This window comes from Elaeis guineensis, chromosome 4 (genome assembly GCF_000442705.2).
Source record: "Elaeis guineensis isolate ETL-2024a chromosome 4, EG11, whole genome shotgun sequence".
NCBI lineage: Eukaryota > Viridiplantae > Streptophyta > Magnoliopsida > Arecales > Arecaceae > Elaeis > Elaeis guineensis.
In genome coordinates this window covers 16165021-16237109 of record NC_025996.2, presented here as the reverse complement: position 1 = coordinate 16237109, position 72089 = coordinate 16165021, and the positions used below count along the sequence as shown (strand labels likewise).

At 36.4% G+C, this 72089-nt stretch overlaps 5 protein-coding genes across 15 annotated transcripts in view; 2 read left to right on the top strand and 3 right to left on the bottom strand.

Moving 5' to 3' along the window:
* Nucleotides 1-10994: 10994 nt before the first annotated feature.
* LOC105043674 (transcription factor GHD7) lies at nucleotides 10995-16159 on the top strand. The gene is made up of 2 exons (XM_010921316.4): nucleotides 10995-11523; nucleotides 15709-16159. The coding sequence occupies exons 1-2, from the start codon at nucleotides 11143-11145 to the stop codon at nucleotides 16012-16014; spliced, it is 687 nt and encodes a 228-aa protein (XP_010919618.2). The 5' UTR covers nucleotides 10995-11142; the 3' UTR covers nucleotides 16015-16159.
* Nucleotides 16160-20479: 4320 nt separating this feature from the next.
* LOC105043675 (uncharacterized) lies at nucleotides 20480-35151 on the bottom strand. 10 transcript variants are annotated; one of them, XM_073255700.1, is made up of 17 exons: nucleotides 34833-35151; nucleotides 34646-34725; nucleotides 32453-32547; nucleotides 30963-31123; nucleotides 30097-30248; nucleotides 29792-29910; nucleotides 29473-29640; nucleotides 29259-29329; nucleotides 28132-28203; nucleotides 27791-27847; nucleotides 26807-26944; nucleotides 22717-22872; nucleotides 21697-21749; nucleotides 21381-21559; nucleotides 21072-21151; nucleotides 20928-20997; nucleotides 20480-20845 (listed from the first exon to the last, which is right to left on the bottom strand). In XM_073255700.1, exons 1-15 carry the CDS (start codon nucleotides 34915-34917, stop codon nucleotides 21091-21093), a joined length of 1647 nt encoding a protein of 548 aa, XP_073111801.1. In that variant the 5' UTR covers nucleotides 34918-35151; the 3' UTR covers nucleotides 20480-20845; nucleotides 20928-20997; nucleotides 21072-21090. The 10 variants fall into 10 exon arrangements, with proteins under 10 accessions (XP_073111801.1, XP_073111798.1, XP_073111802.1 ...); XM_073255697.1 differs by having other exon boundaries at nucleotides 20480-20831; XM_073255701.1 differs by having other exon boundaries at nucleotides 20928-20949.
* Nucleotides 35152-40526: 5375 nt separating this feature from the next.
* On the bottom strand, nucleotides 40527-43395 carry LOC105043676 (large ribosomal subunit protein eL15). 2 transcript variants are annotated; one of them, XM_010921325.4, is made up of 4 exons: nucleotides 43258-43395; nucleotides 42895-43061; nucleotides 41105-41302; nucleotides 40527-40967 (listed from the first exon to the last, which is right to left on the bottom strand). In XM_010921325.4, the coding sequence occupies exons 1-4, from the start codon at nucleotides 43259-43261 to the stop codon at nucleotides 40722-40724; spliced, it is 615 nt and encodes a 204-aa protein (XP_010919627.2). In that variant the 5' UTR covers nucleotides 43262-43395; the 3' UTR covers nucleotides 40527-40721. The 2 variants fall into 2 exon arrangements, with proteins under 2 accessions (XP_010919627.2, XP_073111796.1); XM_073255695.1 differs by lacking the exons at nucleotides 42895-43061; nucleotides 43258-43395 and adding an exon at nucleotides 41546-41577 and having other exon boundaries at nucleotides 41105-41402.
* A 12256-nt stretch (nucleotides 43396-55651) lies between these two features.
* Nucleotides 55652-65517, top strand: LOC105043677 (uncharacterized). The gene is made up of 4 exons (XM_073255693.1): nucleotides 55652-56368; nucleotides 58545-58794; nucleotides 60790-60883; nucleotides 64897-65517. Exons 1-4 carry the CDS (start codon nucleotides 55971-55973, stop codon nucleotides 65148-65150), a joined length of 996 nt encoding a protein of 331 aa, XP_073111794.1. The 5' UTR covers nucleotides 55652-55970; the 3' UTR covers nucleotides 65151-65517.
* A 703-nt stretch (nucleotides 65518-66220) lies between these two features.
* The window catches only part of LOC140857261 (carotenoid cleavage dioxygenase 7, chloroplastic), a 25641-nt gene continuing 19772 nt past the window's right edge, over nucleotides 66221-72089 (bottom strand). The window contains 6 exon segments of the mRNA XM_073256027.1: nucleotides 66221-66249; nucleotides 66252-66363; nucleotides 66456-66618; nucleotides 66620-66771; nucleotides 67427-67512; nucleotides 68267-68533. Of these exon segments, the coding sequence (XP_073112128.1) occupies nucleotides 66221-66249; nucleotides 66252-66363; nucleotides 66456-66618; nucleotides 66620-66771; nucleotides 67427-67512; nucleotides 68267-68533 (809 nt within the window).

Below are 72089 nucleotides of genomic sequence, written 5' to 3'. Positions count from 1 at the left end.
GAATCAAAAGATCAAAAAAAAATCGTCATTTATAATAGTGCTTTTAAAATTATCCATGTCTCTATATCTCCATCATCATTATCTCCATCTCTATCGATGAAAAATGGTAGATGGAGCGCGTCTCCATCAACGACCTCGTTGGGCCCTCACCCATCTTCTTCCGATTTTTTTTTTTTTTTTTTGTGTGTATTTGCTCCCGGCTAATATATGATTTTTTTTTTTTAATACTCTATATCTCTTATGGAGATTTTTTTTATTGAAAAATCTTTATTTTATATTATATTTATTAGATTAGGTTGTACAATATCCGTTATTAAGCGTAAAACGCTTTACCGGTGGACATAATCCGCGCGGTCCGCGCCCGATCCCCGTCGCCGCATGCGTACGAGAAGACGGCGCCATGATATTCTATTGCTTTCGCCGCACGGGAACCAGCCTCCCCAAGCTGCGCTCAATAAATACTGCTCCCACTGGCGCGCATTTGCCTATCAACTCCCAAAGACAAGCGATGGAAGGACGACGAAGGCAGTGGAGAAGAGAGATCCCGCTTCGTCATCGGATTGGTTGAAAACACAACAAAACGAGGTCAGATTCCATCCGTCCTGGTCTTACTGTTCTTCTGATATATTTCATCTAGCTGCGTTTTTTTTTTCCCCTCGAGGATTCTTTTATCGGTTCTTTTTAGGTTTTCGAATTGGCTCGATCTTTTGAGAACTGAACAAAGGGAAGGAAGTTAGATTCCCTTTCCTTTTCCATCTTCTGATCTTTTTCTGCCGATCTCTCGCTCCTACTGGTCTTTATTTTTCAAGAATTTGAAAGCGATAACTGAGTGGAAATACAGGACACTGTTTGATTTAGGGTTTCTTTAATGCAATGTAGTCTCTAGGGATGATCTCTATCCCACATGGAGAGAGTGGGCACGGTTTTTTTGGTTTCGAAATCATTGGATTGTTGAGGACAAAGGAATTAAGATTTCTTTCCTCATTTTTCTTTTATAATAATTCTCATATTTATCTGATCTTGGGTTTGGTCAATGTGTGTATTGCCACAAAGTAGGATTTCTCTTCTTTCATCGTTGTTAAATTATTCTATTATTTTATATTAGATCATTCTCTCGCAGCAATCCTTGTATATGAGTTCTTGAATGCGAGTTGTGACTGGAAGTGTCGCTTCTTGTTGACCTCAATGTTATTTTAATTTTAGAATAGAAGGTGGGAACAGTTGTTGCAATCGTTTTGCTTTATAATTTGCTTCAATAGAGTTGGATGAACGATTTCTATGCGGTATTCAAAAAATGTCGTATGATATTATATATATATTGAGATATTTAAAAAAATATATTTATGATATTTATTTAAACTATTTAAATATTCTTGAAATTTTGAGCAAAAAAAAAAAAGCATAGACTCGATAATTTGAGACTTGCTAGTTGACCGCCTATTGCATGGTTATGTTCAGTATATTGTTTAGAATCTGCATGGTTATGTTCAGTATATTGTTTAGAATCTTGTATAGTATGACAGCAACCGTCAGAAAAGAATAAAAGATAACAAGCAACATGTCAAGCAAAATGAGAAATTTTTTATGCATTGTGGGCGGTATGGAAATACGCATACCATATACAGTGATTGATTCACGCACGAAACTCACATGTGATGTGCAAATAAATTATTTTTTACTAACTTTATGTAAAAATTAATCATCGCGGATGGTGCATGCGGTTATGCACCATCCACGGTGCACAAAGAATTTCACCAAGCGAAAGATATCAAAAATGCAGACAAGCCAGGTGGCCCATCCAATCCACTGGGCCACAAAGAATTTCACCAAGCGAGAGATATCTGAAATGCAGACAAGCCAGGTGGCCCATCCAATCCACCGGGCCCAGCCCAAAAGTTAATCAGTTTGGGCATGAAATATTGGCCTATGGTGTGGACCTGGGCAAAAGAATACGCCCGATCTAAAAATTGAGCCGGACCTGAGAAAATGAAAAAAAAAATGACCCACCTTGAGATTATATCTATATATTATAGATATATGATAAGTATAATAACTAATTATATATTATAATGACATAATAATATATTATATAGATAATAAACTAATTAGTTTCACATATATAAATAGAGGAAACTAATAGTTAATAAACCATTATATAGATGCTTTTTTGCACAACAAAATTATATTGCGCTCAACCGATAATAATGGGGGGAAAGAGAAAATCAGCTTGAGCCTACCCCAACCCAGCGCTTGATCAGTTCTATTAAAAAAAAATTATATATTATCAGTACTATATTATAAATATAATATTCTATAAATATTTAAAAGATTTAAATATGTATAATGTAAGTTAAATTTGTTTCAATATTCATAACATTATTAACCGCTACAAATACTGTTGTGTGAAAAACAATAAATGAAAACATGGGGCGTAATTTATTGAATATTATTAATAATAAAATTTAGCCATATCTAAATCAGGACTTACGCGGATGTTGGCATCATGACATTGTGGTCCGGGACTGATTGCGTTGGTGAAACATAGTGCTTAAAATAATAAAATATTAGAGGAAGCCGAAACTGAGATGTTTGAGATCGAATGTAGTAGTAAGCAAAAGTGTACATTTTGTTATGTAGGGTTGGTGTCGGGTTCGGGTTCATGCTTCCTTATGATGTCAATTTAGGCTAGGTTCGGGTTACTTGGCCCCACGCCAAGGCAGCCCATGATGCTTGCCGCTTGAACCCTCTCCAAGGTCAGTGCGCATGGTGACCCCAATGCTGGGTCGTCCTTTAACCCGACCGAAGGCGCACACAGATGATGAAGCATGCAAAAAGTATGTTGATTCTTGTAATCAACATCATGACAGATGCCTCTGACCAAAAAAAACATCATGGAAGATGTCATCACAACTGTTGGCCCTCCTCATGGGCTGTTTGTAAAGCATCATTAATGGATGGGTCCATTGCTGAGCGACGGACCGAGTACAAAGACGTGAGCAAGGTGGGGAGCTTATGTTCTCAATTACGAAAAAGACACCACCATCAGGTTACATGCATAATGTGACACCGTTGTCTCAATTTTAAGCCATAAAGTCTCCGAAGAAAATTGAAATATCTAAAGAAGGGGGCAATGACCCGACGGCCGGAGTGGCATTCATGTCGACGGTGGCTTCAAGCAGGGGTTCGGTGCTGAATTTGATTGGGGCAGTTGGGTGCACATCAGGCCAAGTCTAGGGGCAGTTTGGAGCAGTTGGACAAGTTAATGCGTCGTTTAAAAGTGATTTGATGGAAACGGGTTACCTCCAAATCACCCACTATATGCCCCGAGGCTGATTTGTCGAGACATCATTCAGCCAAAGAGGTTCACCTGAATTTAATTGTATGAGCTGTCTAGCCACCAATGCTCATCGAAAGCCAGCATTTGCATCATTCACTATCAAAGGGTGGCACATGCAACAGCAAGCTAGAGAGTCGTAGTAATAGGGAGCTTTACCGACACAAATCCTTTGGCTTTGCTGACTAGGAGGGTGGATGGAGTCTAGATCCAGAGGCTTGACACACACCCCTCGGTCAGGGGTCTCGACCTCCCTATTACTTGCCCATGTTGTGGGATGGATGATAAAACCACAGGCTATATCCTCTTCAACTGCTCAGGTGTCGTGCAGGTGTGGCGAAGGACTAGTTTCTTTTCGGCAGTGGTTCATTCAGCGATGCTGGTTCGGTTCTTTCTCGAGGCAAAGCAAAGGAATACCACCATCAAGACTTCCAGGTTATGTAGCATCGAGCAATTTATACCATATGTGGCTCATCAGGAGCAATCTGATTTTTGAGTCGTAGAGGCAGATTTGAGGCTTATCTTGTAGAGGACTCTAGCTTAGGCATCAGAGATTGTTCATCCATCTATTAGTTCGGTTGGGATGATTTGGGATACTTAGGACTTTTCTTTTGCTCATGCAGTGATTCATTGGGTGTTCATCACCTTGGAGTCCTCATCCTCGGATTTCTTCAAAATCAACTTTGATGGCAATGTGTCCGATGGTAGAGGAGTTGGATTTGTGATTTGAGACCCAAACTCGAGTCTTGTTGCTATGGGTGAGAGTCACCTGATGGACATCATTGTCCTGAGTGCAGAGCTTCAGACTACTTGGATGGGTATCATGTACGTAAGGCTGAACTTGAGTACAAATTGCATCATCATTGAGGGAAACTTGGCCACTGTTATAGGTTGGATGTAGGGCAAGACGAGGGTAGCTCACATGCACCCACTATCGCATGGCATTTGGAGAGCATTGAGGGGTTGCTCCTTCCTGGACAATCAGCTTGCTTGCTTACCAGGAGATGAACAATGCTACTGATTGGGTCACATTCTTTGTTGGGGAGCATTTGGGTGAAATTTGTGGAACAACATCTAGAGCACCCATATGGCTTATCGTGATATTTTATTTTATTTTATTTTATTGTATTTGTACTAGACTTGTCTTCATCTAATATGGGAGGCTCAAATAATTTCAAATTTTCAGTATTGATTACTGAATATATTTCCATAAATATGGTAGATCGAGCTGAAAGGCATTCTCCCTTATCTTCTTTAGAATTTTGAAGGGACCATATCAAATTGTCTTTAGCTTTCCTCTTTCACCTTTGAAGCTGTCTTCCCTATATTCTTCAAAATTCTAAGGGACCATATCGAATTGCCTTTAGCTCTCTTCCTTCACCTTTTAACTTGTCTTTCCCTAGGTGCAGCCAAACTAGCTCCCTTTTTGGAATTTGCACTCCACATGATGTTTATCATGGCGATCTTTATAACGTTGTTATGATTTATGCTGTTGCACTTCAATCTCTTGATATATTTTTCTGATATTCTCAAGAAACTTTTTAGCTCATGCTTGGTCTCCTTCCTCCTTACAATCTTTTGATATAGAATCAACAATAAACTATAGGTCAAAGAGACTATGAGGTAAATAGCTCAAACAAACTTCAAATGGCAATTTTTGAGTAGAACTATGGATAGCTCGATTATAAGTAAACTAGAGGTATGGTAAGCTATCATCTCAAGTTTATGGATATCTGGAATTATAACCTCAAAGGAGATGTACTATGGTATGATTCACGATCTTAGTTTGACCATATGCCTATAGGTAGAAGACAGTGCTATGCTTCAATTTAGTGTCCATCATTCCTTATAAAATTCTCTAGAAATTACTCAAAAAATGGCTATCTCTGTCTAAAATTATCGAAGATGGTAGTCCAAAATTTTTTCATACATATTGGAAGAATAATCAAGCTACTTCGTCTTTAGTCATCGTCATGTCATAGATCTTGAAAAGTTGTTCAATTTTATAAAAATCTATCAAAATTAGATATCATATGATCAGGTTATAGTTTTCGAAAGTTTGACTTATGAATTGGCTTCCTGATGTGATGGATCTTACTCATAGATCTTATCTAGCCGACTCTTTTGCCTAAAATAAATATGTCTAGTAAAAATAATTTGAAAAAAGTTAAAACTCTTCTGGAAGTAGATCTTGACCTTTAGATCAACTCTGTCTTCTATTACTCCGATAGATTTTTCTCATATTACAGATTATGCTCGATCAAAATCTTATCTGAAAGAAAAATTTTAGAATTGACTGGTTGATTTCGGAGTCCAAATAAAGAAATTTCATCCTAATTGCTAGGGGTGCTGCTCCCTTAGTAGGATGGTATCACATCATGGATGTATGATTGCTCCATTTTATCAACACACATACACACATAGTATAATTCATACAACACTGGCATGCCTTTTATATAGTAATCTGCCTATGGAAAGAGAATTAAGACAAATGGAAGGCTTAGTTATAGTCATGCATTACTTGTAACATTAAAAGACAAAGAAAGAATTTTACCAACTCTTTTGCATCTCCGACGAAAAAAGCTCTTGGATCACAATTTTCTATAATTAACTTGGGTGTTGTTTAAGTTATTTCCGGTTAAGAACTTGTTTGGATCATGGAAAGCGGAGGGGGGGAAGAGGTAATTTCTGAAAAGTGGAGAAAGAGAGTCTCTTGTTTGGTTGGAGTTTTAAGAAAAGAAAGAATAAAAAATCTCTTCTTATGGGAAGACAGTTCTCATATTTTATGAAAAGTAAAAATCCATAGGAGAGATGAGTCTAGAAACTTCTCATAGGATGAGAATTGATGGTGCTTTTTTCTTTCTAAAAATATCCTTTTAACATCTACTGCTAAAATTTTACAAAATATCTGGATGGTTAGGATGATTGTAGGGCATACAAATTCTCGAAAATATTATTTAATATTATTTTTATAAATATGAATATAATATAATATTAATATTTGTATGAATATAATATTAATATTATAATATTTATTATATTTTAATTTTATTGTAATATTTACACTAATATAATATTGTTATTAATATTAATATAGTATTAAGATATATTGGTATTATATTAATATAATACATTATTATGATCTAATGACATATTACAATATATTAATATTATATTTACATTAATATAAATATAATAATATTATTTATGTAAAATTTAAGAGCAAAATGATATAATCTTATATCTATTGAGGATATAATAGGTATTTTACATATTTTTTTAAAAAAAATAGATATTTAATCAAATATAAATTATTTTATAATAAATTATTTTTTAATAATCAATTAAGCATCCCAAAATTTTATCCGAAAAAATAATTTTTTAAAAAATTACTTCCTAAGAAAAAAAAAATTTTCCAGCAGGTCAAATGAGTCCTAGGAGTATAAAAAAATGCGGCCACAAAGAAAGCTGGGGAAGGAACGCATGGATAAGAGTACAGACAAGGAATAAAAGGCGCCGTTTCTGTTCTTAATTGTCGAAAGATACTGTTGGAGGGTAATTCAAACATCATTATATCTGCAGTCGAAGCTGGCAGTGGGCTATTGTTGGAGGGATATTATTAGTCTACGTTCTTCCCTAGAGTGTTTTGCAGCAGAGCAAGAGGCTAATTCAGCGGGCTGGTTGGCTACGAGACACACGAATCTGGATTTTTTGATTTTGCTTCGATTCAACCTCCAGACTTCAACAGGATGCGATGGGGCGGCGCTTTTTGATCTTGTTCTCTTTTTTCTCTGTTTCGTTTGTTTTGTGCCGTTGTTCTTTATTCAAGCTACCAAAGAAACGTATGGCCACCATGGCTCTAGTGGACTCTGTCTCAAGATGCCCGAGTGATATCTGTTCACACAACCTATCGATCTTTGTATATAACTTCCAGAAGAAACTGGGTCACATCATTAAAGAAACATGCCCGCATCAGATTTATCTCTTGGATATTCCATCCATATCCTGGATTGGATTGGGAAGCACCCACGAACATTTGGCGTCCATTACCATGCACCGCTTGCGTTTTTCATTTATCCTCTCCCCACTTCTAGAAAGCTCCAATTACGCAACTACACTTTAGATGGCATTTTCACAATCTGAATGCTTTCCTCCTGAACCTTTTACCGGAGCTTCCTTTATATGTGGGGTATTTCTTATCCCCTCCTTGTGTGGGTTGGGGTCGAATCTTCCGCGCGAAAGAATGGTTGATCCTTTTTCATAGTATTGACTGTTGGATCTCATCCAATATAGATCTCAAAGCATTCTAATTCTCTTCATTCATGTATCTATACGAATCTCGGAGCGATTATTGCATGATCTAACGGTGGATTCGTACCAAGAAAGATGAATCTTTCTTTGGCACTAAAGCCTCGAAAAAGACTTCCTAATGGGTCCACACCTTGCAAACCCAAAAGATGTGGTGCATTGGGCGGAACATCTCTTCCGGACGCCGAAAAACCTTTCACCTCCCCTCACAAAAGGGATTTTGTTTTTTTGTCCTCCCTTGTTGCACCTCCCTCCATCCACTCCTTTTCCTCCCCCTACCCCACCCCCCACCCATAGAATATGCTGATCCTTTTTTCGTAAATCAGAATATGTTGATCTTGGAAGCTATGCTTCATCCATTAATTTTTAAGGGGGACGAAGGTTCTGGGGACTGACAGCTCCACTTCCTGAATTTTGAGCTCATGCTCTATACATATGCTAGGAAATATCTGTCTCGCCTGATGAGTGGTCTAAGATTAATGTCAACTTTTGTGATGTTTTTGGGTCGCTTCATATGTAGCTAAGCACTGTAGGTCCGTACTTTAGGGTTCAGCCCCCAGCTCCCCCCCACCCCCTCCCCCCCCTAAAACAAAAGAAAAAAAAGAAAAAAGAAGGCCATCCATACAGAAGGTCCATTTGTTCTTAAACGTCCGCCTCCGACCTTATTTTGGTTCTTAACCCCCAACTTTAAAGGATATGTTCATCACCATGCACTAAGCAACCTGTTGTTTGAAGATGAGGAAAAGAAGTCATGCTCATTTTTACCTAAGCAATCAACCAATTTTAAAGAAAACGTAGTAGTTACTGTGAAGGGGTTTAACAAATCGAGAGGATGGGGAGTGTGCATGTAATTTGAGGCGTTCATATGCAAACAAGAACAAAAAACTAAATTTGATGAGTGTTACATGCATGATCGCTCAAGTTGCCTGATGATATGATTACTGAAAGAACATGTAGTCTAGAAAAAGAATCACGAACATGCAGTTGGATGAAACTAATGGATCTTCACAACATGTATGCCATGGTATTTGGTTGAAATTGTTTAAATTAAACTCCCAAGGATGTTCTTCCTCATATGTTACAACAACAATATTGGTCTATTAACTTTTATTTCAATTAATATTTAAATCTAGTTAGTAGATGATCTTTAAGTATATATCATATTTTTCTTGGTTTATATATGCCATAAACTCCATTGATAACCCTCATCATAATAAAAAGCCTTGTGTATGCAATGCAAGATATCTTGGTGCTGTAAATGCCTATACGAGTTAATTCGTCAAAGAAAAGTCCTACTTGGTTTTTGTTTCAATTGTCCATTTTTGAAGCTAATAGATTAGTTCTTAGAGACTGTGAATGTAATTAAGCTAAAGATATAATTAAGATATATACTTTGATGACTTCAAGTTCAAGAGGCGACATGTTGTATGCTTTTTTTTATTTTTTATTTTTGAGAACTGAAGCAGGGAAGAAACCTAAAACAAAATTCAGTGAGGGGGGGACAACAAGCATACTTTAAGTGAACTGCAAGCATGATAAATGTAAGTTAGTGGGTAATATGCATAATCCACATGCTATATGACCAATGAGCCAAATCAAGGCAGCTACAGAGGCATAGTTATGTGATTTTTCATACTTAAATGCTTGACCTTGAAAATAAAGGTGCCAATACTCAACTCAATTTGCTTATTAAACTTGATTCATCTCATTATAGGTTGGGTAGGATTACTTGTTTAATATAATATAATGGCCAAGTTAGAATATGAGTTTTTGAGTTTTTAAATTAATAGATTGGGTTCAAGTTGATAAATTTTTGATCTGTCAAATATCTAATTAGATTCATATTTGATTTGGCCTCACCCACTTGCTCCCCTCCTCTGAAACACCTGCGACCTATGAACAAGAGTGGTCTATCCTTCATTTTTATCCATTCTTCTTAAAATTTTTTAAACAAATGATGGGTAAAAGCGGTCTATCTTTTGCTCTAACCCCATCCATCCTTCTTCTTGTGAATCTAATCAAACATTCAAAAAATTTATAGGTCATGAATCACTAAAACTTCTAATTTGCAATTTTCAGACACATAGCGCGTGCTAAATATGTGTACAAAAGTTATGTATGAACATGTATAATAAATGTAGGCGTTCTCAGAGTAGATGTGACCAATAGATTCCTCAATCAATGAGATTGATTTTTGACTTTTACGCAGATTGGCTACAACCCGTCCTTCGCCATGAGAAAGGACATACAGCCTAGACCGCAAGATAACATTAATGATAGGCTTTCAGACGTCCACTAGTTGTTTTCGTAAATAACCACCACATGACCTTGCACCCGCTACACCCTACACTCCTACTCAACACCAACTAAAAGCATGCGAGTACTTCCCATCCTTCCATCCAATCTCATTAAATCCATTGTCTTGTCTTTAGAAAATAGCCAGTAGGCCTGTGGAGAAAACGTGCTCCTACAACCCCTGAAGATAAATACCAGATGCGAAAACATCTGTCTGATATCCGAGACAAATTAGACCCCTAACATCACCACAGCTCATGGGCGACGGTATTATCCATCACTCACGATCGCCAGGGGTTGGAGTTGGTATCAAGCACTCGACTCGATATTATGGTTTTGGACGAGCCTCCCGCTCCGCTCTCCGGAACACCATGTACCACAACGGTTCCGGTTACCCGACGCACGAACAATTAGTACCCCCGTTAGCTACGGAGCTCCAGACACCAAATCCTGTGGTGGGCATCTCTCAGTTTGACAAGTCTCTCGTTTACCATTGGGTCCCGCATGATACGTGTCAGATGGCTGCGAGCTCTTTTGTCTTCCGTAACATAGAATAAACCATGTTATCTGACCTTGTCGGCTGGGGTAGTGGCGATACCACCGGTCACTGTCTGGCTCCGGTGACCGGAATTCCTGGTCCACATAGACCATCTTCCCAAAACGTGTGGTTGTTCTTCCCCTCCCTTTAACAGGGTTGTATCTTTGACGCCTCGTACGGATCCACCATTGGATCACCCATCTGACAAATCTAATGATGGCCTCGCACGGTCAATATATAATCTCACACTTGATTTATGCGAAGAAAGGTGAACCATTCAGAAACAACCTTGCACGGTGCAAAAGATACAACTCCAATTCCCCATCCTCAACATAGGATTAGAATTTAGATTGAACCTTTCATTAGGTTGCATCTCACATAGCTCTCAAAGCATTCACAAATTTTTCTTTCATCCATCTGCACAGATCGCAAAGCAGTTATTACGCGATCCAACGATTGAGGTGTGGAGAACATTCAGCACCATACGTTTAATATATATCTCTTCCTCCCCTCTCATTGGTCTCTCTCTCTCTCTCTTTCCCCTCCAAAAAGTATCAAACCCACACACATCCATTTAGCTAGCTCCCACAGCTGCCAACCCTCCTGGCTAGCCACCATCCCAACCCTTTCCCCCACCGGTCATCCTTGGCTACATGACTGCCGCGCCATGTCGTCGTCCAGCCTATGCAACGTGTGCCGCGGCACAGGCGACGCATGCCCCCAGTACTGCACCGATCTCAACCGCACATTTCCGATCTGTCCCGAGCCCCCAAGTCGGGCGCATGAAGGGCAACATGAGCTCCAGTTCTTCGGGCACGACGATAGCGACGCTTGGCTTTTTAATGATCCCAAGTCTACGGAGCCGCAGCATGAAGAGAGGCCACCGGTGGTTCCCCCCTTCAATTACTTTGATAGCTTCCGCGAAGCTTGCAATCCAGTGCACGGGCTGACCTTCGATGTTTGTTTGAGCGCGAGTAGCCCGCCGGACTCCATCCCACACTTGACGGAAGGTTCTACCATGGGGCTGCCGGCAACGACCGTTGCCATCGTGAGTAATTGGATCCTCTTGATCTCGTTGGAATTTTATGATTTTGGTCTTCTTCGTTCACTCTCTCTCTCTCTCTCTCTCTCTCGATCTCGATGATTTTGTTATTTTTATGTAGAGAGAAGAGTCATGACTTTATGTACGTTGAAATTAAGCGAGCGCTTCTTTTTTTCGGGTTTTCAAATATTTACTATCGGTAATTTCATATTAATATCTATTTGTTCATTTTTTTTTTTGATAAAATGCCAGATATTATGTTGTATTATGCTTTCCCAAATATTATAATTGTTGGACATTTTCCTAATAATGTGTTGTAAATCATGTTGTATTATGCTTTCCTAAATGTTATAATTGTCGGACATTTTCCTAATAACATTTTGTCAATCTCTTAATTTAATATTATTATTTTATCTTGATTATTTAATTTTTTTTATACACACAAAAAAAATAACTTAAGTTTAAATATTATCCGATTCATGGTATGCTATAGGAGATGTTTTCTTTATAGTAAAATTTGCTATCAGACACAAATAGTTGATGGCAGTCTACTCACAGGATACAATAAATTGCTTCATGATCTTCTTGAAATATGCTTTAACGAGGAAGAATCAAAGTGAACTTCAAACTAGCCAAATTCAAATATTTTGAAATTTAGCAAAATAGAGTAAAAAAAATCTCTTTCAATCTTCATTTATATGCATGGGCATAATCCTTTTCTCAAATACTTAATAAGTGTATTTGAGTTCATTTATTTATTTTTTTTTTGATGGAAATGAATTAGGGAAGACCTAACTCAGGGTGCTTTCGAGTTCACTTACTTAATGGTCAATTTATTCTCATGGTTCTCTTCTCTAACTCAATTGAGATTTTATTCTCTTTGTTATTTATAGATGTGAAAGGACGTGAGCTTAAATGGGTCCTTAAGCATCTCTCCACATGATTCGTCTGTTCATCAAGGGTTGTATCTATGCATCTCTCCACCTGATTTATTTGTTCATCAAGGATTATATCTCTTGAAATCACCATCGGATCGAATGCATCTTTCTATGAGAATACATCTCTTCATTTATGGGAAAAAAAAGATAAATAAAGATAAAATTAAACTTTATTCATTCAAAAGTCCTAATTATTTGAATATCTAAGATAAGATTTTAGATTTAAATAGGCTTATGTTTAATTTAATATACATTGAAGGGATTATTCTTAAAATCTCAAAATTTTGAACTAAATAAATTATTATTAATAAATCAATAATAATTTTCTTTTCCACTATATGAGGAGTTATCGACGTCAATTTCTTCTTTGCATCTTGCAACTCGTGAAATCTGTAAATTGACTAGCTTTTTATCTTTAGTTTATTCTGACGAAAGACATTGAGTTCTATCTATCATTCGTGTGATCCATCATATATTTCACCGAAAAAAGGCTCTAGGGGAGAGCTAGAGAAGAAACTTTGGAAAGATAAGTTAAGAAAATGAACACATTGTATCATTTTCTATCCTGGGATGACCATTTGTGGACCTTGTTGTGAGTTAACAGAAGCCTATTTGTGGTCTCGTTGGAATTTTATGATTTTGGTCTTCTTCGTTCACTCTCTCTCTCTCTCTCTCTCTCGATGATTTTGTTATTTTTATGTACAGAGAAGAGTCATGACTTTTTGTACGTTGAAATTAAGCGAGCGCTTCTTTTTTTCGGGTTTTCAAATATTTACTATCGGTAATTTCATATTAATATCTATTTGTTCAATTTTTTTTTTTTGATAAAATGCCAGATATTATGTTGTATTATGCTTTCCCAAATATTATAATTGTTGGACATTTCCTAATAATGTGTTGTAAATCATGTTGTATTATGCTTTCCTAAATGTTATAATTGTCGGACATTTTCCTAATAACATTTTGTCAATCTCTTAATTTAATATTATTATTTTATCTTGATTATTTAATTATTTTTTGTACACACAAAATAAAATAACTTAAGTTTAGATATTATCCGATTCAAGGTATGCTGTAGAAGATGTTTTTTTTATAGTAAAATTTGCTATCAGACACAAGTAGTTGATGGCAGTCTACTCACAGGATACAACAAATTACTTCATGATCTTCTTGAAATATGCTTTAATGAGGAAGAATCAAAGTGGACTTCAAACTAGCCAAATTCAAATATTTTGAAACTTAGCAAAATAGAGTAAAAAAAATCTCTTTCAATCTTCATTTATATGCATGGGCATAATCCTTTTCTCAAATACTTAATAAGTGTATTTGAGTTCATTTATTTATTTTTTTTTTGATGGAAATGAATTAGGGAAGACCTAACTCAGGGTGCTTTCGAGTTCACTTACTTAATGGTCAATTTATTCTCATGGTTCTCTTCTCTAACTCAATTGAGATTTTATTCTCTTTGTTATTTATAGATGTGAAAGGACGTGAGCTTAAATGGGTCCTTGAGCATCTCTCCACATGATTCATGTGTTCATCAAGGGTTGTATCTATGCATCTCTCCATCTGACTTATTTGTTCATCAAGGATTATATCTCTTGAAATCACCATCGGATCGAATGCATCTTTCTATGAGAATACATCTCTTCATTTATGGGAAAAAAAAGAGAAATGAAGATAAAATTAAGCTTTATCCATTTAAAAGTCCTAATTATTTGAATATCTAAGATAAGATTTTAGATTTAAATAGGCTTATGTTTAATTTAATATACATTGAAGGGATTATTCTTAAAATCTCAAAATTTTGAACTAAATAAATTATTATTAATAAATCAATAATAATTTTCTTTTCCACTATATGAGGAGTTATCGACGTCAATTTCTTCTTTGCATCTTGCAACTCCTTGTGAAATCTGTAAATTGACTAGCTTTTTATCTTTAGTTTATTCTGACGAAAGACATTGAGTTCTATCTATCATTCGTGTGATCCATCAGATATTTCACCGAAAGAAGGCTCTAGGGGAGAGCTAGAGAAGAAACTTTGGAAAGATAAGTTAAGAAAATGAACACATTGTATCATTTTCTATCCTGGGATGACCATTTGTGGACCTTGTTGTGAGTTAACAAAAGCCTATTTGTTATATACCGAACAATTGAATCGAAGTGAAAATAAGCCCTTTCATTCCTCATTCATTTCTCTTGTCTAGTCTTAATTCCTATTGATTTTGACATAATTTCAGCCAATTAAGTTGGAAATGGACTAAAAGGTTGTGCAAATGCATCAACTTGCCGATCCATAGACATACCACAACCATCCTATTGTTTTGCAGACCTCTCCAAATTCTGATTGTCTCCTTACACAATCACAACCATAAAATTTTTTTCCTATATGCGTGCACGCACACCCATATATATATATATATATATTTATGCATATGCATATGCATATGTATATGTATGTATGTATCTGTGTGTGTATAATTCATTTTCCTTAAAAAATCTACATGATGCATCATTTTGATGAACTGCTTTTCATGTTTTTGGTATTTTTGGAAAAAATTGAGTTCGTTTATAATGTGCCTTTTACCTTATCAAATTTGAACCTTGGCTAATGTACATACAGCCTTTGTTTCGGGAGATGTAATATATTGAACAAACAAAATAAAAAAGCTGACTTGATTGAAAAGTTCAATTGTATTCTTCTCGGAGAACTTCCCTCTTAAATGGTTCTATCCACATTATCAGCAGCATATATTCTCCATGCAGAAACCATCTTTCTTAAAAAGGACTAAAAAAATCTTATCCAAAATTTGACAATGACATTGTGCTAACATTGTCTGGGCACCTAGAAATTGAAGATGCTGCAAGTTACTGATACGACGTAGAGTCAAGGTTACACTCGAGTGTAACACAAGACCCCAAGCGGCTATCAGCTACTGCAATCCGACCTGGAACTGTTTTGGCTGCAGGATAAGTTGCAGCATTTGAACTGCATTTTTGCAACTAAAATTATGGACATGTATATGACATAATTGCATCAAAACAAAAGCATCCACCTGTAGCAACCAAACATGCGATATTGTTCTTCTTTTTTTTTTTTTTTCCTTTTTTCTTTGAGAAGAAATTGGGCAAACATACAAGGTTGTTGTTTCATGTGACGTCCATTCCTATGAACTCGTAGGCAAAGCAGGTATCTGTTAGTTTTACTTTTAACATCTTGTGAATTATTTTTCTTTTCTTGTTGTTGTAGATGTCATCTTCCGGCAGTGCATTCAATGATGCCTCAAACGGAAAGAACAAGGAGGTTTGTGATGTCAATGTTTCCAGCCAAGGCGACCCCAACATGGAGAGAGAAGCCAAGGTCATGAGGTACAAAGAGAAGAGGAAGAAAAGGAGGTACGAGAAGCAAATACGATACGCATCAAGGAAGGCATACGCTGAAATGAGGCCAAGGATCAAAGGGAGGTTCGCGAAGACTCCTGAAACAAGCCAGCCAGCACCTAAGTCTCTTCCTTACGACCCAGATAGGCTTGATCTTCGATGGTTCCATTCTTAACGAGCAGCAAGCACTACTTTAATAAAGAAATAATGGATATTTAACTTAAACATTATGTTGTATGGTTTGATCAATTGTTTTAGGAATGTACCTGATGATCTCTGCTTGCTTATTTGCTAAACAAAGTAGGTTTCTTTTGCTTTTCTGTTTGTCTTGTGTTTGAGGGACTGAATTACAGACTCTGCGTGTGTGGAGAGGGTGGTGGTGTGGGAGATGCTCTCAGTACATAGGTCAAATCTGACCTCAGGTTAGTTTACAGCCTCTCTTTGCTATTTTCTAGTTGCATGACTGCAACTAGAGTTAACGTGCAGGTCTAATGCCATTAGTATGCCACTTCTGTGGATTGTCTTATAGCATATATTATGTTTTTATAGCTATGTTTGTGCTTCAAGATGGAGTTCAATTAAGTTTTACCATGTTGTGGCGATCAATTTTGCTTTTGCAGGTCCAAAAATCAACATTTATTTGTTGGGAATATATTTATCTAGTTTAAAAATACTAGAATGAGGATTGCAAATGTACAAATATTGAGAATGGATCAAGGGTTAGATGTATCCAGTAATTAATGCTGCATGCGAAGAAGATTTTTCTATGTTTCAAATTTGTGACGTTAATATTACAGTGGAGCAACTTTACAATTGCATCAAGGACTGCTAGCTCCTACAATAATAGAAAATATATAAAGAAAATTTAGATGGTATTGGTACATATGACAAAGATGAATGAAAATATTTAGATTTGCAACAAGAGTTGGATTAGAAATATCGATTGCTTGAAAGTGCATATAATTGTTCTATTTAAAAGAGAGCAAAATGCAGCAAAAACCTTAGCTGTATATAGTAGTAATTAAGGAACTCACATGTTATGTCGTGTAGACACAAGGCAGCCCATGGTCCTTTGTTAAGCATAGAAGAAAAAGTGCCAAGTCCTTACATTATAACTCAAGTATGCAAGACGAATTAGCAATTCAAATCATCCCGGTAAATATATTTAAAGCCTAGAGTTTCATATCTAAACATTTGCTGAACCTATTCCATCAAATTCACCGTATATTGCTTCCGTTGAACACCTAGCAAATTGCTGATTGTGAACTTCACTATCTGTCATACCCGACATCTGATTCACCGCCAATTGAGCCTAGACGCAACCCGGACACAACTTTTAGCTTTGTGGCTGATTTTTCTCAAGCATCATCAATCAAAGATTGATATTTTATTAACTTTAATGACTAGTATCTTTCAATTTTGATATCCAGATCATGGACCACTTGGACCAGATCCAACAAGATGTGGTGCCCAAAAGTCCACGCGGTTTGTTTGGACGAATGGGTCTTATATGAGAAATTTTCTGAAAACCTATTGGCTCGATGGATAATGCCAGGTGCCCTATCAGTGCACATCAAAGTAACTTATATCATGTGGCACATGGTAATGATATTAGTCATAGAAATTGATGCTAGAGTGATGTAGGACGGAGGGAGAAGAAGACGGGAGAGAAGAGGAGGAGAAGAAGAGCAGCTAGAAGAGAAGAAGCAGAGAGAGAGAGAGAGAGACCCAATTATGCTACTGTCATCCAGCAATAAATGTTAATACACTGTCAAAGAATCGAATCTAGAATCACTAATTGCTAAAGACATGTGATGATCAAGGCAAGCCCTTATTCACAACTTAAGAAACTTGACCGTGACTTCTCAATATAAGCAGCAATAATAATAATGATAACCAACATGGTATGACAAGCCGTCCGTTTTGCTCTTCTTGTGAACCCTATTTGTTCGTTACCATCATAGGTAATCGGGACCTTTTCCTATTCTTTTTTTTTCTTTTCTTTTCCTTTTGTAAACAAGGCAATCTTGACCAAATCAATGCATAAAATGGACCTAAGGCTACAAAGTTTGTTAAGTGCAATTTTGGATTCTGGCCTTTTTTTAATAAAAAAACCTTATGGCACCCCACCTCTCAGCACGTGCGCTCCGATCCAAGAGGTTGTTTATGCTATATTTGTCAAAAGCAATTCAAATAGAAAATTACTTAAAACTCCTCATCCGACCAACAATTTTGCTATCTAAGAGGTTCGGTACTTTTTTCTTTTTTTTTTTTCCGAATGGAACTAAGATGCTTAACATCACTCACCCAAACGTCAAAATCATGGACGACTTGAGCCAATCTCAACCACCTATGATGGTGGGCATGACCAGGAGACTGGAGTACCCTGAACTGTTTCAAGTGGAAATTCCTAAAATATCTACTATTTATGTGATCTACGATTTCACAGAATTGGGAGCTCATCTTCAATCAAAAATCCATGTCCTATTCACGAGCTACCTAAAAATTAACAGGCTTGTTTATTAGAATTTTTCTCCTTTTATTTGGAAGGGCCAAGGCCTACAGCCGTGCAGCTTTTATTAGGAGAGAAGGGAACATCAAGTGGCCGAGTCCCCAAGCCGGCAAAGCATCACCCAGAAGCAAACAATCCAAGTAACAACAATTACAACCAATATTTTTTAATATACAATTTTTGTGCACCGCATGCATATGTAATGCAATAAAATTAACGTCCAATCATATTAGAATATATGATGTACTTAATGATGGAACAGATATAAAATATTTAATGCTGTCCAAATTTTTTTTCCAATTTTCGGTGACGAAAATATCATTTCTTTCGTAGAACAAAGAAAAAACAATATTATTACTTCCTGATATCTTGTATGACTTTCTATAAATATATTATGATATTCAAAATAATATATATAATTTTCTGTATCTTTATGATATCTTAAACAATATATATGACTTCCTGATACCTTGTATGTTTTTTTGTAAATATATATGACATCCTTAACAATATATATAACTTCTTATAAATATATATGACATCTTGAACAATATATATAGTTTCTTAATACGTTATATGACTTCCTATGAGTATATATGATATACTGAACCATATATATGACTTTCTGTGAATATATATATGACATTCTGAACAATATATATGGCTTCCTAATCCTTATATGACTTCTTATGAGTATATGTGACATCCTGAACAATATTTATAACTTCCTATGAATATATATGACATGCTGAACAATATATATGGCTTTCTAATGCCTTACATGATTTTCTGTTAATATACATGACATTCTGAATAATACATACGACTTTTTGTAAAAATATATAACATCCTGGACAGTATATATGACTTTCTGCATCTTTATATAATATCCCGTTGGTTATTATAACTAACAGAAAGTCATATAAGCCATCAGAAAGTCATATATATTGTTAGGAAGTGATATAAGATATCAGAAAGTCATATATATTATTCAGAATGTCATATATATTTATAGAAAGACACATAAAGTATTAAAAAGCTATATATATTGTTCAAGATGTCATATATATTCACAGAAAGTCATATATATTGTTTAGGATGTTATATATACTTACAGAAAGTCATATAAGGCATTAAGAAGCCATATATATTATTGAGGATGTTATATATATTCACAAGAAGTCATATATGTTGTTCAGAATATCATATATAGTTACAGAAAGTCATATCAGGTATTAAAACGTCGTATACATTATTCAAGATGTCATAAAAACATAGGAAGTCATATATATTGTTCAATATATTATAACATATTCATAAAAAATCAACATCAAGAAGTAATAATACTGTTTTTTTTTTTTTTGTTCTATGAAGAAAAAAATATTTTCGTCACTAAAAATTGAAGATAGAAAAAATTGAATGATATTAAATATCTATTCAATCATTAAATGCACTACATGCTCCAATATGTTTGAACGATGTACTCCACGTTAATTTTATTGCACCGCATGTGGTGCACAAAGGATTACTCATTTTTTAAAACTGGATCAGCAACCCAACAAGTTAATCTAATTGGATTGGGCCAACCCAATATGAACAGGGTGGATTTTACTTGATCTGGTTAACACCCAAGGCAGGCATGAATTCTAAATAAAACATCCAAAGTGGGCCTGCCATTCCAAACCTGACTCCTTAATTTAAATCTCTATTTCAAAGAAATAATTATTTTATAATATTTATAATGATAAGTTTCTAAGCAGATTCGACCTGACCTAATCCAGTCCATCTTATCTACATGACCTGATCTGACGCACACAATCTAATTTACCCTACCCAACCTGAGACGGATAAGGGACTGATTTGCATATGGCGTTTTCAATCATGGAACAGAAAGACTATCGACTGATGCTACCCATATCCAGTCCATTGTGATCCCTAAGCAGGTGAACAAGGCCCAGGTGGTGATGGTTCCACTAAATAAACCATGAAAATTATAAACATTTTAAATCTCTTCAACCAATGGCTCACGTATGCAGCCTTAGAACCAGCTACAGAATCATCGCTTAAATTGATGTACAAGATAATGATTCAAAGATGAAATCAAAGAACAGAACTGTGGCATGACAAGTAAATAAAATTAATTCTCTTTTTACTGATTCAAATTTGCAGATTAACACCTATAAGTTCTACCCAAACCATAAAATATCTCTTACAACGCTACCCCTGCAATACATTCCCACAACCTAAAAAACGCTTCACAGAAACACATCCCAAGACAAAAAGTTGGCAATTTTCCAATGTGAGAGTCCCACAAACAAACACGCTGCAACTACAGCCCACAATTCAAGTACTCTGATTAACTTCACAGGAGAAAACATCAGAAGTCAGCTTCATGTGTCAGACATCAGATACCCTCGGTTACCACCCAAACGCAGCCACTACAAAATGGGAAGTGCCCTTGAGTTCCCGTGCAAAATTTCCTATCAATCCAAAGCTGTGAATAATAAGCAAGCAAGTAATTTTTTACGGGCCTTCACGTTATATCATGAAAATTAACGATATCTGAAGAATCAGACCTCAAGTATCAATGCCCAGGCCCTTCGTCCGAAAAAACAGAATAGTCATGGTAGTGAGTAGTTGATCAAACTACTGAAGAGGTGAGAATACAGTCAACAAGCAAGAGATCATGAACCCAAAATTAAGATACATTAAGCGCTCACCATCAGAGAAAATAAGTCTTCAGTCGGTATGTTTATGGATGCGCATGATTTTGTTGATGAACTGCTTTTCACGATGATATCTGTTTTCAACAACCATAAACATAAATTGGTTAAGCTCATGACCTAGATGACACCGTAAAACTCAGATTCTTCTAAGATCCAGATGAGTAAGGTGCAGGCCTATAAATACTTAACATGGTGATGGTGGTGCTGCTGGTGAAAAAAACAGAACAACTGATTTTGCAAATCAAAGCATCATATAGGCACGCACTATAAATATATGAAGAAACTGAGGACATAAGCACATACATCACAAAAGAGGAGATGCAGAAGCATCCAATGCCAATGGCCAAGTGAAGGGAAATAGTCTGCCAGAAGTTCTCCTTATCAAGAAATGTTCTCTCAGATATGAGTGTTGTAGCACCAGAAAGTAGCAGAATGGTCCATCCAGATGGCAAGCATCGGTAAAAAGAAAACGAAGAAGATTCCTGAGAGCCAAGATTAGCTGAATGTAAACTCAAATATAAAATATAAATGCAAACTCTGATCAACAGAAACAGGGAGCTTTATAAGTTACAAGTAGCATGATCAATGTGCCAACTATGTCGAGGATGTGCCTACACACCTGGAAATACCGTTTGATGAATACAGCAGAATATCCAATCCTTAGCATCATATCTGCAAGGGTCAAGGAACAAGCAAGTTCTAGAGATGCACGTACACAGCCATTTATTATTTTATATATATATATAAAGTGTACTGGATGAGAGACTTGACATCAAGCAGTGCCAGCCCATAACTCATTCAGCACAGGAAGATACTACTTTGGTAACTCCAGATACCAAGTGAAAAGGGCTCTCCCATCCTTTTTTTTTCGTTTGTGTTTAGGCACTGGATGGCATTTAACTTGACAGCTGCACTTAAATCCTTAACAATATGTCAATACATGCATAAATGTGTGCTAGTATGTGTCCCCATATGTGCATACATGCATATGTATACATACATGCATGCATGCATGTACTGAATGCACTGACAGCTAAGTTCACATTTGTTCTTTACTGCAGTTAATGCACATCTTTCAAAAATGCAACAGCAGTCATATTAGCAACCGATAACCACCATTCTTTTCCATCACATGAAGGTCATGTACCCAATTTTCCTACACGTATTTACAAACCAGCAAGCAATTTTCTGCAGTAGCGATCACTGAATGTGTAACTACAGAACACCAGGCCTTGCCTCATAACCTTTCAAACCCTAACTATCTTTACATTTTACCGAAAATATCTGTAGCATCTTTAAGTAACCAGGGGAATAAAACAACCATAGCAGCAGCAGTATTGATAAGGCATTTACACAATAAGAGGGCAACTATAAACGAAGCTTTTCTAAAATATTTTAACTGTCTAATCAAGTCCTATGAACCTTGGCAGAAGGTGTAGCTAAATGAAATTCTGCAAAGAGCTCTAAATCATGCCAAAATGGTTGAAGGGCCAAAACAATGAACCCAAGGTGCCACGAAGCATGCACACACACACACACACATCTATATGTACATATACTGTAAAGGAAATGCTAAAGGTAATGTTTACAAGTTACAAGTCAATATTATTCTCAGAAATGTATTGTGCAAAAAGGATACTTATTGAATTAGCAGCAATTAATCCTAATGCTCCGGCAGATTGAATCAGAAGGACATTTAGTACTATGTAAATCCCAGAGAATATAAGCAACGAATCATTCGACTTCCTAAGCTGACTCTCATTTGCAACTGCATGTAGAAAAGCTTCAGATGTCCCTGCAACATGAAAAATTAATTTAGATTATCACAAAACATTTAAAAAGGCGAATTAGTAGAAGTAGATTTTGCAAATAAAGCACCATTATACCACACTTATGCAAGTCCACAAGCATATTTACAGAATGCATAAAGGCAAATGAAAAATTGTAGATGGGCCATATTAACTGCCTCCACATATTAGATTCTCTTTTTCCACACTAAAGCATACATATGTGAAAGCTTACCTGATGCCCTTTTCTCTTGGAGTTTCAGTTTTCCTTTTTAATGACAACAGTAACATGTAGTCAGAGATGTCCAACCATAAGAATCAAGATATTATCTAAAAGAAAAATAGGTATGCTAGTAACTCAGGTTGGAAAAAACAATCCATGAAGCAAATTTACTTGATTAGCAGGAAAAAATCTTCGAGAGAAGATAATGCTCCTTCTAACAGAAGAACTATGACAAGAAGTACTAAAAGAGATTCTGAACTGAAACAAGGTCAAAAAAACCCTATAATGCAAAATAGAGATTCTACGTCTTTCAGCTTACCTACCACATACAAGACTGGAGGCTTATGTTAACCTCTATTTTGGCTAGAGTTTAGACCTAACTGTTAGTTCTCCCTCTAAATACTTAGGTCTTATTGTTAGCTTGAATCTAGAGGGTTTAGACTCAGGGGCAGAGGGAGGATTTTACCAGTTGGTGGCCGAAACGCCACTAAATACTTGTATCTTCAAACATCACACTAATCAGGTTCTAATTATTCTTTTTCTTTAACTTAAAGTGAGAGACAATAAAAGTAAAGTTCAATGACATGTATACATCTGATCTCTTTATGAGGCATTGAAGTTGTCGAGATCAGATTGAGTTGTAAATCTTTGAGGTGGCTAGATCAGATCGCATCGTGAATTAGATTATAGACTATAAGATTTTGCTGATTTCCTTCAGAAATTCCTAAATACAAAAGAAATACAAAAATTAAAATACGAGTCAAAAAGTGGATGAATGTAGAATAAAAAACATATATAAAACAAGCCCAGCCTTACCAATTTAGGCCCATATATAATATTTCTTGTGAAAAAAACATTCCATTTGGTTATTGAAGATGTTTTCATACTATCTATCAATTTAATTATCCTTTTGTGTACAACACTTTAGAATAGACAAGAATAAGAATTTAACATATGGTTGTAAATGTAGAAAAATTTGCATCTTATTTTTAACTTTATGAACCACAATAACAGATTTTCTAATTTTACTCTGAGATTTATTAGTATAACTAATTTAAGAACCACATAATCAAAGAAATTATAGAAATGGACCTAAACATAATTTAATATGCAAATAACTTAACCGCATTGGATCTCGTGATCAAAAGGAATGTGTCATCCATCAAGAGGATCTAAATCTTGTGATCCTAAACCGATTCTGATCCAAGATGTGATCTGGATTGTTTAGGGTCATTTTGATCTGGATCATGAATCATACAATTTTAACAGCAATACCAAACATCTTTTCCAGGGAAAACAATTACATGTTAAATATATATTACAAAGGCAATAATCACAAAGTTAAAAAAAAAAAAAAAAAAAAAGTTCCCACCACCAAAAAAAGGGTAATGCTATATATTGTAGGGAAGAAGTCACTTCAATCAAGAAGCAAATGCTCCAGTGAAAAAGTGGAATTCGTGGAAGCAAATAATGAAGTAGAAGGTGATACTTGAATAGGAGAGAAAATTAATGCAAGGGGAAGCTAAGATAAATTGATGGGAAATCGAGGGAAGACAGTCAATGATACAATCTGGTATTGCATCCCTAATATAATGGGTTCTTGGGTGGATTATGACTGTTTTTTCTCAGTTCCTACAAACAGAATGTCATGTCTCCCTAATTAAATTTTCTCTTAGAAATTCTTGTTAAATCTGAATAGGCATGAAAATTACAAGGGAGTTACGTATTTGTAGAAGCCTTTTTAGGAAGCATTCTTATCAAACCCAGACCTGGCCTGCCAGTTCAACCAAAGAACTGGCGAACAGGCTCCTTGGTCCATCAAGTTTCTTCCATAAGATTGTTAAAATCAACAAACTGGTTAAACCCATTTTTACCCAGCCAGTTTTACACCAACTGGCAAACATGTCTAGTTTTAAGGAATCAGTTGATATATGTTCCTTGACACCAACTTCGACAGCTCTATCAATTATGAGCATTTGGGTCTTCTCATTTTAAAAGCCCAAATTCAAACACTATCATGTCAGCATCTTTGAATTGAATGGGAGCTATTCCATCCATGCATCCTCAATCAATCTCCCCCCACCACACATGTCCTCCCCCATGATGCATAGCCAACACTATTAGTGGCCATTGCCTCTGTCATGCACATCCATCACAATGCTCATCTGCCAATATCCACTACAATTACCACCCCAACCGAGTCACTCAATACCACAGTTCTCTCTGTATCTCTTTCCTAACCTAGGCGACAAATTAACCCCCAACCAGCACTAGCAGCAGCAGCAGACTGCCCCACTCCCCAACCTGCTTTCTATGCCAAGGTTTGCAAAACCAACCTGAACCGCTTGGTTTGGGGCAGATCGAAACAAACCTGTGCGGAACTCAGTCGATTTGCTGGTTTGGTTCGAGATTTAGGCCGAAGTGATCCAAATGAGTCTGAATTGAGAGCAGATGTGCCCAGTTTCGCTCCGTACAACTTGGTCTAAGTCAATTCCAGGCCCTCTCATGAGTAAGAAGTTAAGAGAAGCCAAGCTACTAAGGATGTGAAGGGGTGGGAAGGTGACAAATCAGAGGAGAAGGGATTTCATGTATTCATGAGTAAGGTGGCAGGCCATATCACTTATGGAGCAAGATTCAGAAATCATATGTGAAAGAAACTAAGGATCGTCCCTCAAAAGATAATGAATATCCGAATTTGCAAAAATAGAAAACATGACTTTTGGTAAAAATGGTTGCTGAAGGATAATAAACTCAGCCATAATGTGCATTGTCATTTCCTTTATAGCAATATACTTTCCTCAGTGATATGACTATTTTATGATATTTGAATCCTTTTGTATATTTTTGTGTTGATAAAACTTATTTTATGTATAACCCAAAATCTTGGCCATCTCAATAGTTATATAGCAAGATATTAACTCTAACATTTGGGTGACAAACTAACAGAGAGCAATACTTTATGTTGCATGAGCTAGCTCATAAAATTATAATATGGGAGCATACAGTTTTGCTAGCTAAGACAAAGCAAATGAACTCAAGAGTACATCTGATTGGTGTTTGGCCATTGCCAAATGAGCAATTCAATAATATTGAGAAGTATCTCAGAAAAGTTGACCATGCAATTCTTCAATGAATTTACTTAATGAATAAAACAGCATTAGTTTGTTATCCCTGATACTACCAGACAGTAGAAGCATCGGCTGCTAATAACAACAGAGACATGCACACACAGAAATTACAGATGGTCAGTCTCCCAACCCTACCAAGTAATGTATCATTACTCTAGATAACATTGTGAAGATATGTCTATCTTGTTGGAAGTCAATCTAAAAGATAAATGATAAAAATAATAAAGAGGTTCTTCAATGAATTTCCTTAATGAATAAAACAGCATTAGTTTGTTATCCCTGATACTACCAGACAGTAGAAGCATCGGCTGCTAATAACAACAGAGACATGCACACACAGAAATTACAGATGGTCAGACTCCAAACCTTACCAAGTAATGTATCATTACTCTAGATAACATTGTGAAGATATGTCTATCTTGTTGGAAGTCAATCTAAAAGATAAAGGATAAAAAAAATAAAGAGGTGTACTGAACCATGCTTAATAAAGAAATCTGGGAGTAGGAAACTAGAAAAATTGATCATGCAGATACTACAGCTACAAGACTTCTGACAACATGTAGTATTGGATAGGTAAACAAAATGACTTACCATTCATGGCTAAGGCGATGACATAAAAGCAATAATAACGGAGGGCGGCTGAAGCTTCTCCATCACTCCATTTCTTCCCATAGAGTATTCTTATGAGAGTATATGAGTAGCTTGGACCAAATGCTATTACCACAAAGCCTGTAACAAGTCAAAGACCAATCTGTTAAGCTAAATACAAATGACAAACACAACTAAAAGGTGGACCTATGTCTGCTTTGCAATCGAGAAATGGAAACATCAATACTGTGAGAACATATGATGCTTCCGGAATAAGTTTTTATCCAAGTAAGCTGAAGCCATTTTCCACTTCCATATTAGGCTAAATTCAACTTTTCGTAAATAGTTGTTCTCTAACGTCTTTTCCTTTCATTCATTATGTGGATTCAACCTTTTTCTTCCACTCTTTACATTGTTTTCCACCAAAAGAAATGCACTCAAGCTGGCTAAGATACGAAACAAGAGTAATCATATGGAAATAAAACAAATTGCTTTAATCAAATAATTCCATTACTCCAGTGAACCAACCTCTATCTTAAATTTGTATTCTACTTCACTGTTGTCAAATTCCAGTAGTTGACGGAACCTCACCACCATTACTCAGGAGTTTACAATCCTAATTTCAAAACAAAAAAAAAAAATTCTTCACAAGTTGACCATGCAAGGCACAGTTTGAACTTTGACGTTTTAATGTGTATGCATGGGTCTCAGCTGCACCTCGACATGCTTTGGAAGAGCTTAGGTAATACCACTTATGACTTAGTACTTCAAGTTGCTAAACATGAGTCCACTTTTTTCAACACTTAGCTACTTTATTTTATTGTTAATCAACAGATCTGGCCATACTTCTAAAGATTTGGATAATTATTACACTATGGTTACTGTGTACCAAGTTTAGTAAATTTAAATAGATATAACACAAATGATCATTTAGAAGGCTAAAAGTCGTATTGGGTTAAATTTTTCCATAAATATGGTTAAAAAAACCTGTTTGCCTTCTATCTTCCATTAGTCCCGATGCAAGCATCTTTATCATCATCAACACTACAATAGTGAGATGTATTAACTTAATATAACTTAAAATGACTTAGAAAATAAATTAAATGAAGGAAAACAAGGAAGACAGAGAATAGGATTCATATGGTAATGCTGCTTATAGAAGAAAACTAGGGAAAGAAAAAAGAAAATAGCATTACAGCAGACTATAAAGGTTCAAAGACAAATAAGTAAAAGTCTGTACTGCAGGAGCAAACAGAAGTTGTAGGGCTATTTCCTTGACAACAACACATGCAAAATTAATTATTAAGCAAAAGAATATATAAGCATACCAATCAGCAAAACAAGCTTCAGGGCTTCTACTAAAGAACTCCCTAACCTTGTGTTCCTTTGGGGTGATTGTCCTGCCCAAGAAGAAAGATGGAACACTTAAGAGTCCTGCAAAGGATGGATCTACTTCCATGAATAAGGAATCAGTCAGGAGAGTAAGATTCTTAAACATAAATCTGTAGTCAATGACTGAATCCAGATAACATGAGAAAATATTGCTCGTAACAAAACGTAGACATATAGACATAGTATTAAATATTAGTTGCAAATATTGGCATGCAATACTAAGGGAAAAAACAAACCCAAAAAAAAAAAAAAAAAGTATAAAAGTCAGAATTTAACAGGATGCAAGGCATTTAAAAGATACTACAGTAGAAACATTATGAAAACTTCATACCCTTAGAACAGTTTTAGCCAAAACAGAGATATATGTTTTCTTGGGTGTTCCCATGCTTACACATAGCAGATTCATTAAACGGTATACTAAAGTCCCCGCACTCTGTAAAAGACACTTCTATCAACAATGCAGCATGTACCATCAGCAAGTTCTTTTCCTGATCTGACCACTACCAAAAATTTCAAACTGCTACATAATGGCAAAAATACAATGTAGACAATACAGCAACAACAACCAAACCATCATCAACAGCAATGCAGTCGCACGCCGACCCATAGATAACAGATCCATTTTTTTTAACTCAGACCTTGTGAATTAGGCGAGGAATGAGAATCAACTGAAACATAACATTCTGAACACCAGATCAGCAGAACATCTGAATGATGTGCTTATGGAGTAAACCAGTTTGGCCAGGTTTGATTGGACATCTTAAATTGAATAAAAAATTAAAAAATATGAGTCAGTCAACATGATTTACTACATTTTACAGTGTAGTCATATGTCTACCACCAACACACACGATTATGGCATAATTTGTTAAGAATAAAGGTGAAAACATAATTAAATTATGTTACATTAAATAATGGCAGTAAACAAACCAGCCAATCGAATCTTGAACCAATCAGATGAATATTTGCTTCAGTAACCACTCCAGCCAGGAAAGTACGTTAAATAACACTATCTCACAAGTAGCTTTCATGAAAAGGCTTTTGGCTGAATGAAGAAACTAACCTGATGCTAATTTTGCAAAAGTAGCATATGAACTTTCTTCAAACGGAAGAAAAACCAATCTTACGACTAAACTTCCTGAAAAATAATATCACAAATCAGATGAATTATGTAAAGATAAAAGTGAATTTAGTGGGGAGAATTGCATATGGTGGTCATAGAAATCCAAAATGTGAGAAAATTTGATTTGAATTTTTAAAATGTTTGAGACAGATACATGCCTAACTTGTCCACAAGACCATATACAGCCTGGTTATAGGGTGTATCCAACCATACAAGAACCAGCTTCTCCCCTTCTTGAAGAATCAACTTTCGAACAGATTGGCCAGTAAATAATACACACATGTGCCAAAGTTGTTTATCATAGTCCATCAAGTTCCATAATCTGAAAACAGCAAGTGTTTGTGTTCATGTGCTAGATTATTGAAAAAAAGGGGGAAAAATTACCCGAAAGAAGAAAAAATTCCACCAGCTGTTTCAAATATCAAACGTGCACTGAGAAGAATCTTACATGTCTGCAAGTCAAGATGACAAACCTGAAAGGAAACAGATATGAAATCCTGATGATACGAAAGAGGAGAAAATAAAACCAATATCCTAAAAACAAGGTAGCACCATATGCAGCCTGGGAGAAAGCAAAAACAATTCCCTTTTCCTGCAAGTAGTAGATTAAATATTACCAATGAGCAGGCATAAGAGAAGACTGCAAAAATCAATGAACATTACAAGAACCATGTCAGAATTTGTTTTTAGTTGATGTTGCTCAAACCCAGTAATATCATGAAGCACTTCAAATGTCTCAGAACACATAAACACAGAGCACCCAAGGATATGTTATTACCATGTTACTTTGTTTGACAATGAGGATGAAGGTTGTCATACAACGTAGAATAGTTGCTGCAGTTTCGACCAACAGTCTTAATCTAAGGAGAAGCAAGTTCTGAGAAAGAATATATAGAGGCTCTGCCAGTAACTCCAATAAACAAGCAACTCCTGCCAATTTGGACCACATCAATCATTAAATAACACCAGGGATTAGAAATGGGGGAACAAAAGATGTAAGAAGGAACTTTGAGCAATCTAAAGGACCAAAAAGGTAATGGACTGGAACTTCAAATCTGATGTTTTTGAAGAAAATACCACAAAGATACGGCATGCTAGCTTTCAACATAATTTAATCATTAAATGCTCTTTAATAACCAAAGTTAGCATGGATTATCCCATCTAATTGAAATCTGGTTTGAGAATTCCTTCCTCCTCAATCACGAGGTTTAGCCTCTGTTATATTACAACATTAGCATTAGCAGAAGCCAAATCAGGTATTTTATAGTTTGACATCCTTTTAACCTCTGGGCCCAGGATTGGCATCATCAAACATTTGCATGAGCGGGTTGTGGATTAGCACTAATTGCATGTAATTTTTTAACGGCAATACACATCATGACCTAATTTATAACTGTCTAGCACCCTTATACTCTCCGGGCTCCCATCTCTTGGTAAAACTCTTCATGAGATTGCTAAAATCAAATACAATTAGAGGATTGAGATGTTTTTTGCAGCTCAGATGAAAAGCAAAACACTCAGAGCCATATTAGTTTTGTATTTTGTTGAAGTTAATAACACTATCCAAGTTACCTTACACTTCTTCAACAATAGGTGGACACATTGTATAATATTTAGGACCCCGGAGATGGAATTTGAAATTACCATGGATCAGTATAGCTTGCGCATATGGTTCAGAAAAACTGAGTTTCTGATACCAGAATACAAAGATGCAGGCTGCAAAAGTAAAAAATATGCCAATTGGAAAAGTCATCCAAGCTACCTTCAATAGCCTCGCAGCATTTTCTTCCATTGGTGAGCCATCACTGTAATAAAGATGAGTATTATCTTTCCTATGCATGAATGTGCAATAGAAAGAAAAGAAAAGAACTGCCACAACTGAAACTGCCATTTAGGCAAAGTACTGTCCAGAATGTATTTTTCCTTTTTAAAAACATTTTTGGGTGATAAATAGGATTAATGGCACTTTTTAGTATGTATAAAATAATAGATATGTAGAAGATAAAGGAACACCTTTAAGGATCACTTCAGCATAAATTGATATGTTTACAATGCAAGCTCCAGTAAGCTATTGAGAATTTATTCAATAACAAAAGGATGGCCTTCGGAACAGAGAAATATGCAATTATGCAAAGGAGCAGTTCTTCCTAACTAGCACATTAGCTATATGATATGCTTATTGCTTAATAACATGAAAGTGCATGAAGGCAAGAGAAGAGTATGGAAAAGAGAGTAAAGAAAGATGAAAAGCACAAATAGTTCTCTGATCTGACAATGTTTCGTGAGGCAATATGAAAAATATAAGCATGTCATGATTAACTATTACTTTAATATACACTTGCAACATTTGCACTATAAAAGATGCACTCACAAGTTAAAATATGAACATTAGAGCAACACAAAATTACAATTGGACTCCTCCACATACCACAATATGTTGTCAAGGCAAGCAAGAGGTATACCATCTGGCTGAAGTTAGAGTTTTTGTTCGACCACTCTCCCCCATTGATTCAGTGTAATGAATCAGTTTAGTTCATGATGACCGGTGTAGCTTTGTAAAAATAGAGCAAAATAATCACATACACGAGTTACAACTTATGATCTAAATCTTGAACTCTCACATACCCAAAAAAAAAAGGGAGGCTGACATCACCAGTATTTGTTTGGCTAATATAGTTGGGTCAAGGCACTTATTGTAACCTAACCTAATGGAATATGGCCAACGTGATAAAAAAAATGGAGTACAAAATTGCCTATGATTGTCTTGTATACATAACTGTACAGGATGATAATAATACATGAAATAATTCAAATTAAAACTCCCTACAGAAAAGTGATAATGGATTGAACTAGCACTTGATTAAGAAATGAAGTTAGCTTCTCAAGCACAACACAACAAAACAAAACTTAAAAAAAAAAAAAAAGAAGAAGAAGTTAGCTTCCATTATCATCAAATGCAGCTCCCAGCTGATAATGAACAATCATGACAACTTCGCAATCTCAACATGTCTAGGATGATCGAAGAATCAACTTAAGCAAGAGAAACTAACCAAATAAGTCCATCTTGTCATCAAAGTTAAATAGTAGCCAGATTAAGAAGATCGCTTAAAAATTATAGATAGATAGAGGATGACCTTCGAACATCAGTGCGCATGCATGCACGGCGAAAACCCTCGCGGCTTAAGAATAAGATGCAGGTAACAAAAAGATGAAATTGTACTGCATAAAGCTGCAAAAAAGTAATAAAATAGAAGGACAAGTTATGAGGCTCTAACTAATAAACAGCATGATCCACAAATGGCAGATTGAACACGTGGAGAAAAAGAATCAACCAAAGAATCTTAGAATATCTTTTGATCACCTTTAATAAATCACAGCAATTGATACTTGCACCATTAATATAGAAAATTCTTAAATCTTATGATAGATGGGGATAAAACAATGACCTGTAAAATATTACTTGCAAGATTTGAAATCATTAGATCCAACACAGGAATGGATGCACTTTGGTGAAAGCTAGCAATAGTTGCAAAAAGTGAGAAGGGGAATAAGAGGAGATTCATTGCGAAAAAAGTGAAGCAATGGTTCTTGAATATTAGTGGATGGGAAAACCCTGGAAATGTTTGAATGATATATACAAACTCTCTTTTACTTGATGAACCATTATATATCTTATTTTACCATACTTGATGAATCATTTTAAATCATATCATTTAGTGCTCTTTTAGTCGAAACTAATTTTTAGAACCAAGGTAAATTAACTTATACTGCAAACGAAATTGTGTGAAAATCTAATCTTGTTAGGTAATTGTATCAAGCTAAACAATATCAGCTTCAGTTTCCTGTTCCACAGGGATTAAGATAATGGAATAATTCTTGAATTAATTAATAATCTGTAAGCCATAAGAGACAAGAGGTTAGGTGATATAGAAAGGATAAACCAGATAGATCCAATAAGCATTTTCAGCAGCTATACTGATTTAAGACAAATTCTCGGCTACTTCTTTCACATCCTTCTATGCTTGTGGACTATTCAAAAACATCTTCCCTAAATTTATTGCTCTAAGCAAGGTTTTGAATATTAGTACTGAATCCAATATGGATTCTCTATCAAAATGCGGTATCAAGACAGTATTGGTATTAATGGTATGTCCTGAAAATGATACCATCAAAAAAAAAAAGAAAAATCATAAATATTGATGAGTACAGTCAGTATGGCACTGTCGATGTATACTGGAATAGCTGTATCTATCAACATGGATAGTTACAGTACCCCAACGCTCTTTAAGGATGCCACTTTTGCATCAGAAGAGTATGGTGCTGATGCTACCATCCATTCTGGCAGTAGTTGATTCCATGACTCTAAGCATAGAAGTAATATATGAACCTATGAAAACTAGTCAACAAGTTACGAAAAGCACTAAAAGAATCTGGCAAGGGAATCTAGACCTATATCTGGCATGTCGATTGTACCAAAAACCTTCATTTTTTGGAAATAAGAAATATATCCAATAGTACATAGGAAAGGGATAAATACAAGACAATTGACAGCAACAGTACAAAACTTCCCAGAGTATGTGCAATGGAAACTGAAGTTGGATCGTATGTACAGGTGAATCAGAAAACCAACTCTTTGATGTAAAATAGTATCAAACTTTTAAGAATTTCTGCTTGGGAATAAAATCCACAATCCATAGGGAGTCCTCCAAATTAAAATAACGAGTTAAAATCCTATCTTTTGGTTTCTCTTATGACAAAACATTTCCTGATCCCCAAATAAGATTCAGTAACAGCACATTACAGCTTCAGTCTATTAGTTAAATCTTTTTTTCTTTTTTTTTTTGAATGTGAAATGCATGACTTTGGATATTATAGATTGGGATGCCGTTGTTATATCAGTTTCACATGGCAAATTCCTTAAAGAAGCATCTTCCTTTGTTCTTGTCTTCCTCTAAAACATGCAACATACGCACACAGGATCTTTATTTTCCTTACTCTTCAAAACAACAATGTCACCCAATTCTCATCTACACCAACAGGTAGATTCAATCTGTCGCTACTTATTGAACGTGACTAGATATTAGGTGAGAAAGATGTGATTGATGGAAACACCTAAGTGATGCATCAGGATAAGCAACATTTTTACTCAAAACCTCTATCACTGAATTACTAACTTCAAGATTACTCAAATCCTCTGTCATGAATTATAACTCCAAGATGACCGCATGATAGTTTTAACAGCGATATTCTGTACTAGATGTCACCATCTTACTTACATTCTTGGAGAAACTGATGAATGGGATTAGAAGTAAGGAAGGCAGAATTACCGCATAGTCGGCTTCTGTGAGGTGCCTCACGATCCATGAATTAAATATAAATGGGATTCCCCTCGACAGGAACTGCGTTGCTGAAAACCCAAGAAAAATTTGAAAACGATAAAATTAACAATAAAGAAACCGGAGGCACATAGATCATGAAATCATGCAAATTAACGCACGTCTGAGACTGACTTACCCATCAGGTATTTGAAGGTGCGAGCGAGGTTGTGACCGGCGGGGCCGCCCCCCTCCGCCGGGAATCCAACGGTCCCAGCCGCCATCAGAGATCAAACGGGGGGGAAAAAGAGATGTTCTTCTCGCCGTATTCCTGCTCCTATAGATGGGGCAAGTAAAACCCTAGAAGCGACTCGGAGTCGGTGGGGAGAAACGGCGATGCACCATCGACCGCGTATGCTCGGATCCGAATATGCGTGAGTAGCGAGTATGGCGTGAGGAGTCCATGGGAAGTGGACGGGGAATTATACTTTGCGGACGCGGGCGTAACCTTGCGGGAGCGAACCGGCCGTAGGCTATGAACCTAAACCACATTACAAGTAATTTCCCACGATAATCCACATAAAATATTTTCCCCCCCATTGGGACCCCGTCCTATCATAAATAGATTAGGCAGATTGGATCAGATTAAAACCTAACGATCCGTTTGGTTAGTATATCAAATTATGAAATAATTTTATAATTTTTAAAAATTATTTATTTAAAATAAAATTATAAAAAAATATTTTTATTATATTTAATTTATATAAAATTATTTTAAAAAATAATATTAAAAAAATTACTACGTTTTATTAAAGATAAATTTAAATAGAAATATAATCAAATTTATAAATATATCTTCCAACATAAAATATTTTTTTAATATTAAAATAATATTATCATCTCCGATTAATTTTTATATAACGATTATAATCACATAATATCATCTCCATCTTAATTTTATTTTATAAAAAAATTTTATTGAATAAAATTGGAAAGACATTTAAACAAATTTAATGATTATATATATAATTTATTGAAAGTATTTTTATCAAATATAGAATACCATTACTCATAAATTTATTAAATACTAATTATCCCATAATATTAATTTTACCTTCTTTCTTTGAAAATTAAGCACAGGACCATCAATTTTTTTACTATCTCCTTTTTTTTCATACCTAACATGATAATCTGATATAGGATTCATTTCTCATGTCAGATTATCTCTAACCAAAAGAATCCTAAGCGAAACCAACTCTAACTAATCCAACTCCATGAGATAAATTATGACACCAGAACTACCTTCAAATTTTAAACCTTGAAAGAATTTGGGTTGAGTCAAGTTAGATTACATTACCGTAGATGGACTACTTTTTACCGCATGATGCTATGTTTCATTTTGGCCTTAAATGAAGTTCTCACCAAATCAAATGATTCCAAAGAGAATTTTTTTGCGATAGCACAACACTTGAGAATAGAGTGTTGCCAGCCGGATCGTGCAGCTGCACAGGCATGCCAACAGTTTCTAAAGTTGAAAAAAAAAAAAAAAATTGATGGATGAATCTTGATAATTTGAACTTCAAAGATTTACTATCAACGTTCCATCTTCTTGGAGGAGCAAAAGACTAACAGCTATGAGCTAAAAAATAAAGTAATATAAATACGGCAAGATAAATAAAGATGAATGCAAAACAACGTTAATAATAAATCAAAGGATAAATGTCTGCTCCTGGTGCTAACAACGGCCGAGACCGGACCTACACATCCGGTTACCATAGTTATAACACGTCATTGAACTAAGTTAACTTTAGACCTAATACATCTCAAGTTACATCAGGTTGTACAACTATATTCTCTAAGATTCATTCGGCCTCATGTGGCAACCCATCTAAAATTCTAGTTTATCCATCAAATTTGTCCATACGACATCCACTGAGGCAATCATCGGAGACTCAATTACTTCATTATCTCAAAGAAACCTGGTTGGCTTCCATAAAAGAGAGTGAAAAGAGTGAATCGAAGATTCGTTTTATTAGCCAAAAAAAAAAAAAAAAACGCCGGCCATTTTAAACTATGAGTCTTATTTAAAGACGTGATCTAAAAAATTTTAAAAAAATTACAAAAACATCTCCACAAATTTAATTAAATTTCACTTACATTATTTATATTTTAAAAAATATCGAATTAATTTTCTGATTATTGATATTGTCACGTCTCGACTTAAGGCCTGAGCCAGGGGTATGACAGACAGCCGCACATTCTTAAGATTTGATCTCACAGGATATACAAGATCTGTCTTTTCATTCACATACAATTACATCATTCCCACTGAGACAATAGTAAATAAGTAATAATTGACTTGCCATAATTATTTTAAAAGAGTCTATAATCTCAAATTTTCATATATAAATATTCAATAATTTATTAAAAAAGATAATTTAATTTCTTCTATATCCTAGCTCCTCGCAGCTCCATCCCAAGCCTTGACCATTCTGTTGCATTTGAAAAAAATTAAAAAAAAAAGATAATAAACTTTACGAGTCCAATAAATTACCATAACTTCTAGTTTAATTAAATATCTTATGCATAAAATATAAATTTTAAGGTTGCATGATTTTTCATAAAACATTTATATCTATCAACATAGATCTAAAATATGCATTTGGCCAAAATAAATTTTTAGAACAACTAAAGATCAATCATCCACTCTCACTCTTTTAATCCCTCTGATCATGGTCACGATCGGCCCATGGCTAGCCCCAAAAGAGACTAGATCTTAAGTATAATATGTCGTCCATCGGTCATGTACCAATAATTATCCCACTAAGGCTCAGAATAAAAACTAGCTTTAATATTACACAGAGAATTGTGCTCCCATCAGCACATGCCAATAATCAATCTCATCTTATTAGGAGAAAAACTAGCTCCTAATTATAATATGCCGTCCGTCGGTCATGTGCCAATGATTATCCCACTAGAGATCTGAAAGGAGACTAAATTTTGAATTCGTGTGATTATAGTCAGACTAGACAATAGTGGAACCAACATATTTTTGATGCAACAAAATACTAATCAAGTCCACTAAATCATGCATATTCGATCAAATATGTCACAAATTATTTTCATGTAGAGCATATAAGATACTTAATTTAAATGGAATGAATTTAAAATTAAATCACATACATGATAATACATATCAGGGATAGATGTAACTTACTATTTTCATCTTGGAATTTTTTGAAACTCAATAATCAAAAAAAATGATCAAAATATAAAATACTTAAACTCCTGATTGGACTTCAATAAAACATCAAATAGCCTAATTTATCTCACAACAGGCTCCAATCCAGACTATCGGATCCAGTCTAAAATTCAGGGTCTCGATCAATTTAGATCTAATAATTATCTAATATAGGTTTTTAGATAAAGTCCCTTGTTATATGAATGTAAAGAATATGATCTTGATCAAACCTCCAATCTAACATGATTCGAGTTCCAACCTGATCAGAATAAAATCCATGGGTTCGATTTAATTCATAAATTAAAGAAAAAATAACAATTATATTTGATCAAGATTAATCAATAGAGATAGAGAGGCTGAATCTAGATTCCATCAAAAGTTGAAAAAAAATTCTCTTTATTTTTTTTTATTTTTTTCTTCTCTCTCTCTCCTTCTCATGCCACAACAAAGGTTCTCCCCATGGCACGGAGAAGTCGAGAGGAGAGGGTGGCCCAGCATGAGTGTGGTCAGGGTCACGTCGGGTAGTGGTGATGCAGCTAGAGTGGTCGAATGATGGAGAAATAATTAAAATGGCCAGCAGCTCAGTCACACATAGAAGCTGAGAGAGAGAGGAAGAAAAGCGGCATTGCCCTTTGCCGTCTTGATGGTGGCACCCAAGGCTAAAAAGAGAATAAGAGGAAAAGACTCACTGGAGGTGGCAGCGATGATGGAACTCGATCGGATGGAGTGGATTCCGATAGAAAAAGGGTGGAAACCATGAGATGGAGGAAAAATGGAGCATAGAGAGTTTTTGAGAGGGAAAGAAGAAGGTTTTGGATAGTCGAGCTTAGGTTAAGTGGCTCGTCGACCATCGAAGAGGAGGAAAGAAGAGAAGAAGCTTGATGATACTGACTACAAGGGAGGAGAGGGGTTTAAATGAACAATGGTTGTGAAAAAATAAGACTAACCTAACGTCGGCTGTTCCTCGATTGCATCGGCCTCCATCTACTACCGACGGTTTGTACCGGCCCAAAGATCATGCATCACCACGATTCGATGGCTTTATCCAAGCGAAGAAGGCACGAGCAAAGGATCACAACCGCATCCTCTATTCCAACCCCTTTTCTTTTGTTTTTTTGGATAGAAGTTAGCCAGGCTTGTTGGCTTTGGTTCAAAACGGGCTCAATCAGGTCGGTTCTCACAAATATGTTCCAATATAATCTGGTCATTCACTTGCTAACAAATAACATTAGCTTTTCTTCTTAATAGATAGAAATACCTCTCGCTCATGTATGGGCTTGGAGGAGGAAGAAAATGAGAAGGAAAAGTAGATGATGAGGAAGGAAAGGAGGGGAGAGAGGCCATCGGTGAAGAATAGGTTGGAGAAGGAAGAGACAAGAAGAAAAAAAAGATGGAGAGGAAGAGGAGGAAGAAAGATAGATTGCCAACGAGAAGAGACGGAGATGGAGGGGGTCACTAAGAGGGAGATGGCTTATAGATAGCTTGGAAGAGAAAAAATAGATAAAAAAAAAGAGAAAGAGGTAGAGAAATGGGTGGAGATGGAGAAACCATCATGGAAGAGGAGAGATGGATAAAGAGGGAGAGAAAGGAGAAAGATGGATTGCCGATGAGAAGGAACGAATATGAAGGTGGCTATCGTAGAGGGGTAGGATTTAGAAGAGAGAGAATGAAGAGAAGTGGATGAGGAGAAAAAGAAGAAGAGAAAAAAAGCCGCCGGCAAAGAATGCATTAGAGGAGGAGGAGGAGGACAATAAGAAAAAAAGATAGAAAGAAAGAGGAGAAGGAAGAATAGATTGCCAACGAGAAGGGACAGAGATAGAGGAGCCAATGTGGAAAGGAATGGCTTAAGGAAGAAGAAGATGAGGAGAGAAAATAGATGAAGAGAAAGAGAAGATAGAAAATAGATGGAATGAAGAGAGCCACTATAGAGAAAGAGAAATGAGTAAGAAGAAAGAGAAGGAGAAAAATGGGTTATCAACGAGAAGGAAGAAACATAGAGGGGCTACCATAGAAGGGTAGGATTTGAAAGCTGGAAGAGGATGAAGAAAAGATGTAGACGAGAAAGAAAGAAAAGGAAAGAAGAGCGTCGGTAAAAAATGCATTAGAAGAAGAGGACGAGGAAAAGAGAATGGAGAGAAATGAAAGAAAGAAGAATGGATTGCTGATGAAAAGAAAGGAAAGAGACAGAATCACCATAAAAGGGATGGCTCATGGACGACTTGGAGAAAAATGATGAGAAAAATGGATGAGGAGAAAGATGAAGAGGAGGAAGGAGAAGGAAAAAAAGAGAAACACCTATAAAGAAAAAAGAGAGAGATGAAGATAAAGATATTTCTTCATTTTATAGAATAATGATACTATATGATGATCACATGACACATTCATTAATGAAAACAAACGACTGATCATATGAAACATATCGATAATTAAAAAAATTAATTGATATTTTTAAAATAAAAAATAAAAAAAAAACTAAAATTAAAGAAAATAATAATAAAATAATAATAATAATAATAATAAAAAGCTTCACCAATGCACCAGCATTTATAGTTTAGCACTGACAGACAAATATGCTTCCCAAAGGCAATGGAACCGAGTCAAAAGCAAAATCACGGGAAGAACTGAAGCAAACATGCAACAAACACCAATGCATCCACCAAAGCGCAGCGTTAAGTAAGATATATTAATGCACCACCAAAGAAAAAAGCCGTAGATTTCTAAACTTCAAGACTTAGCATGGTTGAAGCGTCTAGCAACAGCTTAAACAAACACAACAAAATTGACAGAAATGTAACTATTGAGTTTATCTGAAACAAAATACTGAAAACACCGACAAAATAAAGAAGGTCAACGATATCGGCGGAGGGACAGTGTCTGGTTCCTCTTCCAAGTTGCCCTGCGAGATGGCCTGGCCTTGTGATGCAGGTGACCTTTGCCACGGAGGCCACGGTATTTCTTGCCAGCAGAAGTCAGTCCACGAAGCTCACGATGTTTGTGGACGCCCTTGCAAATCCAGTTGATCCTTGAGTCATTGCGAATTGCATTGTGAGCAGCATCAACAAGGATAACCTCAAAATATTTGTAAGTTGAATCCTGCAGGAAATAACCAGAACATGATGTAATCGCATGAGAATAGCACAGATACCAAGGGGCCATAGGACTGCATAATCATGAAAAGGAAATATATACGTTCCCAGCAGTCAATTTTGGGACAAGATAACCCATCTAACCTCATTGATCCAGTAAGAGTTAAGCACTCTCAGACCTCCCAACTTCCGACCAGCTCTCTCCTCAGCAACTGACCTCTTGTTTCTTTGGAACTTCAGTTGTGTGATACCCTGATTCTTGGGCTTCCCATAGACGATACCCTTGGGAACAGGCCTCTTCCTGCCCCCACGTCTAACACGAACCCGATAAATCACATATCCCTGCACGTGCAGGAATGAGACAATCAAAACCAGAGAGCACTGAGCACTTGCTGTCTTCCAAAGGGCATCTTCCACAACAAAAAAGGTAGAAGTAGGTTTGCTGCAGCAACAAGATGAAGGCAAAAAACATAACTGGAGTCCGCTTGTATGTAAGCAGACTAAAGAGACCTATAATGCCTTCCCCCAGCAAAGTACAACTGGCAAGTGAATCTAGCAAGATTGGTTTTCAGATATTAAACTTACAGATGCAAAGTAATCATGGATATAGATTGGCTTAATCCAGTCGGATATTAAACTGCAATAAATAAATATAAGCTTGAAAGACACTCACAATAATAAAACATATTTAGAATATAGTCATATGGAAATTATATGGTGAAACCAAACAATGGCATGCAACTTCAATCCATTATTTCATTGAAAGCAAATGATAATTTAAAAAAAAAATCAACCTTTTTAAGGTAAAGCCTAGCTTAGCCAACATCTTGATATTAGTAACACATATAAAGAGCAGCCAATTCTCACCGGATGTAGTTGGACAGAAGACAGCTGGAAAGAGAATCCTCAGATAAAGCAGCCAGTTTCACATTCCTAAAACCAAAGTCTTAGCCCATTGACTCTCTATCACTTGGAAAAGAGGAACATTTAACACTGCATGCATGTATTCAATTTCCAACGTTCAAGTTTCTAATATAAACATGCTTCATATCACAAGGTTCCTTTGCATGCATGGCAGGATTATTTTCAGATTAGATCAAATTAGAACACAGGATTGTACAACTACATCTATTGGAAAAGGGAGTGTCAAAACCCAATTAGAATTGAATTGCATTTATGTGGACTATGGATTGCTTCATTATCAAATTAACTCCCTAATATATTTCCTATGGAAACATGTGATTAGTGAATTAACAAATTTAGCTCTTGGACTTTTATCTAGCAACAAGGACTACAGACAGATTACAAATAAAAGTAAAAATATCATCATAACATCATTGTAGAATCAATGTTTCATTATCTTGGCTTATATTAATATTCTTAGCAGCATACAACTGAGTCTTAAGTGGCTCATCAAAATCTCAAGCATGTTTATTATTGTCATCCAAAAATTTTTTCTTCATATCTTTTTCCTTTCCTTGCTGTACTCTTAGATTCAATCACCATAGCAAAGCATCATTTTCCAATGAGCACATAACAAATGTGACTTCTCCGATCAGAATGTGACGATATAATAACACATTTTGAAGAGTAAAAATAAAATATTACCTCGTGCTTTCAATCTATTCCTTTCAGCAGGAACAACAGACCCACAAACAAGCATAAGAGTCATAAGAATTTATAACAGGTTAAGCATAAATTAATAAATAACAACCGACACATCATGCGAGGCAGCTATACAATCCAACAAGTGAAATCCATTATCTCAATGGCTGAAGATTGATAGATAAATGCACATGTAACAAGTGCATTCAAGTCAGATTAGTCCCATGAATCCAAAAAGACACCAAATTTGCAGACTGCATTGATCTGATGTACAGGAAAAATCCAACAAGGGCACCATCAACTCATTGAAATCTAACGGCGACCAATACCTGCTTGGCCTTGTAACCGAGGCGTCGGGCTTTGTCTGGGCGCGTAGGCCTGGTGACACGGACGATGGAGGGGAGCTGACGGTACTCCCAGCACCTCACCCGTTGCAAGAACCGCATCACGTCCGACTGCTTCTTCCTCCATAGCTCCGACACGTACTTGTAAGCCCCTGGTTTCCACCAAACGAGTTATAAAGAAGAATCAATCTCAACTCCTAGATACAGATCGTCCTAACGAAGAAATAAGCAAGGATTTCGAGAAATCTTGGGATAAATCCAAAACCCTAGATCGAAATGCTATGGAATCGATGCAAAACCGACCGATCTATTGGAAGAATTGAAGTTGAGAGAGGAGCGGCGGCTCACCCATGGCTCCGAAGAAGCTCTCAGCGGCGTCCTGGGGCTAGGGTTTAGCTCGGGGCGGAGGTAGGAGGAAATGAGCTTATAAGCACAAGAGAGGCCTTCGAAACAAGAAATCAGGACCGTCGAATTGCCTATGTGTAATCCGACCCGTTTGTTCGTCGCTTAAGGGGTGGCTCATTTTAGGTTCTAGTTCAGATCACGTGCGACAGCGATGACCCACGCATCCTTACATAGTGTTAATCAGAGCCGTCGATTATATTTTTATGGTGAAAAATCTGTTCCTGTTCTGGGTTGGGCCTTGTACACAAATTTACTGGCCTAGAACTCGGCCCGTTTAAGATCCACTCTTCGATGAATGCTCATGCACTGCCCGGTAAAAACTTCTGAGTTGTTAATCATGTTCAAAAGATATTCTCGACTAGGAAATTAAGCTTTCTTTGAGCTGCCAGTGATATCTTCCATGTACTTTCAATGATCATTTTGTTCTATTTGACTTAGGTAGCATTTGGATATACATTTTTGGGAAATGCATGTAGTTAGAGTTATACATGGTTGAGGTTGCTGCATTTATAACTATATTTTCAATGTTCGGTTTGGTGGGTCTATAGTTAGTGCAAAATAAAATTTCATGTTTGTTTACTTGTAAGTTAGGGCTATAATTTTACTCTGTTATATTATTAAAATAGTATTTCCAACCCCTAAATCACATCACATCAAGGGGTTTGAAAACTAGCATCCGTTTCGTTAGCCATTAAAAAAATATTTTTTAATTTTTTAATTTTTAAAAAATAAAAATCAAAAAATAATATTTGATAACGATATGTAAAATAGGAAATTAAAATTAAAATAATTAAAATAATTATTTTATATATAAAATAAAAATTTTTTACTTCTCAAAATTTATTTTTCTATTTTTTTTTACTTCTGTACATCTAAAACGTAAAATCAAAAAATAAAAAACTCGAATTTTTTTTTCTCGTCGAGTTCTTTACCTCTCCAACCCCTTCTGAACCATTCTCTCTCATCGAACTTTTCACCTACCGTCCCCAATATTTTTTACTTACAGCAACGTAGTTATCAAATATATTTTTATTTTTTATTTTATTCAATAGCAAAAATAAAAAAAAACAAAAAATATTTTTAAAAATAAAAAATAAAAAAATATAATCAAATACATCTTAAATAATTTTATATTTATAGATATTTTAAAAATAATAAATTATATGCAACGATGTGTATCTTCACTACAAAACTCCTATCTTTAGATTCGAACCGTTGCCAAATTCAGTCAATTCGTACAATAGGCCGCATCTCTTTCTATATAATATGTATCTATGTTCCCTTGCCGTGACGATACTGCATTCGAATAAAACTATTGAATCAACTCAGACGAGGTCTTATGTTAGTTTTTGTACCTTATTATTTTCTTTTTCTACAAATTCTTCTCCATTTTACCTTTTGTAATTTGTTCAGTACACCCAACTACCCAAGCAGCAATCACATTTGTTTATGGCCTGTGCATTACGACAACCTATTTCAGTATCTGAAACCTCGATCGATGGTGCTAGACTAAACTCCAAGGCAGGAACAGAGCTTTATCATCAGATCGTAGCAATATAACCACGTTGACCATGCATGCACAAAAAGATGGTAATGAATAAAATTTGGATCGAATATTATATTATTTATCTCTAAATCCAAATTAATATCTTATACCTAAATTCTACTCGATATCGATCGGATAAAAAAAAATACCCATCTCCATATCCAACGGATTCGAAATACTCACAATAACCCATTTTTTCATACCCAATCCATATCTGACCCATGCTTATCCCATATCCAAAAAAAATAAACAATCAAAATAATTTTATACATATTATTAATCAAAAAAAAAATATAGATAATTTATAAGTATAGATTTATAGAAATCAAATATAGAAATAGAATTACAATTCAACATAGAATATATAAATAATTAAAATAATTTTATAATATTATCAACCAAAATAAATTATAAATATATATATTCGGTATGGATTCTGATATTATCCATATCCATAGGTTCGGATCGGATTCGGATTCAGATTTAGATTCGAATTTGGGTAGAAAAAAGCACTATCCATATCCTATCTATATCCGTGTTACAGTTTTTGGATTTTATCCAAATCCGATCAAACTATATTTTTCGAATTTGATCGGATTTGAATAAGATGCATATCCATCGAGTCGATCGATTTTATCATCTTTATACGCAATATAATCAATAATTTTTTTTGAAAAAATTGATATCTGGAGCGAAGGTTCTAGTAAAGAGTTCTACGGTAATGAGCTCCGTACGTGTAGAAAACTCCAACTTGCTTCTCCAAAGTAATACCTGCATGCCTCCCTTGTGCATGCCAGTCTGTTTGAACAAAAACACATGGAGATAAAGACCTAGTATTGTGCAATGGATTGTAGCTAGAACATACAAGTTCTTCTGATTGATTGATTGATTTATTTATTTATTTTTTTGCCTCCTTGAGTAAATTCAATAAATCAGTTGCTTACAAAATCATAATGCAAGCCTGTAGCCCTAGTAAAATATGTAATGTTTCTTTTATTACACCATGACCCTTTATAAAGACCTGGTTTATTCACTCAACCAGGTAGATTTTTGAATGCATGGTAGATCAACCAATGGGACTTGGTCCAGCCAGTTGGCACCTGCAGCCAGGCTCCTCGTGAGAAGTTTCTGGCTCAATCTTGGGAGGCAGCCACCATATTTTTCAAAGAAAGAAGGAAAATAAGCCATTCGTGCCATCACCATAAAGCATTATCATAAACGTAATAATATGATAACTATTACTTTTATTTTTATTCTGGTAGTTATTGCCTTATGTTTCGGTTGATTTAATAGTTAAATTACTAGCTGACTGCTATTTGTTCTTGCCTTTTGGAAACAGCCAAACAAATAATTCTCTCTTTTAACTGTTTGAGTATGGTTGATCGATAAGAATAGCTGGCTCTGGATGAAGAATAATATAATACAAAAATAGCAGTAGAGCAAGCATGCCAAAAGCTGTGCCAATCCGTGAAACAAATGATTTGAGTAGGAAGCAGGCTGTCTGTTTGACACAAATAAAAGCAACTCCTGTTGTCTAAACCTGTCAGATATAAGATAAATGAACTGGCAAGTAATGAGCCAGTGCAAACCCATCTCTATATTACCCCTCATAAAGCATGTCCAGAAACAATTAGACAGACTTAGCCAGCTATAGCAGCAGATACTATAGCAACAACTGCAAGCCACAGCATGAATTAGGAAATATAGCGAGTTAGCAACATAGCGATATATAAACCACCAGCATAAAACTCGGCGTTGGCATCGGCACAGCTTAGTATTGTAAGACTAGAAGCATCAAATGGAAACCAAGCATAAATAGTATAAGGAATACCAATAGTATATCATGGCAAGTGACAGATAACCTTGTAGTGCAAGTGGCACGCTATGCGGCGCAAGTATATCACTAATATACCTAGTAGAAGACATGGTCGACAATTTCTTCTCCTCTGAGTCTGAGCCTGAACTTGAACTACCCACACACATGCAAGAAGTGTTTGTCAAATTGTGGATTATCCAGCATACTCTGGTCGCCATGCATATTTCAAGCACAATAGGGCAGCATTTTTAAAAAAAATATAAAATAAATATCGAGGTGGGTTTTGGCACAGTTTGCATCAATTCATTATTTATCTATTATTTATTTATTTATTTATGCATATCTGTGAATTCCGAAAAAATAAAAATAAAACTATGTAAAGGAGAGTGGCAAGAATTTGAGACTGCCGGCAACAAACAGAATGAAAGCATGTCTTTTCAGAAAATTTCATTTCTTTTGCTTTCAATTTACAAACAGTCATGAAACATATGCTGGTAATTCAGGAGCAAGACCGACAAAAATAGTAAAAAGTTCTATAAGTGTGTGGTACCCTCAATAGAGGCAAATCCTTATCAAGCAATCATACAAGTATCTACCCCTTTTCTTTTACATATCAAGCAATGGTTCTCAAATCTACAATTCTTAAAGGTTTCCCATATTTGTTGTGAAGGTAACCAAGTAGTTGATTTCATTGCCAATTTAGACCTTGAACAATATTGCATTGGCACAGGGGGATGCCTTGCTGGTTCATATGTCTTATCTCTTACAGGCTGATGCAGCTGGAGTTGGGTTTTTGTGACATAATTGACCATAATGCTTTTATATCTAGGACTTTGGTTCCTCGTTTGATACGACATCCGGTACGTTTGCAGATTGTATGCTTTGCAGTTTCATGGCAGTTAGTCAGGGCATGCTGGATCATTGTTACTATGCTAAATTGCAGCTCTATTTTGCTTGGATTTTGAAGGAGTTGACTTCTGGCATGTGCTCTGATTTCTCCTTATCGCCTTCTATACTTTTTTTGTTTTTGTTTTCAAATACAGGTGGTGCAGCTGGTTGGGTTTTTTATGGTTTGTATTCACATTGTCATTGTTGCTGCAAAGCCTTCTTCACGGACCTTTTACCATATTTTGCGCAACATACAGAGACTTTTGGAGAGTTTCTTAATGTCAATATTAAAACCTCTCGTTAGCTGTATCGGAGAAAACTCAAAATTTTGTTTAATTTATTTTTTTAATTTTATTTTTTAAATATTTTAATTTTTTTATTATTAATTTTAATTTCTGACCGTTGGGCTCCAACAACCAACGGTCATGTGTATTTAATTTTATTTTTATTTTTTGATCGTTGGATTCTGTATTAAAGGTCTTGACCGTTAAACTTCTTATTAAAGATCTTAATAGATCAATAAAAATCCCAATGGTCATAAATAGTCATATTGTTGGCTAAAAAAAAAAAAAAAAAAAAAAGCTCCATTTGGACCTAAGAAAGCTATCTAAAATTTTTTTTTTCTAATCTTTTTTTTCCAATAATTTTTTCTCCTCTATTAGAATATCTTTTCTGAAGATTTATCTACTATAGATTTAGAGTCTGGATCTGATTTTGAAGGATAAGAAAGATCTTTTCCTAAAGTAAATATAAGACGTAATGTTGTAAGCCAGGCTTCTAAATATTCTTGCCATCCGGCAAACCCGAACCATGAAGTGACGAAGAAACTCACTATTATGTGTATGGTAGTTGAAGTTTGAATTAAAGAAATGTAGTTCAAGATTTGGTTCATTTCTTTTTCTTCAGATGAAAACTATTTGCACTAAGTAAGGTTAAGTTACTTTGCCCATTGTATAGTATAAACATCGAAAAATTTATATTATTTTATTTTATAATTTTTTAAAAAATTTAAATTTTGTGCGAGATTGTTGGAGAAAAATTCAAAATTTTATTTAATTTTTTAATTTTACCTCTTAAATATTTTAATCTCTTTATTATCATGATTTTAATTTCTGACCGTTAGGTTCCTAATTACCAACAGTCATGTATATTTAATTTTATTTTTATTTTTTGACTATTGAATTTTGTATTAAAGAATTTGACCATTGAACTTCTCTTTATGGGTCAATAAAAGTCCCAACAGTCATAAACGGTCATGGTTGGCAATAAAAAAGACCCCCTAGGATCTAAGAAAGCTATCCAAAAGTCTTCTCTTCTAAATCTTTATGAGTCAATAAAGATCTTTATGGGCCAATAAAAATCTCAATGGCCATAAACGATCACGATAGTCATATTGGTTGGCTATAAAAAAAGGCCCCTTGGGATCTAAGAAAGCTATCCAAAAGTTCTCTTCTAATCTTTTTTTCCAATGATTTTCTCTTCTCTATTATAATATTTTTTTTTTTTCTGGGTGCTGAAAAAATCTTCATCAATCTCTTTCACGATCGTGCTCACTAGCAGATGATCCTGATCGTATCTTGGGATGGTTTTTTCGGATATTCTTGCACGAAGGACGGAAATACATTTTAGGACAGTGTCAACATGCTTCCGGATTTGATTTTTTTATTTCCAAATTTTCTATAAGTCATTTACAAGTTTTACGATCAAAATTCTCATTAATCTTCTTAAATCACATCTGATTTTTAAATATTGTTCCAACAGGCTGTTTATTGTGCGGATATAACTCAGTCCAAGTGCAGGTCTTCTCGGGGCAGGAGCTCATCGTGTTTATTCACTCTTCTTGTTCAGATTTTAATCATTCTTTGCAGGGACTTATGTATACTTGTAATTGTAAATGGCTAATCTTCACTATACTCAGCAGACAGCTCATCCACCTCTTCCTTTGGCACACCATCATGTTCCTTAGTGAAGATGCTTTAATGTTCCTTTTCAGAATCTTGGCATCACCATTGAGCTTCACATTTCTCTGTCTTTATCAGCCACTTCATCATGGTTCAGCTCTGGTGGCCGTATACAGGACTACAGGAGTTATCACACTTCATCCGGCAACAAACTGTATGTTCAGCATTGTGGGCTTCTTCTCCGGATTACACTGTGTAGATTTTTCACCTTCCTTTCCCTCTACCATGGAGTTTGTGCTTATAGTTCACAGATTCCTCCTCACCCAACTGTCCATACTTTATGTTCACCGTCTTTGCCCAGCTTTTGTTCCAATTTCAACAGACGGACACCATACCTTTTATAATGATGTATGCTTACCTTTCTTTTTGGCCTGTTTTGTGTTTGTGTACTACAGGCGCTTTTGTAACTAAACTGCACAGCAGTCTTTTGGGTCAACGAAGTTTCATCTTCTACCAAAAAAAATCATACAAGTATCTAAAGTTCATCAAGCAATCACAAATTTCCCAGAGAAAAAAAGAAAAAAAAAAATGAAGGACAGAAGTAGAACAAAGGTAAAAAGGGCTGAAATTTGAACTAGGAACCTCTCACATCCTAAGCGAGAATCATACCACTAGATCAAGTGCCCATGACTACTGTTGTGGGCAGGCCACGGGGGACCTCCTTTAAAAATTCTACATCGGACAAATTCTGTAGTGTCATATGCTTAAGTGGGATACGAGCACGCATTCCCTCACGAGGCACTTTTTCCTCCGTTTGGAGCTGAGGGACAAAACCGTGACTCCGGGGGTTTTTACTGGGCCGAAGCGCCTGAGCCCCTGGGGAGAGCGGACAATACCTCATGGGGTCCGAGGCGGCCGCTCCGACGACCATCTTGACACGTGCGCACTAACAGTGGCGCGTCAGGTAGGGGCCATCTGTCCCCTGACTTACGCACATGACCTCTCCAGAGTGGGGGGCTGTATTGTGGGCAGGCCGCGGGGGACCTTCCTTAAAAATCCCACATCGGGCAAACTCTGTAGTGTCATGTGCTTAAGTGGGATACGAGCACGCATTCCCTTATGAGGCGCCTTTTCCTCCACCTGGAGCAGAGGGACAAAACCGTGACTTCAGGGGTTTTCACTGGGCCGAAGCGTCTGGGCCTCTGGGGAGAGCGGACAATACTTCGTGGGGTCCGAGATGGCCGCTCCGACGACCATCTTGACACGTGCGCACTAACAACTACCAAAGATTATTTTCACAAAACTTATATCCTCAAAAGGAATTACAGACTTATCTACAATAGATTCAAGCAATTCTCCTTGGTGGGCACCTGGATTGCACATAGGGCTGTCATATATGAGTCAAGTGTCCATGAGAAGCATGAGATTCAGCTCAACATGGGCTGGTTCAACTAGCAAACAAGTGAAGCTTGAGCTTTATAAACCTTGTTCGTTTCAGCTTAATTAAATTCAAAAACTTTAACCATCAACTAAGATATACTATAAATAGCAGTTTGTATTAAGATATTAATTTACTAACCACTAAGTTAATCCATACAATTATATAGAAATATCATTTGTTTGTCATACTCTCAAAATGCCGGTACGTAATTTTCTTATACCCATAATAGCCAGAACTGCCATTATACCTTAGCATGGCTTCTAGCAACCAAATCTATGATCAATGGACTCTCCATCCTTGAATTATTATAATCTTGCCCTGGTTGGCATGGTAATCATTTTCATCCCAAATTATATTGTTTTCTTTGTCACCTCTAACTTGAAGTCTAGATAGTTATGGGGAAAAAATACCATGACATCGTATAGTATGCCAATCATTATCTGCATACAAGAATCTGAGAATATAGGATGAAAATATTTACAACGACCATATTCACCTTATCACCAGGCCAAAAACTTGATTATATAGAACACTATTGTAAAAGCACATCGAAATTCTAAAGCTTGATATGATATAATGATAGAATTTCATGATGTTTACACTTTATTACCGTCGTGAAGTTTATTTACCAATTGGACTCTAGAGTTGACAGTGAGTTGGCATAAATGCTGCACTTCTTTCTCCAATTTTTCATGTAATCAAAATATTTTGCCTATAAAAAAAAGTACCGAGCAGAGCTTCGTTCATATACTAATCTCTACAACTATGACCATAATTTGGCATCCAATGCCAGCAGCCATCAAAAGTGCCAAAGTAGAGAAGTGGTCGATGGCATGATTCCACAACTCCACATCAACACGATCTAAATCTTTGACACCATCCAACTGAGACATCATATAACGGACGGTATTCCATGAGGATTCCGAGTGTATGAAAGATGCGAATGGATGAGAGAAGGCTTTGCTGAAGATGTGGTTATCGACCTCACCGGCTTCAACGATGGAGAGCTCATGCTGCTGCAGCCATTGGCGTTTCTCGGTTACTCGAAGAGCAAACCGTGCTTGGGCCTCTTGGATGGAGGCTTGGCCCCTTGTTCCAAAGGCATGGAGGCGGATGTTGCCCGTGACATCTCTCTCGTTGTTTAGACAGAATCTATCGCCGTCAAAATCCAGATGGAGATCTCCGAACTTCACCATGGAAACTATTTACAACAAGTGAACAAGATCGCAAGGGGGATGGAGTAGCTACGGAGCTTTGTTTATGTGTTTTTGCTTAGGTTTGCCTCGAGTCTACCTCTATATATCGATGTACACTGTGAGATTTCCACTTTGACAAGGAAACGGGAGTCTCAGAATCCCAGTAGGAATAGGATAAATAATTATACTTCTCCATGATCTCAAAGAGGGGCACCATTTCGACTATGGCAAGGAATCGGATAGAACTTGGTCCGCTGTTTCTCGCCTCCTCCTCCTCCTCCTTTCTCGTCATCCCAGCCCAGCTGCTCGAGGATGAAGATGAGGGTGAAGTCGGCCTCATGTCCATGTCCGGAGAGGAGAAAGTGGATGATCCTAATGATGGGGGCTCGGATGGTGGCCATGTAATCGAAGGCGGGGGCACAGCCACGGACGAGGGCGATAAGCTCTTTGCCGGTGATGGTGGTGGTAATGCGGGGGTTGGGGAAGTCGAAGGCGCCATCGTTGGGGTCATCGTCAGGGGCCTGCGAGGAGGAAGAAGAAAGAAAGCTCCCTGCAGCGCCTCCGTTAGGTCGGTGAGGAGCGAGAAGAGGGAAAGCTCCCACCCCCACCCCCACCCCCCCCAGCTCTCTTTGGTGGTGGTGAGGTACGTCGAAGGAACCGTCGCCGGGGTCGTCGACGGGGCCGGTGAGAGGAGAGGGAGGGGAGGGCAAGCTTGGTTTCTCCGGAGGGGTTTGATGGTGGAATGGGGTCTCGTTGTCGGGGCAGCCCCTGAAGAAGCGATGCAATTCACAGCCCCAGCCTTGGCCTTCCACACTACGCACCACATCTTTAGATCTCGTGTAGTAGTTTGATGGACGACGCAATACACATCTTGAAGATTATTAATCAACACCGTCCATCACATTTATGTGGAACATTTTAGCTTTGATCTATATGGTATATCTAAAAGTGCTAATGAATTTCTATCGTACACAATCACAGCCCTTGGTTCTTACTGAATAAGTCCTAGCCATTGAAATTATTATTAAAAAAGATCTTACTCAAAGCCTCGAGGTTGCAACTGAAAAATAAAAATGTGAGAGTCCAATTTTTTTTTTTTCTCCTTTAAAGAATGTGCGGGATTTGATTTGTTTCAAGGAGGGAACGAACAGTCGGCCCTTCTTAACAACAACTGTATGCCAATGAAGGTTGTGGAGATTGGATATGATAATGATGACTCTAAAACCCCTAATGACAGTAATATTTATGTTAGGAGGTGATATGTCACCTATGCCAAAGATACGTACCAAGAGGGATATCCGTGATGAAGTATATAAGGTCATCGTTACAATATTGATCGGAGATAAATGAGTACAATCCCAATGATAGATATATTATTTCAGAACTGTGGAAAAGCTACGCTAAAGGGAGTCATTCAATACATAATAAAACACTGGAAGATTTCACTTAGGCCCTCATGGATCCTCACTCTCTAATCGGCCCTTTCGAATGAAGTTTCATGATGGAAAGCTCCACCGATTCAATCTTCAGCCGTCGACCCTAATTTTGAACGTCGATCTTAACTTCGACTGCTAATCTAGGTTTTAACTTCCGATTTTGGCTCCACTTGTAGGTCTTTAACCACTGGCTTCAAGATGATGCACGGACATCAAACACCAATCCAGGGAAGGTCTTAAGCCCAGCATCATCTTCGACCGAAGAATCTCTCATCGATCCTCACCCTTAGCAGCAGGCTGCATTCCCTTTAACTATTGCTGGCTGTCATATTTGGAAAGATTGACCTCTATACAGTCTCATCAAGTTATATCATTTCATATTGGATCAACTACTCCAACGGCTGGCTACACGTCGGATGAAATTTCGTCAAATCACACCACCTCTGAGAATGGCTGACTATGCACCGGATAAGATGACGTCTATCGTCAAAAATCAGAACAAACATCATGGGATGGTACGACTGGAAAGATCAAAATGGTCTCCCACTACTTTTCCCCTTATGACTCGCATCTCTATAAATAGAGAAAAAAAAAGGGCCCTCCAAGTATACACACTCGAGTCTTATCATCCTCTCACACTCTTTTTTGTCTATTCCAGCTTTCTGATTTGACCGTCGGAGGATCTCCATTAGAGCCAATTTCGATCAAAATTTATTTTACAGATCTGATCGTACGAATGATTCACAATCAACTACAGCCACTCCAACCAGAGTCAGAAATCTACAGCAATAATTTATATAGTAAAAAAAAAATTATACAAGTAAAATTACCTTATGTATTTTGGGATTTGAGTAATTATATGGTGGATCTCCTTCTCTTTCTTTGTTTTTTCTAAAAATGGAGATTAGGATAACTAATTAGTTAGTTAGCTATTGAAATCTCCAACAGAAGTAGTATTTTATGAAACTTGTTCAATAAACGTGAGGACAACTTCATAAGATTAACATTATTTATTTTTCATTAAGATATAGGTAATTATAATGAGGGTAGGTCCTCCCCACACCCACCCCCCTCCCACGTGGAGCACACATAGCAAAATTAAGGAGAGCCAATTACATCTTGGAAAATAGGGACTAGATGTAAGAGGAGCAAGACTCAAATATTTCAATTTCTAATTACTTGGACGAAATGAAAGTAATTAACTTTATGTTTTGGCATTTGAAAAGTTATAGGAAAGAGAAGAAAAGAAAAAATATTTTTCTAAAGAAAAAAATTAGTCAAAATTTAAAACATATTGTTACATTGCTCGATTGTTAGAAGGGGAGAGCAAAAAATAAAAATAAAAATAAAAATAAAAACCATCTGAGTCTTCTATTCAAATAATTAGATTATTCAATTTTGTATAAGTTAAATTTTAAAAGCTTTTTGAGAAATCAGATACATGCTGACTATCAAGTCATTTCAAATATTTCAATGGATCACAAAATTTTTGAATATATTCATGCACTCATCTTAAAAGAGCTTGTATTTATGATAAACATCGTTACAACAAAGTTCAAACGGAATACATGATAATGCCAAAGAGTTAACATAAAAAAAAAAAAAATCAAAATTTCATCTACCGTTATCTAGATACATATGATTTGAACTTAATTTAAAAAAAAAAAAAAAAACTTTTTCTCAATACATACTTTTTCTCAACTTCAATACCCATAAAAGCGATCAAGATTATTGTCATGATCACACAATTATAAACATGTACATTGTATTCTCTCCCGTACCTCCATTCGATATCTGCGAGCATTACTTCCAAAAAAACCAAAGATTCTGTCCTCTGTACCAGCATCCGAGGTCTGATCTCACGTGCCCAAGAAAGCATTATTCACTCACCTATTCGAATAACACCCCCCACATAATTGAGAACAATTATACTCTGCGTGACTATAATCACCTAACTTTGTGGCAATAATTTAAGAATGAGCTGTACCATTCACAGGATGCCGCTAGCTTATCGTGCACCCTTTTATGTACTGAAGTTTGATGAAATAAAAAAATCTAAAAGATAGGACCATAGTACACTCTTTCCGTTACATGTGTCGAGCGAGTCCCGACGCCTCCCGCTTCGTGCTGGGTTATATCCTTTCTCCATTGTTCTGTTTATATTCCTTATCCTACTTTTTAAAAGAAGAAAGAGGGAATGACCATCTCCCCAATCGCCACCGCTCGATCCACAGGGCGACACCTCTCTCCCAGATATCGCTCTTGGATCGTTTCATCGAGCGGTGCGCCGTAGGCATCACTCCGTCCGAAGGTTCCCCCATAAATCCAAACAAATCCCCAAGAACCGTACAAAACCCCTCGCCGTCACCCTCCCCACGTCCCAACAAAAAGAGAGAAAGAGAAACAGATAAGAGGAATAGAGAGAGAGAGGGATGGCGATGAGGACACCGTCGGGGATGGGGGGAGGGAAGATGCTGAGGGCGGTGGGGAGGGCGGTGGGAGCGGGCGTGGGAGGGGTGAAGGAGGCGATCGCGGCGGGGGGCGTGGGGAGGCCGGGGAAGCCTGCGAGGATCGTGTGTGTGGCGTCGTCTGGGGCGTCCTCGCCGGCGTCGGCGTCGTCGCCGACCTTTGCGGCCGCGTCGGGGCGGGTGCCTGGGTGGAGCTCTTATGCGTGTTTCGGGGACGGGGAGGAGTGGGAAGCGGTGGGGGAGGAGGAGGTGGAAGTGGAGGAAGAGGGGGAGTTGGGTAAGTGGGGGTTGTTGGAGCGGTTGGTTTTCGGGAGGGCCCCGTCCAAGGAGGAGGTCGAGGAGGCAGTCTCCACCCTCCAGCAGTAAGTTCTTCTTAAATAGCTAATTCCCATCTTTGAAATCTTCTTCCTGCTTCAATTTTATATCTTAAAAAAAAAAGGTTATTTTTGAATTTGCCAATACGCGACTTTTTGCTGTCTGCATCATGTTAGGTACTGATAGTTTTAGGAAAGGTTTGATCTTCTTGTGGTGTTCGTGCTTTAATTTCTTAGATGTGTTTTATTATTTTGGAGTATTTTGTTCAGCCAATTGTATTGTTTTAAAAGGATTCTTCTCTTAATAATGTTTATTAGTATCATTTTCGTAGATACAAAAAAAAAAAGTATTGATGGTTTGGATGGTTTTGACTTTGGTATGATGTAAGTTCTGGTTACTGCGTGGTAGTCCTTTTGTCAAAGAAAAGGTGTACTATTTATCAAAAAAAAAAAAAAAAAAGGTGTACTAGTACGATTAACTGGATTTTTATGTGCTGGCCCATCCTGCTTCATGAAATCAGTTATTCAGCGTTGATAGGTGACGATTGACCATTTGAATGTTTAGAAGGTTGGCAATTATGTTTTCTTTCATAAAATGAGATCAGTATACAGGGGCTTCGCATCATGACAAATTGGCCATGCATGGTGCAAACTATTTTAGTACCTTCAGTGATTAACTTTGTTGGGGGGGGGGGGGGGGGGTGTGGTTGTAGATGGGCCCCAGCACCCCACCATAATATAATTAGGCACATGGACTGCCGATTGGCTGATGTTGAGTTGGACCGGGTGAACTTGTAGCCAAGACAAGTTATGGTTGTCAGTTTGGCAGCTACCAGTCATGAAAGTCTGCTGATCCTCTTGTGGAGTCTTTAGAGTTGCACTCCGTAGTGGGGTCTATTTTGATGGGGAAAAGTCTTGGACAATGATTTATGATCTATATACATGACATTCGGAGAAAATCTTTTGGGTGTAGACAAGTTTTTCAGTATTTTCCACAAAGTCATGCTGGGTCTACATGGTGTTGAGACTCAACTAACACATTCAAGGTGGGAGCGAGTCCCCTATGTTTGGGGACACTTCAGATTTGGGCTCAATCCCAATAGCAAATTTGCTTCTTAATGAAATGGGTCTTGTGAGAGGCATAGATGACAATAAGGTTCTATTCTGATTGTAGGCATTACTATAGTGAAAACCACTAGTCTCTGTGCTGGCGATATTATCATCATGTAGGGGTCAAGGCATATGCGAAGGCACGTACACCCAAAGACTAAATATTTGATAATCACTGTGCATCTACTAGAGGCAGAACTTGTATCATACAGATAATTCAATGCTTCTCCGAACAGGGCTGACAACTCATCATATCAAGGGACCTTATTACTAAATCTCATGACAAATCACACATGTTTGGTTTATGGTGTGAATTTTTATAATGCAGTATCTTTTTATTCAGCATTGGTATGAACAAATTTGAAGTTATTCTAAAGCTTGCAAAGCCTAACCATTTTAATTGTGGTGTATTTATGTAAGCACATTTAGTGCAGGATTTTATAGAGTTATGCAATTTCTTTTGAGGTCAATTTTCCAGTTAATCTATAACTTTATATGATCTTAATTTTTCTTCTGCACCTTGTTATTTGGAAGAATTTCAATTTATGTTGCATTTTAAATCCCTGTTTATGGTAGTTAACTTGTTTCTCCCCCTATAACTATTTTCTCAAGGTTCTTTCTTCTGTTGCTTCCTCTAAGTACTTTCCAATTAAAATGTCTTCCAGATCTGTGATAAAAGTAATGCTAATGAAGGAATATAACGACTTAGGAAGTAACTGCATGCAGGACATAGGTATACATTGAGATGATTGATAATAATTGTGCTGTCACATACATGACCAGCTTAAGTGAAAGATGGAATAAAGTGTGAATCCCTTAGGTGGAGCAGTACCCTCTGAGTTATGAAGCTTTTGTCTCCTTTTCTTCCCTGTATTATAAATGTTTTTTAAAGCACTGATAAATTGTGACCACTTTGACTTTCACATTTCTTCAGCATGTAATAATATTACTTAACTAATAAGTGTAACAACTAAGTTGCAGGTTTGCAGATAAAGTTTTTGGTTTAAGCACTAGCATTATTTGATCAAACTATTTTTCTGCATCATTTGGGATTCCTGGTTCATTAATGTCAGTTTTTCCTTTTTTTTTTTAATAATTTCCTTTAAACCTGCAGGATATCTGTGCCTTCCTCATTTTCTCAGACAGAAGATGGACATCCTTCTTATCTGGGTCAGGTTGCAGTTGATAAAGAGATGATTCCAACAACACCACAGAAAGCTTCCTCAATTGAATCTTTAACTGATTCAGAATCTGATTGGATTGAACCAGCTTGGCACCTTTATAGCTCAAATACTTTTCAGTCTAAAGAACGTGAGAAAGTTTTTGATGCATTTCGTTTACTGCAGATAAATCCATCTATTCAGGTGACAGTGGATGCCTAATTTCTCTCATTTATTTCCTAATTTCTCTCATTTATTTTTTTACTATTTACAGTTTATCCTTTTTTTTAAAGTCTGATTAATTTCTCCTTTTCTCGTACTTTGTGTGTTCTTATTTGTTTTCTTTCTAGTCTATGTTTGTGATACTGCCTTCTTTTTTCCTTGTAATTGTTTATTCTAGTTGTTGTCCACTTTCTAGTTATTTGAAAACGAAACCAGACTCTTTTTGGTTTGTTCCTCAATTCCCCTTTATCTCTTAATCAATATGATTTAAATTTATGCCAAAGTTTTATCAAGGAGTGGACAGGAAGGCCATTTCGTTAAATGAGAAAAGAATGTTACTGAACTTTGCTTTCCTTGTGACATAATTTTTGCAAGCGGAGCTACTGTCTAATTGCAAAGCCTTCTTGATTTCACGTAGTGGAATTTGAATCTTCAAATATAGAGTTTGTGCTTCATTCCAAATTTAGAAGCTGCACTATTAATGGATTTAAGATTGTGGTTTTTTGTTGCATAAGAATCTTACTAGTCTGAGAAACAGCTTATCGTTTTCATAAATTAGGGCTGTCCTTCACGCAACAGAGCCATGAAGATGTCTAATGATGAGTTGAGGGCGAGTAGTAGGAGGCTGGGTGTGTATTAATCTTATTGTTATGCTGTATTCTGTCTGCCTGGGGGCTCTGACTTGCTGGTAGGAACAAGTCTCTGCTTATGCTAAAGGGATATTGGAAATCAGACATACTTGCTGCTGTTTTCTGTCCTTTTTGCATTTTTACACTTTTTTCTCTAATTCCTTCATTATGTTTTCCACAACTTTCTAAGATAATGGAAGAATTAAACTGGAATAGATTGTTTGGTAAGATTGCAAGCATTGTTCATCGAATCATGCCGAACAAGACCAGTCGGGGACCGGCATGGTTCAACTTCTCACATTGAGATGGGCTCGGTTTGCCCATTAAAACCCCTCTCTCAGTCTGCCCACTCTCATTCACCTATCGAAACAACCCCAACCTGGCTGCTCGCATTCGATGATTTTCAGCAAGTCTCCTCTCTCTTAGCTCGGTTAGTCCCCCAGCAACCAACCCCCACTCGGGGCACTCTCATGCTCTCTTGTTAGGGTTAGGGTTTTCCTCAGCCCTCTCCCTTCCTCTCTATGCCCCTTTCCCCCACTATGACAATGACAATGAGGGCTTTCGAGCCCTCTCTCTTGGCCTCCCTCTCTCTCCCTCCATTCCTCCTCTATCTCCCTCCCTATCTGACTCTCTTTCGCTTTTCCTCTCTCTCCTTCTCCTCTCCCCCTCTCTTTGGCTCTCCTTGTTTTAGTACACCCCAGAATGGCACCATATGGACCCAAGTGCCAAAGTAATCGCCAGCATGTACGACCTCAGTACTAGTTTGGCGAACCTTGATTTCAAGTAGTTTGACAATTTTAATGCTTGAAGATTAAACAAATTAAAACTTATGTCCCAAATGTGGAAATGAATGGCTTGTTGGTAAAGGATGATGACATAGTTATGCTTGAGTAGAAAGCAGAATTAGAGGATAGAAGGTATGAAATTGCTCTCTACAATTCTAGAGAACAAAATGGTTGTATAGAAGAGAAGAACAATTACTAGAGGGGGAGGAGGATAACTTCATTAGTGTTATTTATATGTTCTGGTCGCTGATGTTAAATCAAAGATGAAAATGGTCACCATCATAGCTTGTTCCATATTCGATATTTAGGGTTAATTAGTTATGAATTTTAGTAATGCTAGGTTTTATGATGTTGCTTCATTGTTTATTATGATATTTAGTAAGATATTAAATCAAGGTTGTATGGCATGTGGTGCTTTGACCAGCATGAATTGAAGAACTAGAATTCTTCATAACTGAAATGTGCAACTCGTTTAGGAATTATTGCTGACATATTTGATCCATGTGACCATATGTGAAATAGTTTTATTTAGTCTATAAACACTTCCCCCTTCCTCCATGCAGAGGATGGTTGTTTCATTGTCATCAGATGAAGCTGTCTGGGATGCAGTTATGAGGAATGAGGTAGTACAAGAACTCAAGAAATCTTTCCATGAAGGTTTGTGCAAATAGCTTTTTACTAAATCAGCATTGTTAATTTGCCTTAACTTGTCAGATTGGAATTGATGTTGAAAGTTGTAATCTTATCTTTTTTTTTTTTTTTCTAATCCTACAGATGATAACTCTGGTAGTGACAGTAGTTATTGAGCCTTTTGATGCATCTTAAATTCTTGATTACTGCAAAACCCTTCTTCTCAGCTTGATCAGCATCCATGCCTTCTTCTCAGTTGGATCAAAATCTGTGCCAAAGAAACTGATGATGTGCATTATTTGCTGATTCTTCTTGTTCTGAAATGTTGCTTCTTATGTTCTGGAACGTATAAATTTTAATCTAGTTTTTACTTTATTTTTAAAATTGTATACCTAGTGGAACCAAATATGTTGCATTCTTTGAGTAGCAGCTAACTTGCTTTCATCTTTAGTTGTTGTGTAAGGAGGTAAACATCTTTAGTCTTCTCTTTGATTCAAGAGAATTTCATAGGCATGTATGTATCCACCATACAATGCCAACTACCCCAGTGTGCCCTTGCATGAGGTGCATGTGACCATCCTTGTTTCCCTAGCTGCCTTTCTCATCCTGCCCTCAATCCATGTTTCCCACCCTATGTTTTGCCCATCCCATTAATGCCAGGTAGCCATGTTGCCTAGAGCTTGTAGTTATTAACCACAAGATTGAATGTTCAAGTTTTCATCCAGAATTTATTATTTATTTAGGTAAGTCTCATTTTCCATTAGAAAAATGCGTGCATTGCATGTGATACTCGTGTGTGTGTGTGTGTGTGTGTGTGATGCATATATATAGTAGATATAAGAACTTATGTAAATAATTTATTTGTTAAAATTGGTTAATCACACTTTAGATCTACCACCCAGTATGCAAAATAATTCATTAAAGACTTATGAAATTATGGGAAAACCTAGGTTTATTTGATTGATAAACCTATTTGGTGACAGCTTGCAAGCAAGGAAAATGCCAATGATCTTTGTGAGACTATCATGGTGCCCATTTCAGGAAGAAGTGGATTATCCTAGAAATAAACTTATGAACAATTTCGAAGGCAAGTAATCATCAACCTATAAAGTATAAACCATATAGTAAAGATATGGGAGACAGTGATGGAGCAAAAAGTGAGGAAATAACAAAATACTAAAGAACTAGGAATCTTAACAGTGGATGCTACTTTTGTACTTGGCAGAGTGAAGTGGGAGAATTGAACGTCCTCATGAGTTGGAGAAAGCATATAATTAAATACCAAAAGAGTTGGGTTGGTGAACATAATGGAAGAAAGCTGTATGTCATGTATTAAAATTTGAAGGGGATGTAAGATGAAACAATGAAAGCCATTGAAGTGGTTGAGGTAAGTCTGGTGTCATCTGACTGCCACAAGCTTTATTGAGCATTGTATCTATGCTCATATATCTTTGTACTTGTCTCATATCATCACAAGTTGCTGATATTTAAGAGGCAGTATGATGCACGATATTTTCAAGATAAATATTATTTGATTTGGTGGGTTGAGCTTGAATGCTAAATTGGAACAATGCATGAAAGTTTCAAAGGATAAGTGTGCATTCATTATGTAATTAGAACAGAGTACAGAACATGCAATGCTAGTGGTAAGAGAAAAATGTGTAAGGTCACTAAAATCAATGGCCAAAGGATCTCGTTGTGATTATTTCCATCACTTTTGATCTATTATGAAGAAGAATGAAAATACGGACAGAACTATCTGTATAATTGGAGCTGATTGGAGAAATGGAGACATCACACTGGAGCTAAGAGGGGGTTGACAACCAAACCCCCTCCCCCACCAAAAAAATAAAAGGGAAAAAGTTTGAAAGTCCTAATGTAGCATTGGGAGGGAGCCTAGTTTTTCTTAGCGTAATGGCCCTGGCTTCTCAAAATCAATTTTAACTCAATTCAGATGTATTTGCAAAATCAAATTCATATAATTTCTGGAATATCATCTATCCCTTTTTTTTTCAGTAATTGATTTCATTAAACAGGAAAATTAGAGCCTAAGGACACTCTTTTAGAGGGAACTTTTACACACATGAACTGGGTTTCTCACTTGTGTTCATGGTTTCGTGAAGATGGGAAGAATATGTGTAGCTTCTCCATGCCCATTATGTCTACTTTCCCTTATCCTCCTTCCTTTAGGATGTTGTTCATTGGCCATAGCTAGAAGTCATCTCGGATTTGTTTAGATCTTTTCTTTCTTCTTTATAGTTGTTTGGTCTCCACAAAAAGAAATAATTTTTAGAAAAAAAGGTATAAAAGTTGAAATTAACTATTTGCAGTGTCCCACCTTTGTTCTGTCGTTTCCTCCTTTCTCCCCTCTCCTATTTTGACACCCATGGTTGCTTTGACTTTCATCCTTGCCCAAGCCATTATCCCTTGGCATGCATCCGTTGTGGCTGTTCATGTAATCTGATTTTTGATTTTCCTTTTCTCTGTCTTCCCTATTTAGCCCAGCACATCCTTCATATCAAGTTTTGGTACAAAAAAGATTCTATGCTGGTAATAGGGAATTTAGCCCTGTACATCCCTCGTATCAAGTTTTGGTACAAAAAAGATTCTATTCTGCTTGGGTACTGGTATAAGTACCGAATTTTACTTACAACCTTGCTTATGTCAGTCATCATCCAGCTTTAGCTAGAGCGTCTACTCTCCTCCCACTCCTTGATGAAGCTTACCACCATATCACAGCCATTAGAGTGTAGGAAAACCCTACAAATTTGGACACCTATATCTAGCCAAGTGCATTGGCCCATTGAAGGATGGCAGTGATGGAGCCAAGAGGAATTGTCGTAGTCAATTATCAAAACTAGTTAAGACAATCAAACTATTTCATTGGCCATGTGTTAAAAATGCAATTGGAAGTTAGTGACAACCGTGCTTCCTATGTTGTAGCAGATTTTTGTTTTTTTTATTTTTTTGGGAATGAATCTTTTTTCCTATTGTGAAATTTTTGCCAACCTTCCTCCAATTTCTTCTTTCTTCATGTAGTATATTTGGTCTAGTGAATTTATTTTGTAAATTGCAAGCCCTAAGATGTGATGATAGGCTTCTAGCAGAATTTGATCATTTCCATATTGGGGCTCAGGTGATTTCATTCTAAAGTTCCTTGTACTTTCTTAACCAAGTTCAAAGGGAAATTCAACAGTAGCTATATGCAGAATCAGCCAGCATTTTTTTTTTGGTTCAAACTAGATGAAGCTTGGTGTCACCCCATCCACCGTCCCCACCCATCCAGCCTAGTTAGGAGCCTAGGACTAAGAAATATATGTGGCCCGAAGATGCAGGTCAGTGCTTAGCAGATTCGAACACATCGCTTAGATTGCAGGATTTCCTAGCTTCTGAACGAAACTAATGCTTAGTGAAATAAATGAATGCATATAAATGGAATAGATGAATGTATATAAAGATTGTGATGTCTGATTTTTCTAGAAACTGCAGAAGTAACCCATACTAACCAGCATACCTAGGTCTTGTACTCCCAAATCAGGAAGCTTCAGACACTTACCTAATTCTTGTCCCAAAGGAAAGAAGAAGAAGAAGAAGAAGAAGAAAGTAGAGGAAAATATAACCTGATGGGTTTAACATGATTCTGCATTACAGTCTCTGAACTTATGTTGTTTCCAGGGCGTATGTTAGCTTTTCTAGGAGAATAAAATGGTTTAGACTGAACATTGGATCCATGATACATCAAGAACTGGTGATGAATCAACTGTGGCATAGCATTTCCAAGATTATAGCAATGAATTCTTGGCTTAGCTAAATCTGCTCTTGCAAATGTTCTTAATAAGCATGGTTTTTATAAATACGGCTTATTTAGCTGCTTTAACAATTTAACTATGGATAAAGTTGAAATACTTAATATCCATGGAGTTAAAATTTTCAGACTGTGACTCCATGGTCTGATCATTGTGAATTTTTTCCTTTCCTTTGCTTCCTTTTTTTCCAAGTTATATGTTTTCCTTATTGATACTGTCTGCTGTTGGATATAGTTGGAAACTATGAAACGCAGAGTTCAGATGAACACCCTGATGTCGCCCCTGGAATCCTGAGGTGGATCTTGGATGGCACCAAGTCCAAAATAATGGAATTTATTCACAAGATCACGAAGCTGGTCGGTGACCTCTTTCATTTACAAGAGAAGGATGAGAACCCAGATCTCTTCAACGATGCAGTTAGGTCTTCCTTCATGCTGTCTATTGCGGTCTTTATCATTGTTGTTGTGACTCGTATCCAGAAAGCTTGATTATAATTTGCCGACATCACTGCACAGTGCCCTCTGGCATTTATGGTATAACTTCTCACAGCTGGTTCTTGGATGTGATTTATTTGGATGTTGTCCAAGTGCCATGACAACTCTAAGAGGAGTTAAGCCAGGTGGTACGTCCAGGTTTACATAGGGTAACTTTCATTTTGAATTATGTTATTGCAAGTGTTGAAGACTTCTTGCAACTGTGTCCTGCGTTTGATTTAAAGTCGGTCCTTACATTTCAGATTTTGTGTGCTAGTTAATTGTATAAAAAAGCATAGAGGTGCATAATATATGGTTTTTTTTTTATTAAATTGTACATGGTCATATGCTTTTAAAATCATTTTAATTAGACTTTCAAATATGTGATGCACTCTGGAAGACGTTGGCACATTTAAATGAGGGGTTTTGGAAAAACATATCTTAATTAGGTAGAGCTGAGGGCGGTGAACTTCTAAGCAGGGGAGGCCATTTAAAGCAAACATATTTGTTTTGGAGAAATATGGAGAGAACATTTCTGATTGCTAGAACTTTGCACATGCGGGCATGTGAGCGGCTACGTCAGAGAGCCCTGTTGGACTGAAGTTTTTTTTTTTTTTTTTTTTGTAAATCAACAGAGATCCTAATCTAATATTAAAATAGACCATAATTTTGCCTCAAAAAAGAGGCAAAAGGTGGGTTGGACCGCTGGTGTCGAGATAATATTAAAAAATTAAAGTCCGAAGCAGGGATGGTTATTTTTTTTCAAAGGAAACTATTATATAGAATTTTTTTTTCCCCAATGCGAAGGAGAGAAATCATACTTTTCAATACGGTATTGTTTAGTATAGATGATAGCATGTTATATAGTGGTTTAGAAGTGCTGCTGGCGGAAAGTAGAGGATTATGAAGATAAACCATACATTATATTGTCCGATTATGAATGGCTGTAATGCTGTGACTCTCACGGTTTTCTATATTACGTTTAGTATGGTGAGAAGAAAAGACGAAAACTGTCGTTTCTTTCTTTGATCAAGGGTTTGAAAAGAAAGGTAGCTAAAATCATATTTCTCCATTCATTGTTATTATTATCTGTTGGCCCAAAATCCATGGAAGGCAAGGGAAACGTCAGATGTTTTGGCACTTCAAGCTTAGCTACAAATGCATTAGCTTCCCCTACTCTTCTTGCGTCCAATGCCACAAGGTAACATCTCTGCTTTGAAACTGCATGCTGCTGAGTGAGGAAAAAAAGAAAGAAAAAAAAAAGATCTCAATGAAGAAAAGAACACCCCATAATGGACCGATCAGTAAGTATTCTCTTACCTCGACGACTACAAGATAGCCATCATCCTCCTCAGTGCCTCTGAGGACAAACATAGGCTCTCCAATGAACTTGCGGCTCCCGGCCGACCGTGAAGTTGCGGATCCATCTGAGCAATTGAGCTTCACAATGCTATCAAAGGGGAAATGCGGCAAGATCGTCTGGAGCGGAAGCTGTTCCTGCATAAATGTAAGTATTTCTCTGGCCAGAGAACGCCAGATTGATCACTGGGAAATCTGTTGGCCTGTTCCATTGTTTGGAGGCACTGTTCACGGTGCACCTACGACATGCTTCGCCTATGTCCAGCTCAATTGAAACCTAAGAAGTGTGTGAATCATGGATCAGCTGAAAAAAAAAAAAATAATAACTATGTTACTATAGGAAGATCCAGCTCCGCTTATGATATAATTTCGAGCGTCAACCTTCCACAGTTCCATGGTAGCAATATGCACCGCATTGTATGGAAGTTTTATCATGAACTTTAGAGAGATGCTTGCCCACAAGTCTAACTAGATGAATCATTAGCTATTTGATAGTTCACAATGTCACAATATTTTCATGATTTTTGATGCATATGTTCATGAACTATGGGACTGGTTGTTGTGCTGTTTACATAGGAATTTTTGAATGAGACTAAAAACTTTTTATTAAATTTTAAAAGTTTTAAATTTTTGTGTACTTTTAAGAACGTAAATGTCAAAACCTTTTTTTTTTTTTTTTCAAAGCCAAAGTTTTGTTTGTATTTTTGAAGTCTTGAATTGATGCTAAAATATCATCATGACAAAATATCCATCCTTGGCTAAAAATTACAGCTCTTAATTTTCCTCTGTGTTACCTTCAACGCCAAGCTTTGATTCTTCTCTTTAAAAGGGGGGTGGAGGGAAAAACTAAACGTTTCCTGAAGTTCCCAGATGTCATTTGAAATTAGTTTTTCAGAAGTTGGTGCTCTTGCAGCAAAAAAGAGAATGGTTACCGGAACCATGTGGGGTAGCAACGCCTCCTTGCCTTCTACCATGTTCATGAAATAAGGGTCCAGCCTCCTGGTTTGCCAATTGTACCTGGTAGAGCGTAAGAGGGACCGGAGGAGGCCATTGCTTTTCAAAAAATTTTAAAATATTTATTATTTATATATTTATATATATGATGTCCTTTCAATATTTTAGTTTTATATACGTTACGAATTCACTGATTTACGAAAAATTATATAATTAATTATTTTTAATTTTTTATTGAAAATAATAATTAAAAAAAATAGTTTTTATTTATTATTTAATCTTTACTTATTCTTCAATCTTCAATGTGAAAGGATCATTAAAATTTTTGCACAATCAAAATCATTTTACATAACATAAGATAATATTTTTATTTATTTTTATTTATATATAAAATTAAATATTTATTGATATTTTTATAATATTTTAAATATATATATTTATTTTATTATTTATTATAAAATATTTTATTTAAAATTATTAATAAATTATTATTTTGTTCTCTCGATATGTGATGTCAGGGAACTGACGTGATATTAACCAAAACGTGTCCATTTGATCCAAATGCCAAAGTTTCAGCAACTCTTCTGAGACTTAACAGTCAATGGTTAAAGTTGTATATGAAGATGTGCTACATCCCCAAGCTCTTGAACGCAAAAGTATCAGCAAGTTTTAGAAAAAAAATAGTGTCCCTTGTCTTCAATCCATATAGAGCTTATATATTTCAAGTGGATATAGGTATGGTCTATGTTGCATCCAGGTAGTCTTCATGTCATGTACACGTACGTTTTGTGATTAAAGAGCAGGAACAAGTTTATTACCAAACATCTTCTGGAAATTGAACCACTGGTAGGAGCAAACTGAAGCCTGCAATTGGATATCTAGATTGCCGAGTGTGTCTCTCTTCTCAAATGCATTGCCAACGTGCGAGGTGTGGGATGGAGCTTCAATGGGCACTCTCCAATCACGGCCATTATTCGCACTCTCGGAGAATCGCGGCAGCAAATAAACCGGTGTCGTATTCTGGCTTGGGTTCACAGGTGAGGCAGTTATCATTGGATGCAGACCTGATACTGCAAGCAGTGATCCTGGGATTCAAATTTATCATTGGCCATGCAATCTCATTAGTCGAAGGCTTTTTGCAGCAAATATATCTTATGAATTATTTTGAAAACTTGCTCCCCGCAAAGAAGAAGAAGAAGAAGAAGAGGGAATAAATTATGGAGTCATTACAGCTATAGCTAATGCCTGATAGCACTTGGGTTGTATTTGGTAGCTGGCAATTTATCCAGATTGTTGGTAATTTAATATGGTAATCTGGATTACTGCGTTTGGTATGCTTTTTGGATAGTAATATAGATTGTCTTGGCAATCCAGATTGTCTAATGGGAGGCAATCTGAATTGCCTTGGAGAAAGATGGCTATGCAGATTATCATTTTTTTGGTAATGCTGCAATAAAAATTTTGGACAAAATTTTCTTCCAAAAAAAACATACAAAACCCATTGCTCAACCCTCTCCGCTCCCTCCCAATGTGCCCCCAGCCCGTGGCTCCTCCATCTCCGTTTGCCTGCCCGCGGCTCTCCGTCTTTGTCTCCCACTACTCTCCTGTGGCTCCTCCACACTCGTCCCACCACCCCCATGGCTCCACATGTGCCCGCCCTCTCCCACCCCACACCTCTAGTGCCTACGATTTCCCACACCCTTCAGTTAGCCACTTTTTCGTACTACCACCATATCCACATCACTCCTGTTACTTCCCATCAGGAAAATAGAAGAGCACCAGGATAAAATTATTAAGCGTATTTTGAGATTTTGATTTCATATTATCGATAATCTGATTTTCATACCTAATATGTCGATCAAGATTTCTAATAATTTTACTGCAACATTATCTGTGTGTACAAACATAATAATCAATATTATTGATAATTTAATGGTGATAATCTATCCTGAAGGCAATCCACATTACCTTCCAAGATTGCCTGGCAATGCACCAAATGTAACCTTAGGATTTTACTTTTCTATGTCCACAAGATATTAGGTGAAAAAATAATGCCTGCAAGCCAATCGCATATGTGATGCGATGGGATATTTATTTATTTTTATTTTTCAAACTATATATTTGATATTAATTATTAATAAAATTTGGTATTTTATTTTATTATATACTGCACCTTAATACTTGTTTAAGATTATAATGAACCTCATAGATTAGGACAGTAGTTTAGGATCATAATGAGATTATGCAAGTGAGACCTAAATTCTTGATAATCTTAATCTAAAATATTCTCAGTCATAGGATCATTGAGTCAGAGATCAATGATGTTGGTAAGATTGGCATATCCTATGTATGTTCGACGGAGAGGATGGTTGATCTCACAATCACTTGTATGGTAAGTATAATATGAGAATGTGGGTGCTCATTAAAAAATGAGTTCACTAAATTGACCAAATGAAAGAACATCTGATGGAGCCTTATATGCATATCAGCTGATTGTTCTCTAGTGGGAGTAGTACAAGTGATCCTTAGACCTGAGATCACCATGGTGCATTGTGTATATGAATCTATGTTTTGTTTCATTCCCTAACTTGACCTTTTGAGCCTTGTGTGGGGTGTTCTGAATATGGTGAAATATGCATAGAGATTGTGAGTGGTCAATAAGAAATCGGTCACTCCTTATAAGGGGAGAGAATATCCTATGTGATCTCATAGGTTGATGATTCAAAAAATTTTTGGCCAAAACAGGATGTAATTAGAAAGAGTTTCTAATGTATCATTAATTGAATCATCATCTTCTGATCGACATACATATAGATAAGTGTTTGGACTTGATATGTTTCTATATCCATAGCTCATCTAGGATGTTGTATGATCGAATGATTAAATTGTAAGATAACTTGCCATTGAAAGATATTTTTGATATTTCTATCAAATTTCATATCTTTCGGGAGTCATAACATATTGCTAGACATTAATCTTGACTTATAAACTCGTATGAATTAAAAAAAAATTAATTAAAATTAATTAAAAAGTATTTTATTAATTGATACATTTGAACTGACCTAATCTAATCAGATTGGTTTAGATCATGAACTTGAGTCCACTGTTGGCTAGATATGAAACTCAATGGATCACACACTTTAAAATTTGATCATGGTCTGATCTAATTGGATTTATTATAAATTCTATAGATAAAATTAACTTGCTAGCACATGAATTAACCCAAGTTTTCAATCGGATTTAGTCCAAAGATGTTTGAGCTAACCCTAAGCCTGATGTCTTGACCTAATAGGATTAGGTTCAAACCTATGATTTCCTAAATTGGCTAACCACTTCATTTGAAAGTATTTCATCTGATCTAAAATTTCTTCACGCCGCCTCACCAAATTCCATGCCAAAATTAAAAGCCAACGCCCCTTAGTTTATGTGTCCAAAAGGAGTCCTTCTAGAACACTTCTCTTAACCTCTTTCTTAAATTCTCCATGCCATAGTTATTCCACATGCCATTTTGATGGTGCCTTGGTTGTTGTGCGCCAGGGGAAAGATTTTTTCTGCCTTACAACTATTAAGAAATGTGTTCCAAAATCAATCATCTAACTTGTAGATGATTGAGTTTTTGTTATAATTGTATATGAATTATTTAATAGTAAAAGTTATTTGATTTTGTTCATCATAAATTTTGTGCACTTTTTATGTTTAAACTCCTGTATTATAATGAATGTTCTTAAAACTGCTTTCAGAGGATAAAAGAAGATTTATCGTGTAGTTCTTAAATCTATTCATGACCAAATGATACATTATTATTAGGACAATAATTGTATCAGGTGTAGGTCATTGTGTGCCATATAGGTTAGTAATTCTCTTAACCAAAGAGTGTGAAGATACTGGTATGGCATGCAGGTAAAATATAGGAGTACATTTCACTGAACATGACTAACTCCGAAGCACTCTGCTGTCAAAAGTAGCTCCGAAGGTATTAAATATAAGTGTCCCTCTGATCTGAGATTACCACGATGACTTGCAAGTAACTCACTGTGCTTTAGTGTCGGACTATCTAAATTTTTAATTCAGTGACGAAAGATTTCTGGGCACAGTCAAGTATTTGTGAAGTCGGTATGTGAGTCAAGATGGGATTGACCACTTCAAGGTATTGGAGATAATGCTTCAATGTATTTCAATTTAGAAAGATCTTGACTAGACAATCATTGTGAGGAGTCACAAGATTTATTAGGTTGAGACACAATAAGGATGCAATGATCATGAGTTAACAGTTTAACTCTAAGTCATCTTAGCATTAGGGTCAAAGTGATGAATTATACGGTAACCATATGTCCATCGGTTCTTAGATGTTGCTTTGTATATATTCGGCCTATCTAGACGTCGGATATCATTGCTAGATGGTCACTTCGATTGGTACAAAAATTTATTCCTATGCTACTGACTTAGGTTCGAATCCATAGGATCACACACATTAAAAATTTTTCTCCAATCATATGACTGATCGACGATTGAGAATTGTTCGAGGATAAAATCGTCAATACGATTGATAATTAACCTTGTACAATAGTTACAATAAAATTATTCACTAAGAGTTAGTGAAATTTAAGAGAATTAATTAGTAATTAGATTGCTGATTAGCTC

Bases quoted from the DNA above. Each gene is read 5' to 3' on its own strand.
- LOC105043674 (XM_010921316.4), top strand. From the start codon at position 11,143: ATGTCGTCGTCCAGCCTATGCAACGTGTGCCGCGGCACAGGCGACGCA. The intron at 11,524-15,708 runs GTGAGTAATTGG...TTGTTGTTGTAG, and splicing joins CGGCAACGACCGTTGCCATC to ATGTCATCTTCCGGCAGTGC.
- LOC105043675 (XM_073255700.1), bottom strand. From the start codon at position 34,917: ATGGCGGCTGGGACCGTTGGATTCCCGGCGGAGGGGGGCGGCCCCGCC. The intron at 29,330-29,472 runs GTATCTGTCTCA...TTTTTCAGGAAG, and splicing joins CTTGTGGACAAGTTAGGCAT to TTTAGTCGTAAGATTGGTTT. The intron at 26,945-27,790 runs GTTTTTTTAACC...GACTTGTTACAG, and splicing joins GGAAGATAGAAGGCAAACAG to GCTTTGTGGTAATAGCATTT.
- LOC105043676 (XM_010921325.4), bottom strand. The intron at 41,303-42,894 runs GTATTGGTCGCC...CTGCACGTGCAG, and splicing joins TCGGTTACAAGGCCAAGCAG to GGATATGTGATTTATCGGGT. The intron at 40,968-41,104 runs GTTAGATGGGTT...TATTTCCTGCAG, and splicing joins ACTCTTACTGGATCAATGAG to GATTCAACTTACAAATATTT.
- LOC105043677 (XM_073255693.1), top strand. From the start codon at position 55,971: ATGGCGATGAGGACACCGTCGGGGATGGGGGGAGGGAAGATGCTGAGG. The intron at 56,369-58,544 runs GTAAGTTCTTCT...TTAAACCTGCAG, and splicing joins GCAGTCTCCACCCTCCAGCA to GATATCTGTGCCTTCCTCAT. The intron at 60,884-64,896 runs GTTTGTGCAAAT...TGTTGGATATAG, and splicing joins CAAGAAATCTTTCCATGAAG to TTGGAAACTATGAAACGCAG.